The 72,089-nt window shown below is 35.5% G+C and overlaps 7 non-coding genes across 7 annotated transcripts; all 7 read right to left on the bottom strand.

Moving 5' to 3' along the window:
• Nucleotides 1–21,934: 21,934 nt before the first annotated feature.
• Nucleotides 21,935–22,008, bottom strand: TRNAS-ACU (transfer RNA serine (anticodon ACU)). The gene has a single exon. It is a non-coding gene; the product is annotated as a tRNA-Ser (tRNA).
• A 1,566-nt stretch (nt 22,009–23,574) lies between these two features.
• On the bottom strand, nt 23,575–23,648 carry TRNAS-ACU (transfer RNA serine (anticodon ACU)). The gene has a single exon. It is a non-coding gene; the product is annotated as a tRNA-Ser (tRNA).
• Nucleotides 23,649–32,465: 8,817 nt separating this feature from the next.
• TRNAS-ACU (transfer RNA serine (anticodon ACU)) lies at nt 32,466–32,539 on the bottom strand. The gene has a single exon. It is a non-coding gene; the product is annotated as a tRNA-Ser (tRNA).
• A 4,592-nt stretch (nt 32,540–37,131) lies between these two features.
• On the bottom strand, nt 37,132–37,205 carry TRNAS-ACU (transfer RNA serine (anticodon ACU)). Its single transcript has one exon. It is a non-coding gene; the product is annotated as a tRNA-Ser (tRNA).
• Nucleotides 37,206–41,808: 4,603 nt separating this feature from the next.
• Nucleotides 41,809–41,882, bottom strand: TRNAS-ACU (transfer RNA serine (anticodon ACU)). The gene has a single exon. It is a non-coding gene; the product is annotated as a tRNA-Ser (tRNA).
• Nucleotides 41,883–64,143: 22,261 nt separating this feature from the next.
• Nucleotides 64,144–64,217, bottom strand: TRNAS-ACU (transfer RNA serine (anticodon ACU)). The gene has a single exon. It is a non-coding gene; the product is annotated as a tRNA-Ser (tRNA).
• Nucleotides 64,218–66,485: 2,268 nt separating this feature from the next.
• TRNAS-ACU (transfer RNA serine (anticodon ACU)) lies at nt 66,486–66,559 on the bottom strand. Its single transcript has one exon. It is a non-coding gene; the product is annotated as a tRNA-Ser (tRNA).
• Between the last annotated feature and the right edge of the window lie 5,530 nt (nt 66,560–72,089).

Here is a 72,089-nt window from a genome sequence, read left to right as displayed (position 1 = left end):
AAACGAAGGACACTAGAATGAAAATTTTAAAGCCTCCTGTTAGTGCTTCATCTACATGGTATAGCCCTGAATTTTCCAATGCGTAGCTCTTTGCAAAAGAGAGATATTGGCAATGAAAAGCTGTCTTGTACCTTTGCATTTTTCTCCCAAACGAAGGACACTAGAAAGAAAATTTTAAAGCCTCCTGTTAGGCCATCATCTACACGGCATAGCCCTGAATTTTCCAATGCGCAGCTCTTTGCAAAAGAGAGATATTGGCAAGGAAAAGCTGTCTTGTACCTTTGCATTTTTCTCCCAAACGAAGGACACTAGAAAGAAAATTTTAAAGCCTCCTGTTAGGCCATCATCTACACGGCATAGCCCTGAATTTTCCAATGCGCAGCTCTTTGCAAAAGAGAGATATTGGCAAGGAAAAGCTGTCTTGTACCTTTGCATTTTTCTCCCAAACGAAGGACACTAGAAAGAAAATTTTAAAGCCTCCTGTTAGGCCATCATCTACACGGCAAAGCCTTGAATTTTCCAATGCGCAGCTCTTTGCAAAAGAGAGATATTGGCAAGGAAAAGCTGTCTTGTACCTTTGCATTTTTCTCCCAAACGAAGGACACTAGAAAGAAAATTTTAAAGCCTCCTGTTAGGCCATCATCTACACGGCATAGCCCTGAATTTTCCAATGCGCAGCTCTTTGCAAAAGAGAGATATTGGCAAGGAAAAGCTGTCATGTACCTTTGCATTTTTCTCCCAAACGAAGGACACTAGAAAGAAAATTTTAAAGCCTCCTGTTAGGCCATCATCTACACGGCATAGCCCTGAATTTTCCAATGCGCAGCTCTTTGCAAAAGAGAGATATTGGCAAGGAAAAGCTGTCTTGTACCTTTGCATTTTTCTCCCAAACGAAGGACACTAGAAAAAATTTTTTAAAGCCTCCTGTTAGGCCATCATCTACACGGCATAGCCCTGAATTTTCCAATGCGCAGCTCTTTGCAAAAGAGAGATATTGGCAAGGATAAGCTGTCTAGTACCTTTGCATTTTTCTCCCAAACGAAGGACACTAGAAATAAAATTGTAAAGCCTCCTGTTAGGCCATCATCTACACGGCATAGCCCTGAATTTTCCAATGCGCAGCTCTTTGCAAAAGAGAGATATTGGCAAGGAAAAGCTGTCTTGTACCTTTGCGTTTTTCTCCCAAACGAAGGACACTAGAAAGAAAATTTTAAAGCCTCCTGTTAGGCCATCATCTACACGGCATAGCCCTGAATTTTCCAATGCGCAGCTCTTTGCAAAAGAGAGATATTGGCAAGGAAAAGCTGTCTTGTACCTTTGCATTTTTCTCCCAAACGAAGGACACTAGAAAGAAAATTTTAAAGCCTCCTGTTAGGCCATCATCTACACGGCATAGCCCTGAATTTTCCAATGCGCAGCTCTTTGCAAAAGAGAGATATTGGCAAGGAAAAGCTGTCTTGTACCTTTGCATTTTTCTCCCAAACGAAGGACACTAGAATTTTTTTTTAAAGCCTCCTGTTAGGCCATCATCTACACGGCATAGCCCTGAATTTTCCAATGCGCAGCTCTTTGCAAAAGAGAGATATTGGCAAGGATAAGCTGTTTTGTACCTTTGCATTTTTCTCCCAAACGAAGGACACTAGAAAGAAAATTTTAAAGCCTCCTGTTAGGCCATCATCTAAACGGCATAGCCCTGAATTTTCCAATGCGCAGCTCTTTGCAAAAGAGAGATATTGGCAAGGAAAAGCTGTCTTGTACCTTTGCATTTTTCTCCCAAACGAAGGACACTAGAAAGAAAATTTTAAAGCCTCCTGTTAGGCCATCATCTACACGGCATAGCCCTGAATTTTCCAATGCGCAGCTCTTTGCAAAAGAGAGATATTGGCAAGGAAAAACTGTCTTGTACCTTTGCATTTTTCTCCCAAACGAAGGACACTAGAAAGAAAAATTTAAAGCCTCCTGTTAGGCCATCATCTACACGGCATAGCCCTGAATTTTCCAATGCGCAGCTCTTTGCAAAAGAGAGATATTGGCAAGGAAAAGCTGTCTTGTACCTTTGCATTTTTCTCCCAAACGAAGGACACTAGAAAGAAAATTTTAAAGCCTCCTGTTAGGCCATCATCTACACGGCATAGCCCTGAATTTTCCAATGCGCAGCTCTTTGCAAAAGAGAGATATTGGCAAGGAAAAACTGTCTTGTACCTTTGCATTTTTCTCCCAAACGAAGGACACTAGAAAGAAAATTTTAAAGCCTCCTGTTAGGCCATCATCTACACGGCATAGCCCTGAATTTTCCAATGCACAGCTCTTTGCAAAAGAGAGATATTGGCAAGGAAAAGCTGTCTTGTACCTTTGCATTTTTCTCCCAAACGAAGGACACTAGAACATTTTTTTTAAAGCCTCCTGTTAGGCCATCATCTACACGGCATAGCCCTGAATTTTCCAATGCGCAGCTCTTTGCAAAAGAGAGATATTGGCAAGGAAAAGCTGTCTTGTACCTTTGCATTTTTCTCCCAAACGAAGGACACTAGAAAGAAAATTTTAAAGCCTCCTGTTAGGCCATCATCTACACGGCATAGCCCTGAATTTTCCAATGCGCAGCTCTTTGCAAAAGAGAGATATTTGCAAGGAAAAGCTGTCTTGTACCTTTGCATTTTTCTCCCAAACGAAGGACACTAGAAAGAAAATTTTAAAGCCTCCTGTTAGGCCATCATCTACACGGCATAGCCCTGAATTTTCCAATGCGCAGCTCTTTGCAAAAGAGAGATATTGGCAAGGAAAAGCTGTCTTGTACCTTTGCATTTTTCTCCCAAACGAAGGAAACTAGAAAGAAAATTTTAAAGCCTCCTGTTAGGCCATCATCTACACGGCATAGCCCTGAATTTTCCAATGCGCAGCTCTTTGTAAAAGAGAGATATTGGCAAGGAAAAACTGTCTTGTACCATTGGATTTTTCTCCCAAACGAAGGACACTAGAATGAAAATTTTAAAGCCTCCTGTTAGTGCTTCATCTACATGGTATAGCCCTGAATTTTCCAATGCGTAGCTCTTTGCAAAAGAGTGATATTGGCAATGAAAAGCTGTCTTGTACCTTTGCATTTTTCTCCCAAACGAAGGACACTAGAAAGAAAATTTTAAAGCCTCCTGTTAGGCCATCATCTACACGGCATAGCCCTGAATTTTCCAATGCGCAGCTCTTTGCAAAAGATAGATATTGGCAAGGAAAAGCTGTCTTGTACCTTTGCATTTTTCTCCCAAACGAAGGACACTAGAAAGAAAATTTTAAAGCCTCCTGTTAGGCCATCATCTACACGGCATAGCCCTGAATTTTCCAATGCGCAGCTCTTTGCAAAAGAGAGATATTGGCAAGGAAAAGCTGTCTTGTACCTTTGCATTTTTCTCCCAAACGAAGGACACTAGAAAGAAAATTTTAAAGCCTCCTGTTAGGCCATCATCTACACGGCATAGCCCTGAATTTTCCAATGCGCAGCTCTTTGCAAAAGAGAGATATTGGCAAGGAAAAGCTGTCTTGTACCTTTGCATTTTTCTCCCAAACGAAGGACACTAGAAAGAAAATTTTAAAGCCTCCTGTTAGGCCATCATCTACACGGCATAGCCCTGAATTTTCCAATGCGCAGCTCTTTGCAAAAGAGAGATATTAGCAAGGAAAAACTGTCTTGTACCTTTGCATTTTTCTCCCAAACGAAGGACACTAGAAAGAAAATTTTAAAGCCTCCTGTTAGGCCATCATCTACACGGCATAGCCCTGAATTTTCCAATGCTCAGCTCTTTGCAAAAGAGAGATATTGGCAAGGATAAGCTGTCTTGTACCTTTGCATTTTTCTCCCAAACGAAGGACACTAGAAAGAACATTTTAAAGCCTCCTGTTAGGCCATCATCTACACGGCATAGCCCTGAATTTTCCAATGCACAGCTCTTTGCAAAAGAGAGATATTGGCAAGGAAAAGCTGTCTTGTACCTTTGCATTTTTCTCCCAAACGAAGGACACTAGAACATTTTTTTTAAAGCCTCCTGTTAGGCCATCATCTACACGGCATAGCCCTGAATTTTCCAATGCGCAGCTCTTTGCAAAAGAGAGATATTGGCAAGGAAAAGCTGTCTTGTACCTTTGCATTTTTCTCCCAAACGAAGGACACTAGAAAGAAAATTTTAAAGCCTCCTGTTAGGCCATCATCTACACGGCATAGCCCTGAATTTTCCAATGCGCAGCTCTTTGCAAAAGAGAGATATTGGCAAGGAAAAGCTGTCTTGTACCTTTGCATTTTTCTCCCAAACGAAGGACACTAGAAAGAAAATTTTAAAGCCTCCTGTTAGGCCATCATCTACACGGCATAGCCCTGAATTTTCCAATGCGCAGCTCTTTGCAAAAGAGAGATATTGGCAAGGAAAAGCTGTCTTGTACCTTTGCATTTTTCTCCCAAACGAAGGACACTAGAAAATTTTTTTTAAAGCCTCCTGTTAGGCCATCATCTACACGGCATAGCCCTGAATTTTCCAATGCGCAGCTCTTTGCAAAAGAGAGATATTGGCAAGGATAAGCTGTCTTGTACCTTTGCATTTTTCTCCCAAACGAAGGACACTAGAAAGAAAATTTTAAAGCCTCCTGTTAGGCCATCATCTACACGGCATAGCCCTGAATTTTCCAATGCGCAGCTCTTTGCAAAAGAGAGATATTGGCAAGGAAAAGCTGTCTTGTACCTTTGCATTTTTCTCCCAAACGCAGGACACTAGAAAGAAAATTTTAAAGCCTCCTGTTAGGCCATCATCTACACGGCATAGCCCTGAATTTTCCAATGCGCAGCTCTTTGCAAAAGAGAGATATTGGCAAGGATAAGCTGTCTTGTACCTTTGCATTTTTCTCCCAAACGAAGGACACTAGAAAGAAAATTTTAAAGCCTCCTGTTAGGCCATCATCTACACGGCATAGCCCTGAATTTTCCAATGCGCAGCTCTTTGCAAAAGAGAGATATTGGCAAGGATAAGCTGTCTTGTACCTTTGCATTTTTCTCCCAAACGAAGGACACTAGAAATAAAATTGTAAAGCCTCCTGTTAGGCCATCATCTACACGGCATAGCCCTGAATTTTCCAATGCGCAGCTCTTTGCAAAAGAGCGATATTGGCAAGGAAAAGCTGTCTTGTACCTTTGCGTTTTTCTCCCAAACGAAGGACACTAGAAAGAAAATTTTAAAGCCTCCTGTTAGGTCATCATCTACACGGCATAGCCCTGAATTTTCCAATGCGCAGCTCTTTGCAAAAGAGAGATATTGGCAAGGAAAAGCTGTCTTGTACCTTTGCATTTTTCTCCCAAACGAAGGACACTAGAAAGAAAATTTTAAAGCCTCCTGTTAGGCCATCATCTACACGGCATAGCCCTGAATTTTCCAATGCGCAGCTCTTTGCAAAAGAGAGATATTGGCAAGGAAAAGCTGTCTTGTACCTTTTCATTTTTCTCCCAAACGAAGGACACTAGATTTTTTTTTTTAAAGCCTCCTGTTAGGCCATCATCTACACGGCATAGCCCTGAATTTTCCAATGCGCAGCTCTTTGCAAAAGAGAGATATTGGCAAGGATAAGCTGTCTTGTACCTTTGCATTTTTCTCCCAAACGAAGGACACTAGAAAGAAAATTTTAAAGCCTCCTGTTAGGCCATCATCTACACGGCATAGCCCTGAATTTTCCAATGCGCAGCTCTTTGCAAAAGAGAGATATTGGCAAGGAAAAGCTGTCTTGTACCTTTGCATTTTTCTCCCAAACGAAGGACACTAGAAAGAAAATTTTAAAGCCTCCTGTTAGGCCATCATCTACACGGCATAGCCCTGAATTTTCCAATGCGCAGCTCTTTGCAAAAGAGAGATATTGGCAAGGAAAAACTGTCTTGTACCTTTGCATTTTTCTCCCAAACGAAGGACACTAGAAAGAAAATTTTAAAGCCTCCTGTTAGGCCATCATCTACACGGCATAGCCCTGAATTTTCCAATGCGCAGCTCTTTGCAAAAGAGAGATATTGGCAAGGAAAAGCTGTCATGTACCTTTGCATTTTTCTCCCAAACGAAGGACACTAGAAAGAAAATTTTAAAGCCTCCTGTTAGGCCATCATCTACACGGCATAGCCCATAATTTTCCAATGCGCAGCTCTTTGCAAAAGAGAGATATTGGCAAGGAAAAGCTGTCTTGTACCTTTGCATTTTTCTCCCAAACGAAGGACACTAGAAAGAAAATTTTAAAGCCTCCTGTTAGGCCATCATCTACACGGCATAGCCCTGAATTTTCCAATGCGCAGCTCTTTGCAAAAGAGAGATATTGGCAAGGAAAAGCTGTCTTGTACCTTTGCATTTTTCTCCCAAACGAAGGACACTAGAAAAATTTTTTTAAAGCCTCCTGTTAGGCCATCATCTACACGGCATAGCCCTGAATTTTCCAATGCGCAGCTCTTTGCAAAAGAGAGATATTGGCAAGGATAAGCTGTCTTGTACCTTTGCATTTTTCTCCCAAACGAAGGACACTAGAAAGAAAATTTTAAAGCCTCCTGTTAGGCCATCATCTACACGGCATAGCCCTGAATTTTCCAATGCGCAGCTCTTTGCAAAAGAGAGATATTGGCAAGGAAAAGCTGTCTTGTACCTTTGCATTTTTCTCCCAAACGAAGGACACTAGAAAGAAAATTTTAAAGCCTCCTGTTAGGCCATCATCTACACGGCATAGCCCTGAATTTTCCAATGCGCAGCTCTTTGCAAAAGAGAGATATTGGCAAGGAAAAACTGTCTTGTACCTTTGCATTTTTCTCCCAAACGAAGGACACTAGAAAGAAAATTTTAAAGCCTCCTGTTAGGCCATCATCTACACGGCATAGCCCTGAATTTTCCAATGCACAGCTCTTTGCAAAAGAGAGATATTGGCAAGGAAAAGCTGTCTTGTACCTTTGCATTTTTCTCCCAAACGAAGGACACTAGAACATTTTTTTTAAAGCCTCCTGTTAGGCCATCATCTACACGGCATAGCCCTGAATTTTCCAATGCGCAGCTCTTTGCAAAAGAGAGATATTGGCAAGGAAAAGCTGTCTTGTACCTTTGCATTTTTCTCCCAAACGAAGGACACTAGAAAGAAAATTTTAAAGCCTCCTGTTAGGCCATCATCTACACGGCATAGCCCTGAATTTTCCAATGCGCAGCTCTTTGCAAAAGAGAGATATTGGCAAGGAAAAGCTGTCTTGTACCTTTGCATTTTTCTCCCAAACGAAGGACACTAGAAAGAAAATTTTAAAGCCTCCTGTTAGGCCATCATCTACACGGCATAGCCCTGAATTTTCCAATGCGCAGCTCTTTGCAAAAGAGAGATATTGGCAAGGAAAAGCTGTCTTGTACCTTTGCATTTTTCTCCCAAACGAAGGACACTAGAAAGAAAATTTTAAAGCCTCCTGTTAGGCCATCATCTACACGGCATAGCCCTGAATTTTCCAATGCGCAGCTCTTTGCAAAAGATAGATATTGGCAAGGAAAAGCTGTCTTGTACCTTTGCATTTTTCTCCCAAACGAAGGACACTAGAAAGAAAATTTTAAAGCCTCCTGTTAGGCCATCATCTACACGGCATAGCCCTGAATTTTCCAATGCGCAGCTCTTTGCAAAAGAGAGATATTGGCAAGGAAAAGCTGTCTTGTACCTACATGTGCAGCAGAGTACAGCAATGGAAGCATGCTGAGCACATAACCCAGAGGTAGGCAGATTGAAACTATCCTCTGCTATATGCATTTGTTTTTGTTAATTAAAGTATTCCAAAACTGGGATTGATATGTTGGCTCTTTTATTTTTACTTACAGTACAATAACTTTTACCATTTTAATTTGTTTTAATAGTATATTGACAGTATTGTTTTCTTTCAAAAATCCACTTAATTTTCTTTACCCTATTATTAAAATGGTAATTGACAAAAACAAACTACATTGTCACCAGAAGAGCAATACAAAATGTACAAGTGATATATTAAAATCATATTTCCAGCTTGAATTTCAATGATGCATTGGGGCAACGATTTTGTGAGAAACATTTTCACCCTTAAATAAAGATTTTCTTAATTCCTTACCTGTGTGCTAATTAGATATCACCTTGTTTTCACATTAAACAGACTTCCACATGAGAAAGCAGCAAGGATGCAGTGGCGTTAATGTTTCCTGGTGTCAACCTGTATTATTTCAGTAGACATTGAAATGAGGATGCATCTTGCTGCCTTTCCAATGAAGCAAGTTTAATTTAGTAATAGGTTAAAAACCATCCTTACAAAGGGGTTAATCAGAGACTTGGCTTTGTGGACACTTTTCAGAGAACAAATTTGTTAGCATAAAAATAAAGCCAGAAAATTAAGAGCTGTTTAATCACTCAATTGGATTTTTTTTGCCAGCATATTTCTTTTTCTCTGCAACCCACTGCTAAATTGTGCTTCCTAGCTGTTTTTATAAAATCACTGAATCAAATCTAACTCTGATTACATCAGAGAAGGCCAGGTACCCTACACCAGTACAGGGGGATTTGAAATTTTGACTTGTCTACTTAAAGATCACCAAAATCTGATAACAAGGTCAATTACGTCCCTGGGTGGGATTGAACCACCAACCTTTTGGTTAATAGCCGTGCACACTAACTGATTGCGCCACAGAGACACTTTGCGAAAGTCCTTACTGACAAAGGCTAATAAGCATTCATCTAAAACGTTTCCTAGAAAAACTTTAAAAAGTCAATAATCTGGAGAGTTTTTGTAAGATGTTTCTTCCATCAACCAACGAAGAAACACATTGGTACTTTCCCATGATGAGTGAGTGCTTCAGGATCTCTTGCACTTACATGTGCAGCAGAGTACAGCAATGGAAGCATGCTGGGCCCATAACCCAGCGGTAGGCAGATTGAAACTATCCTCTGCTATATGCATTTTTTTTGTTAATTAAAGTAATCCAAAACTGGGATTGATATTTTGGCTCTTTTATTTTTACTTAAAGAACAATAACTTTTACCATTTTAATTTGTTTTAATAGTATATTGACAGTATTGTTTTCTTTTAAAAATCCACTTAATTTTCTTTACCCTATTATTAAAATGGTAATTGACAAAAACAAACTACATTGTCACCAGAAGAGCAATACAAAATGTACAAGTGATATATTAAAATCATCTTTCCAGCTTGAATTTCAATGATGCATTGGGGCAACGATTTTGTGAGAAACATCTTCACCCTTAAATAAAGATTTTCTTAATTCCTTACCTGTGTGCTAATTAGATATCACCTTGTTTTCACATTAAACAGACTTCCACATGAGAAAGCAGCAAGGATGCATTGGCGTTAATGTTTCCTGGTGTCAACCTGTATTATTTCAGTAGACATTGAAATGAGGATGCATCTTGCTGCCTTTCCAATGAAGCAAGTTTAATTTAGTAATAGGTGAAAAACCATCCTTACAAAGGTGTTCATCAGAGACTTGGCTTTGTGGACACTTTTCAGAGAACAAATTTGTTAGCATAAAAATAAAGCCAGAAAATGAAGAGCTGTTTAATCACTCAATTGGATTTTTTTGCCAGCATATTTCTTTTTCTCTGCAACCCACTGCTAAATTGTGCATCCTAGCTGTTTTTATAAAATCACTGAATCAAATCTAACTCTGATTACATCAGAGAAGGCAAGGTACCCTACACCATAAGAGGGGATTTGAAATTTTGACTTGTCTACTTAAAGATCACCAAAATCTGATAACAAGGTCAATTACGTCCCTGGGTGGGATTGAACCACCAACCTTTTGGTTAGTAGCCGGACACACTAACCGATTGCGCCACAGAGACACTTTGCAAAAAGTACATACTGACAAAGACTAATAAGCATTCATCTAAAATGTTTCCTAGAAAAACTTTAAAAAGTCAATAATCTGGAGAGTTTTTGTAAGATGTTTCTTCCATCCACCAACGAAGAAACACATTGGTACTTTCCCATGATGAGTGAGTGCTTCAGGATCTCTTGCACTTACATGTGCAGCAGAGTACTGCAATGGAAGCATGCTGGGCCCATAACCCAGAGGTAGGCAGATTAAAACTATCCTCTGCTATATGCATTTTTTTTGTTAATTAAAGTAATCCAAAACTGGGATTGATATTTTTGCTCTTTTATTTTTCATTAAAGTACAATAACTTTTACCATTTTAATTTGTTTTAATAGTATATTGAAAGTATTGTTTTCTTTTAAAAATCCACTTAATTTTCTTTACCCTATTATTAAAATGGTAATTGACAAAAACAAACTACATTGTCAGCAGAAGAGCAATACAAAATGTACAAGTGATATATTAAAATCATCTTTCCAGCTTGAATTTCAATGATGCATTGGGGCAACGATTTTGTGAGAAACATTTTCACCCTTAAATAAAGATTTTCTTAATTCCTTACCTGTGTGCTAATTAGATATCACCTTGTTTTCACATTAAATAGACTTTTACATGAGAAAGCAGCAAGGATGCAGTGGCGTTAATGTTTCCTGGTGTCAACCTGTATTATTTCAGTAGACATTGAAATGAGGATGCATCTTGCTGCCTTTCCAATGAAGCAAGTTTAATTTAGTAATAGGTGAAAAACCATCCTTACAAAGGTGTTAATCAGAGACTTGGCTTTGTGGACACTTTTCAGAGAACAAATTTGTTAGCATAAAAATAAAGCCAGAAAATGAAGAGCTGTTTAATCACTCTTGGATTTTTTTGCCAGCATATTTCTTTTTCTCTGCAACCCACTGCTAAATTGTGCTTCCTAGCTGTTTTTATAAAATCACTGAATCAAATCTAACTCTGATTACATCAGAGAAGGCCAGGTACCCTCCACCATTAGAGGGGGTTTGAAATTTTGACTTGTCTACTTAAAGATCACCAAAATCTGATAACAAGGTCAATTACGTCCCTGGGTGGGATTGAACCACCAACCTTTTGGTTAATAGCCATACACACTAACTGATTGCGCCACAGAGACACTTTGCAAAAGTACATACTGACAAAGGCTAATAAGCATTCATCTAAAACGTTTCCTAGAAAAACTTTAAAAAGTCAATAATCTGGAGAGTTTTTGTAAGATGTTTCTTCCATCAACCAACGAAGAAACACATTGGTACTTTCCCATGATGAGTGAGTGCTTCAGGATCTATTGCACTTACATGTGCAGCAGAGTACAGCAATGGAAGCATGCTGAGCACATAACCCAGAGGTAGGCAGATTGAAACTATCCTCTGCTATATGCATTTGTTTTTGTTAATTAAAGTATTCCAAAACTGGGATTGATATGTTGGCTCTTTTATTTTTACTTACAGTACAATAACTTTTACCATTTTAATTTGTTTTAATAGTATATTGACAGTATTGTTTTCTTTCAAAAATCCACTTAATTTTCTTTACCCTATTATTAAAATGGTAATTGACAAAAACAAACTACATTGTCACCAGAAGAGCAATACAAAATGTACAAGTGATATATTAAAATCATATTTCCAGCTTGAATTTCAATGATGCATTGGGGCAACGATTTTGTGAGAAACATTTTCACCCTTAAATAAAGATTTTCTTAATTCCTTACCTGTGTGCTAATTAGATATCACCTTGTTTTCACATTAAACAGACTTCCACATGAGAAAGCAGCAAGGATGCAGTGGCGTTAATGTTTCCTGGTGTCAACCTGTATTATTTCAGTAGACATTGAAATGAGGATGCATCTTGCTGCCTTTCCAATGAAGCAAGTTTAATTTAGTAATAGGTTAAAAACCATCCTTACAAAGGTGTTAATCAGAGACTTGGCTTTGTGGACACTTTTCAGAGAACAAATTTGTTAGCATAAAAATAAAGCCAGAAAATTAAGAGCTGTTTAATCACTCAATTGGATTTTTTTTGCCAGCATATTTCTTTTTCTCTGCAACCCACTGCTAAATTGTGCTTCCTAGCTGATTTTATAAAATCACTGAATCAAATCTAACTCTGATTACATCAGAGAAGGCCAGGTACCCTACACCAGAACAGGGGGATTTGAAATTTTGACTTGTCTACTTAAAGATCACCAAAATCTGATAACAAGGTCAATTACGTCCCTGGGTGGGATTGAACCACCAACCTTTTGGTTAATAGCCGTGCACACTAACTGATTGCGCCACAGAGACACTTTGCAAAAGTCCATACTGACAAAGGCTAATAAGCATTCATCTAAAATGTTTCCTAGAAAAACTTTAAAAAGTCAATAATCTGGAGAGTTTTTGTAAGATGTTTCTTCCATCAACCAACGAAGAAACACATTGGTACTTTCCCATGATGAGTGAGTGCTTCAGGATCTCTTGCACTTACATGTGCAGCAGAGTACAGCAATGGAAGCATGCTGGGCCCATAACCCAGCGGTAGGCAGATTGAAACTATCCTCTGCTATATGCATTTTTTTTTGTTAATTAAAGTAATCCAAAACTGGGATTGATATTTTGGCTCTTTTATTTTTACTTAAAGTACAATAACTTTTACCATTATAATTTGTTTTAATAGTATATTGACAGTATAGTTTTCTTTAAAAAAATCCACTTAATTTTCTTTACCCTATTATTAAAAGGGTAATTGACAAAAACAAACTACATTGTCACCAGAAGAGCAATACAAAATGTACAAGTGATATATTAAAATCATCTTTCCAGCTTGAATTTCAATGATGCATTGGGGCAACGATTTTGTGAGAAACATTTTCACCCTTAAATAAAGATTTTCTTAATTCCTTACCTGTGTGCTAATTAGATATCACCTTGTTTTCACATTAAACAGACTTCCACATGAGAAAGCAGCAAGGATGCAGTGGCGTTAATGTTTCCTGGTGTCAACCTGTATTATTTCAGTAGACATTGAAATGAGGATGCATCTTGCTGCCTTTCCAATGAAGCAAGTTTAATTTAGTAATAGGTGAAAAACCATCCTTACAAAGGTGTTAATCAGAGACTTGGCTTTGTGGACACTTTTCTGAGAACAAATTTGTTAGCATAAAAATAAAGCCAGAAAATGAAGAGCTGTTTAATCACTCAATTGGATTTTTTTGCCAGCATATTTCTTTTTCTCTGCAACCCACTGCTAAATTGTGCATCCTAGCTGTTTTTATAAAATCACTGAATCAAATCTAACTCTGATTACATCAGAGAAGGCAAGGTACCCTACACCATAAGAGGGGATTTGAAATTTTGACTTGTCTACTTAAAGATCACCAAAATCTGATAACAAGGTCAATTACGTCCCTGGGTGGGATTGAACCACCAACCTTTTGGTTAGTAGCCGGACACACTAACCGATTGCGCCACAGAGACACTTTGCAAAAAGTACATACTGACAAAGACTAATAAGCATTCATCTAAAATGTTTCCTAGAAAAACTTTAAAAAGTCAATAATCTGGAGAGTTTTTGTAAGATGTTTCTTCCATCCACCAACGAAGAAACACATTGGTACTTTCCCATGATGAGTGAGTGCTTCAGGATCTCTTGCACTTACATGTGCAGCAGAGTACTGCAATGGAAGCATGCTGGGCCCATAACCCAGAGGTAGGCAGATTAAAACTATCCTCTGCTATATGCATTTTTTTTGTTAATTAAAGTAATCCAAAACTGGGATTGATATTTTTGCTCTTTTATTTTTCATTAAAGTACAATAACTTTTACCATTTTAATTTGTTTTAATAGTATATTGAAAGTATTGTTTTCTTTTAAAAATCCACTTAATTTTCTTTACCCTATTATTAAAATGGTAATTGACAAAAACAAACTACATTGTCAGCAGAAGAGCAATACAAAATGTACAAGTGATATATTAAAATCATCTTTCCAGCTTGAATTTCAATGATGCATTGGGGCAACGATTTTGTGAGAAACATTTTCACCCTTAAATAAAGATTTTCTTAATTCCTTACCTGTGTGCTAATTAGATATCACCTTGTTTTCACATTAAATAGACTTTTACATGAGAAAGCAGCAAGGATGCAGTGGCGTTAATGTTTCCTGGTGTCAACCTGTATTATTTCAGTAGACATTGAAATGAGGATGCATCTTGCTGCCTTTCCAATGAAGCAAGTTTAATTTAGTAATAGGTGAAAAACCATCCTTACAAAGGTGTTAATCAGAGACTTGGCTTTGTGGACACTTTTCAGAGAACAAATTTGTTAGCATAAAAATAAAGCCAGAAAATGAAGAGCTGTTTAATCACTCTATTGGATTTTTTTGCCAGCATATTTCTTTTTCTCTGCAACCCACTGCTAAATTGTGCTTCCTAGCTGTTTTTATAAAATCACTGAATCAAATCTAACTCTGATTACATCAGAGAAGGCCAGGTACCCTACACCATAAGAGGGGGTTTGAAATTTTGACTTGTCTACTTAAAGATCACCAAAATCTGATAACAAGGTCAATTACGTCCCTGGGTGGGATTGAACCACCAACCTTTTGGTTAATAGCCATACACACTAACTGATTGCGCCACAGAGACACTTTGCAAAAGTACATACTGACAAAGGCTAATAAGCATTCATCTAAAACGTTTCCTAGAAAAACTTTAAAAAGTCAATAATCTGGAGAGTTTTTGTAAGATGTTTCTTCCATCAACCAACGAAGAAACACATTGGTACTTTCCCATGATGAGTGAGTGCTTCAGGATCTATTGCACTTACATGTGCAGCAGAGTACAGCAATGGAAGCATGCTGAGCACATAACCCAGAGGTAGGCAGATTGAAACTATCCTCTGCTATATGCATTTGTTTTTGTTAATTAAAGTATTCCAAAACTGGGATTGATATGTTGGCTCTTTTATTTTTACTTACAGTACAATAACTTTTACCATTTTAATTTGTTTTAATAGTATATTGACAGTATTGTTTTCTTTCAAAAATCCACTTAATTTTCTTTACCCTATTATTAAAATGGTAATTGACAAAAACAAACTACATTGTCACCAGAAGAGCAATACAAAATGTACAAGTGATATATTAAAATCATATTTCCAGCTTGAATTTCAATGATGCATTGGGGCAACGATTTTGTGAGAAACATTTTCACCCTTAAATAAAGATTTTCTTAATTCCTTACCTGTGTGCTAATTAGATATCACCTTGTTTTCACATTAAACAGACTTCCACATGAGAAAGCAGCAAGGATGCAGTGGCGTTAATGTTTCCTGGTGTCAACCTGTATTATTTCAGTAGACATTGAAATGAGGATGCATCTTGCTGCCTTTCCAATGAAGCAAGTTTAATTTAGTAATAGGTTAAAAACCATCCTTACAAAGGTGTTAATCAGAGACTTGGCTTTGTGGACACTTTTCAGAGAACAAATTTGTTAGCATAAAAATAAAGCCAGAAAATTAAGAGCTGTTTAATCACTCAATTGGATTTTTTTTGCCAGCATATTTCTTTTTCTCTGCAACCCACTGCTAAATTGTGCTTCCTAGCTGATTTTATAAAATCACTGAATCAAATCTAACTCTGATTACATCAGAGAAGGCCAGGTACCCTACACCAGAACAGGGGGATTTGAAATTTTGACTTGTCTACTTAAAGATCACCAAAATCTGATAACAAGGTCAATTACGTCCCTGGGTGGGATTGAACCACCAACCTTTTGGTTAATAGCCGTGCACACTAACTGATTGCGCCACAGAGACACTTTGCAAAAGTCCATACTGACAAAGGCTAATAAGCATTCATCTAAAATGTTTCCTAGAAAAACTTTAAAAAGTCAATAATCTGGAGAGTTTTTGTAAGATGTTTCTTCCATCAACCAACGAAGAAACACATTGGTACTTTCCCATGATGAGTGAGTGCTTCAGGATCTCTTGCACTTACATGTGCAGCAGAGTACAGCAATGGAAGCATGCTGGGCCCATAACCCAGCGGTAGGCAGATTGAAACTATCCTCTGCTATATGCATTTTTTTTTGTTAATTAAAGTAATCCAAAACTGGGATTGATATTTTGGCTCTTTTATTTTTACTTAAAGTACAATAACTTTTACCATTATAATTTGTTTTAATAGTATATTGACAGTATAGTTTTCTTTAAAAAAATCCACTTAATTTTCTTTACCCTATTATTAAAAGGGTAATTGACAAAAACAAACTACATTGTCACCAGAAGAGCAATACAAAATGTACAAGTGATATATTAAAATCATCTTTCCAGCTTGAATTTCAATGATGCATTGGGGCAACGATTTTGTGAGAAACATTTTCACCCTTAAATAAAGATTTTCTTAATTCCTTACCTGTGTGCTAATTAGATATCACCTTGTTTTCACATTAAACAGACTTCCACATGAGAAAGCAGCAAGGATGCAGTGGCGTTAATGTTTCCTGGTGTCAACCTGTATTATTTCAGTAGACATTGAAATGAGGATGCATCTTGCTGCCTTTCCAATGAAGCAAGTTTAATTTAGTAATAGGTGAAAAACCATCCTTACAAAGGTGTTAATCAGAGACTTGGCTTTGTGGACACTTTTCTGAGAACAAATTTGTTAGCATAAAAATAAAGCCAGAAAATGAAGAGCTGTTTAATCACTCAATTGGATTTTTTTTGCCAGCATATTTCTTTTTCTCTGCAACCCACTGCTAAATTGTGCTTCCTAGCTGTTTTTATAAAATCACTGAATCAAATCTAACTCTGATTACATCAGAGAAGGCCAGGTACCCTACACCATAAGAGGGGGTTTGAAATTTTGACTTGTCTACTTAAAGATCACCAAAATCTGATAACAAGGTCAATTACGTCCCTGGGTGGGATTGAACCACTAACCTTTTGGTTAATAGCCATACACACTAACTGATTGCGCCACAGAGACACTTTGCAAAAGTACATACTGACAAAGGCCAATAAGCATTCATCTAAAACTTTTCCTAGAAAAACTTTAAAAAGTCAATAATCTGGAGAGTTTTTGTAAGATGTTTCTTCCATCAACCAACGAAGAAACACATTGGTACTTTCCCATGATGAGTGAGTGCTTTAGGATCTATTGCACTTACATGTGCAGCAGAGTACAGCAATGGAAGCATGCTGGGCACATAACCCAGAGGTAGGCAGATTGAAACTATCCTCTGCTATATGCATTTTTTTTTGTTAATTTTAGTAATCAAAACTGGGATTGATATTTTTGCTTTTTTATTTTTACTTAAAGTACAATAACTTTTACCATTTTAATTTGTTTTAATAGTATATTGACAGTATAGTTTTCTTTAAAAAATCCACTTAATTTTCTTTACCCTATTATTAAAAGGGTAATTGACAAAAACAAACTACATTGTCACCAGAAGAGCAATACAAAATGTACAAGTGATATATTAAAATCATCTTTCCAGCTTGAATTTCAATGATGCATTGGGGCAACGATTTTGTGAGAAACATCTTCACCCTTAAATAAAGATTTTCTTAATTCCTTACCTGTGTGCTAATTAGATATCACCTTGTTTTCACATTAAACAGACTTCCACATGAGAAAGCAGCAAGGATGCAGTGGCGTTAATGTTTCCTGGTGTCAACCTGTATTATTTCAGTAGACATTGAAATGAGGATGCATCTTGCTGCCTTTCCAATGAAGCAAGTTTAATTTAGTAATAGGTTAAAAACCATCTTTACAAAGGTGTTAATCAGAGACTTGGCTTTGTGGACACTTTTCAGAGAACAAATTTGTTAGCATAAAAATAAAGCCAGAAAATGAAGAGCTGTTTAATCACTCAATTGGATTTTTTCTGCCAGCATATTTCTTTATCTCTGCAACCCACTGCTAAATTGTGCTTCCTAGCTGTTTTTATAAAATCAATGAATCAAATCTAACTCTGATTACATCAGAGAAGGCCAGGTACCCTACACCATAACAGGGGGTTTTAAATTTTGACTTGTCTACTTAAAGATCACCAAAATCTGATAACAAGGTCAATTACGTCCCTGGGTGGGATTGAACCACCAACCTTTTGATTAGTAGCCGGACACACTAACCGATTGCGCCACAGAGACACTTTGCAAAAAGTACATACTGACAAAGGCTAATAAGCATACATCTAGAACGTTTCCTAGAAAAACTTTAAAAAGTCAATAATCTGGAGAGTTTTTGTAAAATGTTTCTTCCATCAACCAACGAAGAAACACATTGGTACTTTCCATTGATGACTGAGTGCTTCAGGATCTCTTGCACTTACATGTGCAGCAAAGTACTGCAATGGAAGCATGCTGGGCCCATAACCCAGAGGTAGGCAGATTAAAACTATCCTCTGCTATATGCATTTTTTTTGTTAATTAAAGTAATCCAAAACTGGGATTGATATTTTTGCTCTTTTATTTTTCATTAAAGTACAATAACTTTTACCATTTTAATTTGTTTTAATAGTATATTGAAAGTATTGTTTTCTTTTAAAAATCCACTTAATTTTCTTTACCCTATTATTAAAATGGTAATTGACAAAAACAAACTACATTGTCACCAGAAGAGCAATACAAAATGTACAAGTGATATATTAAAATCATCTTTCCAGCTTGAATTTCAATGATGCATTGGGGCAACGATTAATAATCTGGAGAGTTTTTGTAAGATGTTTCTTCCATCAACCAATGAAGAAACACATTGGTACTTTCCCATGATGAGTGAGTGCTTCAGGATCTCTTGCACTTACATGTGCAGCAGAGTACTGCAATGGAAGCATACAGGGCCCATAACCCAGAGGTAGGCAGATTGAAACTATCCTTTGCTATATGCATTTTTTTTGTTAATTTAAGTAATCAAAACTGGGATTGATATTTTTGCTCTTTTATTTTTACTTAAAGTACAATAACTTTTACCATTTTAATTTGTTTTAATAGTATATTGACAGTATAGTTTTCTTTAAAAAATCCACTTAATTTTCTTTACCCTATTATTAAAAGGGTAATTGACAAAAACAAACTACATTGTCACCAGAAGAGCAATACAAAATGTACAAGTGATATATTAAAATCATCTTTCCAGCTTGAATTTCAATTATGCATTTGGGCAACGATTTTGTGAGAAACATCTTCACCCTTAAATAAAGATTTACTTAATTCCTTACCTGTGTGCTAATTAGATATCACCTTGTTTTCACAATAAACAGACTTCTACATGAGAAAGCAGCAAGGATGCAGTGGCGTTAATGTTTCCTGGTGTCAACCTGTATTATTTCAGTAGACATTGAAATGAGGATGCATCTTGCTGCCTTTCCAATGAAGCAAGTTTAATTTAGTAATAGGTGAAAAACCATCCCTACAAAGGTGTTAATCAGAGACTTGGCTTTGTGGACACTTTTCAGAGAACAAATTTGTTAGCATAAAAATAAAGCCAGAAAATGAAGAGCTGTTTAATCACTCAATTGGATTTTTTTTGCCAGCATATTTCTTTTTCTCTGCAACCCACTGCTAAATTGTGCTTCCTAGCTGTTTTTATTAAATCACTGAATCAAATCTAACTCTGATTACATCAGAAAAGGCCAGGTACCCTACACCATAACAGGGGGTTTGAAATTTTGACTTGTCTACTTAAAGATCTCCAAAATCTGATAACAAGGTCAATTACGTCCCTGGGTGGGATTGAACCACCAACCTTTTGGTTAGTAGCCGGATACACTAACCGATTGCGCCACAGAGACACTTCGCTAAAAATACATTCTGACAAAGGCTAATAAGCATACATCTAGAACGTTTCCTAGAAAAACTTTAAAAAGTCAATAATCTGGAGAGTTTTTGTAAAATGTTTCTTCCATCAACCAACGAAGAAACACATTGGTACTTTCCCATGATGAGTGAGTGCTTCAGGATCTCTTGCACTTACATGTGCAGCAGAGTACTGCAATGGAAGCATGCTGGGCCCATAACCCAGAGGTAGGCAGATTGAAACTATCCTTTGCTATATGCATTTTTTTTGTTAATTTAAGTAATCAAAACTGGGATTGATATTTTTGCTCTTTTATTTTTACTTGAAGTACAATAACTTTTACCATTTTAATTTGTTTGAATAGTATATTGACAGTATAGTTTTCTTTAAAAAATCCACTTAATTTTCTTTACCCTATTATTAAAAGGGTAATTGACAAAAACAAACTACATTGTCACCAGAAGAGCAATACAAAATGTACAAGTGATATATTAAAATCATCTTTCCAGCTTGAATTTCAATGATGCATTGGGGCAACGATTTTGTGAGAAACATCTTCACCCTTAAATAAAGATTTTCTTAATTCCTTACCTGTGTGCTAATTAGATATCACCTTGTTTTCACATTAAACAGACTTCCACATGAGAAAGCAGCAAGGATGCAGTGGCGTTAATGTTTCCTGGTGTCAACCTGTATTATTTCAGTAGAAATTGAAATGAGGATGCATCTTGCTGCCTTTCCAATGAAGCAAGTTTAATTTAGTAATAGGTGAAAAACCATCCCTACAAAGGTGTTAATCAGAGACTTGGCTTTGTGGACACTTTTCAGAGAACAAATTTGTTAGCATAAAAATAAAGCCAGAAAATGAAGAGCTGTTTCATCACTCAATTGGATTTTTTTTGCCAGCATATTTCTTTTTCTCTGCAACCCACTGCTAAATTGTGCTTCCTAGCTGTTTTTATAAAATCAATGAATCAAATCTAAGTCTGATTACATCAGAGAAGGCCAGGTACCCTACACCAGAACAGGGGGATTTGAAATTTTGACTTGTCTACTTAAAGATCACCAAAATCTGATAACAAGGTCAATTACGTCCCTGGGTGGGATTGAACCACCAACCTTTTGGTTAATAGCCGTGCACACTAACTGATTGCGCCACAGAGACACTTTGCGAAAGTCCATACTGACAAAGGCTAATAAGCATTCATCTAAAATGTTTCCTAGAAAAACTTTAAAAAGTCAATAATCTGGAGAGTTTTTGTAAGATGTTTCTTCCATCAACCAACGAAGAAACACATTGGTACTTTCCCATGATGAGTGAGTGCTTTAGGATCTATTGCACTTACATGTGCAGCAGAGTACAGCAATGGAAGCATGCTGGGCACATAACCCAGAGGTAGGCAGATTGAAACTATCCTCTGCTATATGCATTTTTTTTTTGTTAATTTTAGTAATCAAAACTGGGATTGATATTTTTGCTTTTTTATTTTTACTTAAAGTACAATAACTTTTACCATTTTAATTTGTTTTAATAGTATATTGACAGTATAGTTTTCTTTAAAAAATCCACTTAATTTTCTTTACCCTATTATTAAAAGGGTAATTGACAAAAACAAACTACATTGTCACCAGAAGAGCAATACAAAATGTACAAGTGATATATTAAAATCATCTTTCCAGCTTGAATTTCAATGATGCATTGGGGCAACGATTTTGTGAGAAACATCTTCACCCTTAAATAAAGATTTTCTTAATTCCTTACCTGTGTGCTAATTAGATATCACCTTGTTTTAACATTAAACAGACTTCCACATGAGAAAGCAGCAAGGATGCAGTGGCGTTAATGTTTCCTGGTGTCAACCTGTATTATTTCAGTAGACATTGAAATGAGGATGCATCTTGCTGCCTTTCCAATGAAGCAAGTTTAATTTAGTAATAGGTTAAAAACCATCTTTACAAAGGTGTTAATCAGAGACTTGGCTTTGTGGACACTTTTCAGAGAACAAATTTGTTAGCATAAAAATAAAGCCAGAAAATGAAGAGCTGTTTAATCACTCAATTGGATTTTTTTTGCCAGCATATTTCTTTATCTCTGCAACCCACTGCTAAATTGTGCTTCCTAGCTGTTTTTATAAAATCAATGAATCAAATCTAACTCTGATTACATCAGAGAAGGCCAGGTACCCTACACCATAACAGGGGGTTTTAAATTTTGACTTGTCTACTTAAAGATCACCAAAATCTGATAACAAGGTCAATTACGTCCCTGGGTGGGATTGAACCACCAACCTTTTGATTAGTAGCCAGACACACTAACCGATTGCGCCACAGAGACACTTTGCAAAAAGTACATACTGACAAAGGCTAATAAGCATACATCTAGAACGTTTCCTAGAAAAACTTTAAAAAGTCAATAATTTGGAGAGTTTTTGTAAAATGTTTCTTCCATCAACCAACGAAGAAACACATTGGTACTTTCCATTGATGACTGAGTGCTTCAGGATCTCTTGCACTTACATGTGCAGCAAAGTACTGCAATGGAAGCATGCTGGGCCCATAACCCAGAGGTAGGCAGATTAAAACTATCCTCTGCTATATGCATTTTTTTTGTTAATTAAAGTAATCCAAAACTGGGATTGATATTTTTGCTCTTTTATTTTTCATTAAAGTACAATAACTTTTACCATTTTAATTTGTTTTAATAGTATATTGAAAGTATTGTTTTCTTTTAAAAATCCACTTAATTTTCTTTACCCTATTATTAAAATGGTAATTGACAAAAACAAACTACATTGTCACCAGAAGAGCAATACAAAATGTACAAGTGATATATTAAAATCATCTTTCCAGCTTGAATTTCAATGATGCATTGGGGCAACGATTAATAATCTGGAGAGTTTTTGTAAGATGTTTCTTCCATCAACAAATGAAGAAACACATTGGTACTTTCCCATGATGAGTGAGTGCTTCAGGATCTCTTGCACTTACATGTGCAGCAGAGTACTGCAATGGAAGCATACAGGGCCCATAACCCAGAGGTAGGCAGATTGAAACTATCCTTTGCTATATGCATTTTTTTTGTTAATTTAAGTAATCAAAACTGGGATTGATATTTTTGCTCTTTTATTTTTACTTAAAGTACAATAACTTTTACCATTTTAATTTGTTTTAATAGTATATTGACAGTATAGTTTTCTTTAAAAAATCCACTTAATTTTCTTTACCCTATTATTAAAAGGGTAATTGACAAAAACAAACTACATTGTCACCAGAAGAGCAATACAAAATGTACAAGTGATATATTAAAATCATCTTTCCAGCTTGAATTTCAATTATGCATTTGGGCAACGATTTTGTGAGAAACATCTTCACCCTTAAATAAAGATTTACTTAATTCCTTACCTGTGTGCTAATTAGATATCACCTTGTTTTCACAATAAACAGACTTCTACATGAGAAAGCAGCAAGGATGCAGTGGCGTTAATGTTTCCTGATGTCAACCTGTATTATTTCAGTAGACATTGAAATGAGGATGCATCTTGCTGCCTTTCCAATGAAGCAAGTTTAATTTAGTAATAGGTGAAAAACCATCCCTACAAAGGTGTTAATCAGAGACTTGGCTTTGTGGACACTTTTCAGAGAACAAATTTGTTAGCATAAAATTAAAGCCAGAAAATGAAGAGCTGTTTAATCACTCAATTGGATTTTTTTTGCCAGCATATTTCTTTTTCTCTGCAACCCACTGCTAAATTGTGCTTCCTAGCTGTTTTTATTAAATCACTGAATCAAATCTAACTCTGATTACATCAGAAAAGGCCAGGTACCCTACACCATAACAGGGGGTTTGAAATTTTGACTTGTCTACTTAAAGATCACCAAAATCTGATAACAAGGTCAATTACGTCCCTGGGTGGGATTGAACCACCAACCTTTTGGTTAGTAGCCAGACACACTAACCGATTGCGCCACAGAGACACTTTGCAAAAAGTACATACTGACAAAGGCTAATAAGCATACATCTAGAACGTTTCCTAGAAAAACTTTAAAAAGTCAATAATCTGGAGAGTTTTTGTAAGATGTTTCTTCCATCAACCAACGAAGAAACACATTGGTACTTTCCCATGATGAGTGAGTGCTTCAGGATCTCTTGCACTTACATGTGCAGCAGAGTACTGCAATGGAAGCATGCTGGGCCCATAACCCAGAGGTAGGCAGATTGAAACTATCCTTTGCTATATGCATTTTTTTTGTTAATTTAAGTAATCAAAACTGGGATTGATATTTTTGCTCTTTTATTTTTACTTAAAGTACAATAACTTTTACCATTTTAATTTGTTTTAATAGTATATTGACAGTATAGTTTTCTTTAAAAAATCCACTTAATTTTCTTTACCCTATTATTAAAAGGGTAATTGACAAAAACAAACTACATTGTCACCAGAAGAGCAATACAAAATGTACAAGTGATATATTAAAATCATCTTTCCAGCTTGAATTTCAATGATGCATTGGGGCAACAATTTTGTGAGAAACATCTTCACCCTTAAATAAAGATTTTCTTAATTCCTAACCTGTGTGCTAATTAGATATCACCTTGTTTTCACATTAAACAGACTTCTACATGAGAAAGCAGCAAGGATGCAGTGGCGTTAATGTTTCCTGGTGTCAACCTGTATTATTTCAGTAGACATTGAAATGAGGATGCATCTTGCTGCCTTTCCAATGAAGCAAGTTTAATTTAGTAATAGGTGAAAAACCATCCCTACAAAGGTGTTAATCAGAGACTTGGCTTTGTGGACACTTTTCAAAGAACAAATTTGTTAGCATAAAAATAAAGCCAGAAAATGAAGAGCTGTTTAATCACTCAATTGATTTTTTCTGCCAGCATATTTCTTTTTCTCTGCAAACCACTGCTAAATTGTGCTTCCTATCTGTTTTTATAAAATCACTGAATCAAATCTAACTCTGATTACATCAGAGAAGGCCAGGTACCCTACACCAGAACAGGGGGTTTGAAATTTTGACTTGTCTACTTAAAGATCACCAAAATCTGATAACAAGGTCAATTACGTCCCTGGGTGGGATTGAACCACCAACCTTTTGGTTTATAGCCGTACACACTAACTGATTGCGCCACAGAGACACTTTGCAAAAGTACATACTGACAAAGGCTAATAAGCATTCATCTAAAACGTTTCCTAGAAAAACTTTAAAAAGTCAATAATCTGGAGAGTTTTTGTAAGATGTTTCTTCCATCCACCAACGAAGAAACACATTGGTACTTTCCCATGATGAGTGAGTGCTTCAGGATCTCTTGCACTTACATGTGCAGCAGAGTACTGCAATGGAAGCATGCTGGGCCCATAACCCAGAGGTAGGCAGATTAAAACTATCCTCTGCTATATGCATTTTTTTTGTTAATTAAAGTAATCCAAAACTGTGATTGATATTTTTGCTCTTTTATTTTTCATTAAAGTACAATAACTTTTACCATTTTAATTTGTTTTAATAGTATATTGAAAGTATTGTTTTCTTTTAAAAATCCACTTAATTTTCTTTACCCTATTATTAAAATGGTAATTGACAAAAACAAACTACATTGTCACCAGAAGAGCAATACAAAATGTACAAGTGATATATTAAAATCATCTTTCCAGCTTGAATTTCAATGATGCATTGGGGCAACGATTTTGTGAGAAACATTTTCACCCTTAAATAAAGATTTTCTTAATTCCTTACCTGTGTGCTAATTAGATATCACCTTGTTTTCACATTAAACAGACTTCCACATGAGAAAGCAGCAAGGATGCAGTGGCGTTAATGTTTCCTGGTGTCAACCTGTATTATTTCAGTAGACATTGAAATGAGGATGCATCTTGCTGCCTTTCCAATGAAGCAAGTTTAATTTAGTAATAGGTGAAAAACCATCCTTACAAAGGTGTTAATCAGAGACTTGGCTTTGTGGACACTTTTCAGAGAACAAATTTGTTAGCATAAAAATAAAGCCAGAAAATGAAGAGCTGTTTAATCACTCAATTGGATTTTTTTTGCCAGCATATTTCTTTTTCTCTGCAACCCACTGCTAAATTGTGCTTCCTAGCTGTTTTTATAAAATCACTTAATCAAATCTAACTCTGATTACATCAGAGAAGGCCAGGTACCCTACACCATAAGAGTGGGTTTGAAATTTTGACTTGTCTACTTAAAGATCACCAAAATCTGATAGCAAGGTCAATTACGTCCCTGGGTGGGATTGAACCACCAACCTTTTGGTTAATAGCCATACACACTAACTGATTGCGCCACAGAGACACTTTGCAAAAGTACATACTGACAAAGGCTAATAAGCATTCATCTAAAACGTTTCCTAGAAAAACTTTAAAAAGTCAATAATCTGGAGAGTTTTTGTAAGATGTTTCTTCCATCAACCAACGAAGAAACACATTGGTACTTTCCCATGATGAGTGAGTGCTTCAGGATCTATTGCACTTACATGTGCAGCAGAGTACAGCAATGGAAGCATGCTGGGCACATAACCCAGAGGTAGGCAGATTGAAACTATCCTCTGCTATATGCATTTTTTTTTTAGATTTATTAAAGTAATCCAAAACTGGGATTGATATGTTGGCTCTTTTATTTTTACTTACAGTACAATAACTTTTACCATATTAATTTGTTTTAATAGTATATTAAAAGTATTGTTTTCTTTCAAAAATCCACTTAATTTTCTTTACCCTATTATTAAAATGGTAATTGACAAAAACAAACTACATTGTCACCAGAAGAGTAATACAAAATGTACAAGTGATATATTAAAATCATCTTTCCAGCTTGAATTTCAATGATGCATTGGGGCAACGATTTTGTGAGAAACATTTTCACCCTTAAATAAAGATTTTCTTAATTCCTTACCTGTGTGCTAATTAGATATCACCTTGTTTTCACACTAAACAGACTTCCACATGAGAAAGCAGCAAGGATGCAGTGGCGTTAATGTTTCCTGGTGTCAACCTGTATTATTTCAGTAGACATTGAAATGAGGATGCATCTTGCTGCCTTTCCAATGAAGCAAGTTTAATTTAGTAATAGGTGAAAAACCATCTTTACAAAGGTGTTAATCAGAGACTTGGCTTTGTGGACACTTTTCAGAGAACAAATTTGTTAGCATAAAAATAAAGCCAGAAAATGAAGAGCTGTTTAATCACTCAATTGGATTTTTTTTGCCAGCATATTTCTTTTTCTCTGCAACCCACTGCTAAATTGTGCTTCCTAGCTGTTTTTATAAAATCACTGAATCAAATCTAACTCTGATTACATCAGAGAAGGCCAGGTACCCTACACCAGAACAGGGGGTTTGAAATTTTGACTTGTCTACTTAAAGATCACCAAAATCTGATAACAAGGTCAATTACGTCCCTGGGTGGGATTGAACCACCAACCTTTTGGTTAATAGCCATGCACACTAACTGATTGCGCCACAGAGACACTTTGCAAAAGTCCATACTGACAAAGGCTAATAAGCATTCATATAAAACTTTTCCTAGAAAAACTTTAAAAAGTCAATAATCTGGAGAGTTTTTGTAAGATGTTTCTTCCATCAACCAACGAAGAAACACATTGGTACTTTCCCATGATGAGTGAGTGCTTCAGGATCTCTTGCACTTACATGTGCAGCAGAGTACTGCAATGGAAGCATGCTGGGCCCATAACCCAGAGGTAGGCAGATTGAAACTATCCTTTGCTATATGCATTTTTTTTTGTTAATTTAAGTAATCAAAACTGGGATTGATGTTTTTGCTCTTTTATTTTTACTTAAAGTACAATAACTTTTACCATTTTAATTTGTTTTAATAGTATATTGTAGAAAAGGGAATTGGTCCCTCCAAAGAAATGGGGAACCAAAGAGAAAAAGCCTCTTTGTGGGTGCACTCTTTCAAAAACAATATATATATATATATGTTATCTTTCAATATTTATTGTGTAAAAAATTATACTTTATTTCGACAATTAAAAATGATGTGTATAGAAAAAAGGGCAAAAATACCTATTGGTATACCCTATAGAACAGATAAATAAGGTACAAAGGTGATTATGTCTCATATAATAAGCTCCTCCAAAATAACAATGTATCTCAAAAGATTCTTTGTAATAGTTTGTAGCAACCCCTGTATATAGTGGTGTGTTTTAGAGTGAGGGCAATAATACCAAAACTCTTAACACGGGATGCGATTTAATAAAATCTGAAATGGAGGAGAGTTGATTAATTACATGCTAGGCGAAAATTTATATGCTGATAACTTAAGTAGGCAAAAAAGGATTATATAGCACTAATATGCTTATTACTGTACTTGTAAAGTATTACACAGTGATATTAAATGTTACACAATAAATGTCAGAAGTAACAAGTCCCACAGTAGGAAGCCGTAACTGACAATCGTTGAATTACCCGGCTAGGGTGAAACGTACGTCCGCTTCTCAAACACTCTGACGTCATTCTGACGTCTTTCCGGGAATCCCGTGTAACGTTCACGGACCCGGATTCGTAGGCAAAACTCCTTACACGCTTCTCAAGCAAGGATATCCACGGGGGCTACAACAGCAGGACCCTCTCTTAATCAGAGGTATTTCGGCGCGCACTCATTGCGGGACGGGAGTGGGTTTCTTCCTGCAATGACAATATTGTTATCAGGATAACCCCTCTCCGTTTCCCGACAACAGCAAGTAACGCCACTGTCTTCCTTCATACCCGCTCCGGCCGCTGACTCTCTCACCTCCCATTCACTGTGACACCTTTTTCACACATGGGAAGGCAGCAGAAGTCAGTGGATCAACGGCACGGGTACTTTCCAATACTCACCTTTATTATTACAAGGTCAATGTTAACCAATTAATATACCAGTTCTGGTTTTTTAGCATAATCATCCTTGCAGTGAAAATCAATATTTGTTACACCTGATTTAGCAGACAGTATTCGTTGTACGCATTAGCGAGACAAATTGATACAAATATAGTATCTAATTCAACGATTGTCAGTTACGGCTTCCTACTGTGGGACTTGTTACTTCTGACATTTATTGTGTAACATTTAATATCACTGTGTAATACTTTACAAGTACAGTAATAAGCATATTAGTGCTATATAATCCTTTTTTGCCTACTTAAGTTATCAGCATATAAATTTTCGCCTAGCTTGTAATTAATCAACTCTCCTCCATTTCAGATTTTATTAAATCGCATCCCGTGTTAAGAGTTTTGGTATTATTGCCCTCACTCTAAAACACACCACTATATACAGGGGTTGCTACAAACTATTACAAAGAATCTTTTGAGATACATTGTTATTTTGGAGGAGCTTATTATATGAGACATAATCACCTTTGTACCTTATTTATCTGTTCTATAGGGTATACCAATAGGTATTTTTGCCCTTTTTTCTATACACATCATTTTTAATTGTCGAAATAAAGTATAATTTTTTACACAATAAATATTGAAAGATAATATATATATATATTGTTTTTGAAAGAGTGCACCCACAAAGAGGCTTTTTCTCTTTGGTTCCCCATTTCTTTGGAGGGACCAATTCCCTTTTCTACAAACATATTTAATACCTCTGGGGTCGCACCGCCAACATATATAGAAATCTCTTGTTTCATTGTAATAAATTCATGACACTCTGATACTGTTGGCTCAACATGATTTAATGAAATCAACTGTAGCAGTGCAGGCAAACTCAAACCCTCTGTTTTAATAGTATATTGACAATATAGTTTTCTTTAAAAAATCCACTTAATTTTCTTTACCCTATTATTAAAAGGGTAATTGACAAAAACAAACTACATTGTCACCAGAAGAGCAATACAAAATGTACAAGTGATCTTTCCAGCTTGAATTTCAATGATGCATTGGGGCAACGATTTTGTGAGAAACATCTTCACCCTTAAATAAAGATTTTCTTAATTCCTTACCTGTGTGCTAATTAGATATCACCTTGTTTTCACATTAAACAGACTTCCACATGAGAAAGCAGCAAGGATGCATTGGCGTTAATGTTTCCTGGTGTCAACCTGTATTATTTCAGTAGACATTGAAATGAGGATGCATCTTGCTGCCTTTCCAATGAAGCAAGTTTAATTTAGTAATAGGTGAAAAACCATCCTTACAAAGGTGTTCATCAGAGACTTGGCTTTGTGGACACTTTTCAGAGAACAAATTTGTTAGCATAAAAATAAAGCCAGAAAATGAAGAGCTGTTTAATCACTCAATTGGATTTTTTTGCCAGCATATTTCTTTTTCTCTGCAACCCACTGCTAAATTGTGCTTCCTAGCTGTTTTTATAAAATCACTGAATCAAATCTAACTCTGATTACATCAGAGAAGGCAAGGTACCCTACACCATAAGAGGGGATTTGAAATTTTGACTTGTCTACTTAAAGATCACCAAAATCTGATAACAAGGTCAATTACGTCAATGGGTGGGATTGAACCACCAACCTTTTGGTTTATAGCCGTACACACTAACTGATTGCGCCACAGAGACACTTTGCAAAAGTCCATACTGACAAAGGCTAATAAGCATTCATCTAAAACGTTTCCTAGAAAAACTTTAAAAAGTCAATAATCTGGAGAGTTTTTGTAAGATGTTTCTTCCATCCACCAACGAAGAAACACATTGGTACTTTCCCATGATGAGTGAGTGCTTCAGGATCTCTTGCACTTACATGTGCAGCAGAGTACTGCAATGGAAGCATGCTGGGCCCATAACCCAGAGGTAGGCAGATTAAAACTTTCCTCTGCTATATGCATTTTTTTTGTTAATTAAAGTAATCCAAAACTGGGATTGATATTTTTGCTCTTTATTTTTCATTAAAGTACAATAACTTTTACCATTTTAATTTGTTTTAATAGTATATTGAAAGTATTGTTTTCTTTTAAAAATCCACTTAATTTTCTTTACCCTATTATTAAAATGGTAATTGACAAAAACAAACTACATTGTCACCAGAAGAGCAATACAAAAGGTACAAGTGATATATTAAAATCATCTTTCCAGCTTGAATTTCAATGATGCATTGGGGGCAACGATTTTGTGAGAAACATTTTCACCCTTAAATAAAGATTTTCTTAATTCCTTACCTTTGTGCTAATTAGATATCACCTTGTTTTCACATTAAACAGACTTCTACATGAGAAAGCAGCAAGGATGCAGTGGCGTTAATGTTTCCTGGTGTCAACCTGTATTATTTCAGTAGACATTGAAATGAGGATGCATCTTGCTGCCTTTCCAATGAAGCAAGTTTAATTTAGTAATAGGTGAAAAACCATCCCTACAAAGGTGTTAATCAGAGACTTGGCTTTGTGGACACTTTTCAGAGAACAAATTTGTTAGCATAAAAATAAAGCCAGAAAATGAAGAGCTGTTTAATCACTCAATTGGATTTTTTTTGCCAGCATATTTCTTTTTCTCTGCAACCCACTGCTAAATTGTGCTTCCTAGCTGTTTTTATAAAATCAATGAATCAAATCTAACTCTGATTACATCAGAGAAGGCCAGGTACCATACACTATAACAGGGGGTTTGAAATTTTGACTTGTCTACTTAAAGATCACCAAAATCTGATAACAAGGTCAATTACGTCCCTGGGTGGGATTGAACCACCAACCTTTTGGTTAGTAACCGGACACACTAACCGATTGCGCCACAGAGACACTTTGCAAAAAAGTACATACTGACAAAGGCTAATAAGCATACATCTAGAACGTTTCCTAGAAAAACTTTAGAAAGTCAATAATCTGGAGAGTTTTTGTAAAATGTTTCTTCCATCAACCAACGAAGAAACACATTGGTACTTTCCCATGATGAGTGAGTGCTTCAGGATCTCTTGCACTTACATGTGCAGCAGAGTACTGCAATGGAAGCATGCTGGGCCCATAACCCAGAGGTAGGCAGATTGAAACTATCCTTTGCTATATGCATTTTTTTTTGTTAATTTAAGTAATCAAAACTGGGATTGATATTTTTGCTCTTTTATTTTTACTTAAAGTACAATAACTTTTACCATTTTAATTTGTTTTAATAGTATATTGACAATATAGTTTTCTTTAAAAAATCCACTTAATTTTCTTTACCCTATTATTAAAAGGGTAATTGACAAAAACAAACTACATTGTCACCAGAAGAGCAATACAAAATGTACAAGTGATCTTTCCAGCTTGAATTTCAATGAGGCATTGGGGCAACGATTTTGAGAGAAACATCTTCACCCTTAAATAAAGATTTTCTTAATTCCTTACCTGTGTGCTAATTAGATATCACCTTGTTTTCACATTAAACAGACTTCTACATGAGAAAGCAGCAAGGATGCAGTGGCGTTAATGTTTCCTGGTGTCAACCTGTATTATTTCAGTAGACATTGAAATGAGGATGCATCTTGCTGCCTTTCCAATGAAGCAAGTTTAATTTAGTTATAGGTGAAAAACCATCCCTACAAAGGTGTTAATCAGAGACTTGGCTTTGTGGACACTTTTTAGAGAACAAATTTGTTAGCATAAAAATAAAGGCAGAAAATGAAGAGCTGTTTAATCACTCAATTGGATTTTTCTGCCAGCATATTTTTTTTCTCTGCAACCCATTGCTAAATTGTGCTTCCTAGCTGTTTTTTATAAAATCACTGAATCAAATCTAACTCTGATTACATCAGAGAAGGCCAGGTACCCTACACCATAAGAGGGGGTTTGAAATTTTGACTTGTCTACTTAAATATCACCAAAACCTGATCACAAGGTCAATTATGTCCCTGGGTGGGATTGAACCACCAACATTTTGGTTAGTAGCCAGACACACTAACCGATTGCGCCACAGAGACAATTTGCAAAAAGTACATACTGACAAAGGCTAATAAGCATTCATCTAGAACGTTTCCTAGAAAAACTTTAAAAAGTCAATAATCTGGAGAGTTTTTGTAAGAATTTTCTTAAATCAACCAACGAAGAAACACATTGGTACTTTCCCATGATGAGTGAGTGCTTCAGGATCTCTTGCACTTACATGTGCAGCAGAGTACTGCAATTGAAGCATGCTGGGCCCATAACCCAGAGGTAGGCAGATTGAAACTATCCTTTGCTATATGCATTTTTTTTGTTAATTAAAGTAATCCAAAACTGGGATTGATATGTTAGCTATTTTATGTTTACTTAAAGTACAATAACTTTTACCATTTTAATTTGTTTTAATAGTTTATTGACAGTATTGTTTTCTTTCAAAAATCCACTTAATTTTCTTTACCCTATTATTAAAATGGTAATTGACAAAAACAAACTACATTGTCACCAGAAGAGCAATACAAAATGTACAAGTGATATATTAAAATCATCTTTCCAGCTTGAATTTCAATGATGCATTGGGGCAACGATTTTGTGAGAAACATCTTCACCCTTAAGTAAAGATTTTCTTAATTCCTTACCTGTGTGCTAATTAGATATCACCATGTTTTCACATTAAACAGACTTCCACATGAGAAAGCAGCAAGGATGCATTGGCGTTAATGTTTCCTGGTGTCAACCTGTTTTATTTCAGTAGACATTGAAATGAGGATGCATCTTGCTGCCTTTCCAATGAAGCAAGTTTAATTTAGTAATAGGTGAAAAACCATCCTTACAAAGGTGTTCATCAGAGACTTGGCTTTGTGGACACTTTTCAGAGAACAAATTTGTTAGCATAAAAATAAAGCCAGAAAATGAAGAGCTGTTTAATCACTCAATTGGATTTTTTTGCCAGCATATTTCTTTTTCTCTGCAACCCACTGCTAAATTGTGCTTCCTAGCTGTTTTTATAAAATCACTGAATCAAATCTAACTCTGATTACATCAGAGAAGGCCAGGTACCCTACACCATAAGAGAGGATTTGAAATTTTGACTTGTCTACTTAAAGATCACCAAAATCTGATAACAAGGTCAATTACGTCAATGGGTGGGATTGAACCACCAACCTTTTGGTTTATAGCAGTACACACTAACTGATTGCGCCACAGAGACACTTTGCGAAAGTCTATACTGACAAAGGCTAATAAGCATTCATCTAAAACGTTTCCTAGAAAAACTTTAAAAAGTCAATAATCTGGAGAGTTTTTGTAAGATGTTTCTTCCGTCCACCAACGAAGAAACACATTGGTACTTTCCCATGATGAGTGAGTGCTTCAGGATCTCTTGCACTTACATGTGCAGCAGAGTACTGCAATGGAAGCATGCTGGGCCCATAACCCAGAGGTAGGCAGATTAAAACTATCCTCTGCTATATGCATTTTTTTTGTTAATTAAAGTAATCCAAAACTGGGATTGATATTTTTGCTCTTTATTTTTCATTAAAGTACAATAACTTTTACCATTTTAATTTGTTTTAATAGTATATTGAAAGTATTGTTTTCTTTTAAAAATCCACTTAATTTTCTTTACCCTATCATTAAAATGGTAATTGACAAAAACAAACTACATTGTCACCAGAAGAGCAATACAAAATGTACAAGTGATATATTAAAATCATCTTTCCAGCTTGAATTTCAATGATGCATTGGGGGCAACGATTTTGTGAGAAACATTTTCACCCTTAAATAAAGATTTTCTTAATTCCTTACCTGTGTGCTAATTAGATATCACCTTGTTTTCACATTAAACAGACTTCTACATGAGAAAGCAGCAAGGATGCAGTGGCGTTAATGTTTCCTGGTGTCAACCTGTATTATTTCAGAAGACATTGAAATGAGGATGCATCTTGCTGCCTTTCCAATGAAGCAAGTTTAATTTAGTAATAGGTGAAAAACCATCCCTACAAAGGTGTTAATCAGAGACTTGGCTTTGTGGACACTTTTCAGAGAACAAATTTGTTAGCATAAAAATAAAGCCAGAAAATGAAGAGCTGTTTAATCACTCAATTGGATTTTTTTTGCCAGCATATTTCTTTTTCTCTGCAACCCACTGCTAAATTGTGCTTCCTAGCTGTTTTTATAAAATCAATGAATCAAATCTAACTCTGATTACATCAGAGAAGGCCAGGTACCCTACACCATAAGAGGGGATTTGAAATTTTGACTTGTCTACTTAAAGATCACCAAAATCTGATCACAAGGTCAATTACGTCCCTGGGTGGGATTGAACCACCAACCTTTTGGTTAGTAGCCGGACACACTAACCGATTGCGCCACAGAGACACTTTGCAAAAAAGTACATACTGACAAAGGCTAATAAGCATACATCTAGAACGTTTCCTAGAAAAACTTTAAAAAGTCAATAATCTGGAGAGTTTTTGTAAGATGTTTCTTCCATCAACCAACGAAGAAACACATTGGTACTTTCCCATGATGAGTGAGTGCTTCAGGATCTCTTGCACTTACATGTGCAGCAGAGTACTGCAATTGAAGCATGCTGGGCCCATAACCCAGAGGTAGGCAGATTGAAACTATCCTTTGCTATATGCATTTTTTTTGTTAATTTAAGTAATCAAAACTGGGATTGATATTTTTGCTCTTTTATTTTTACTTAAAGTACAATAACTTTTACCATTTTAATTTGTTTTAATAGTATATTGACAGTATAGTTTTCTTTAAAAAATCCACTTAATTTTCTTTACCCTATTATTAAAAGGGTAATTGACAAAAACAAACTACATTGTCACCAGAAGAGCAATACAAAATGTACAAGTGATATATTAAAATCATCTTTCCAGCTTGAATTTCAATGATGCATTGGGGCAACGATTTTGTGAGAAACATCTTCACCCTTAAATAAAGATTTTCTTAATTCCTTACCTGTGTGCTAATTAGATATCACCTTGTTTTCACATTAAACAGACTTCTACATGAGAAAGCAGCAAGGATGCAGTGGCGTTAATGTTTCCTGGTGTCAACCTGTATTATTTCAGTAGACATTGAAATGAGGATGCATCTTGCTGCCTTTCCAATGAAGCAAGTTTAATTTAGTAATAGGTGAAAAACCATCCCTACAAAGGTGTTAATCAGAGACTTGGCTTTGTGGACACTTTTCAGAGAACAAATTTGTTAGCATAAAAATAAAGCCAGAAAATGAAGAGCTGTTTAATCACTCAATTGGATTTTTTTTGCCAGCATATTTCTTTTTCTCTGCAACCCACTGCTAAATTGTGCTTCCTAGCTGTTTTTATAAAATCAATGAATCAAATCTAACTCTGATTACATCAGAGAAGGCCAGGTACCCTACACTATAACAGGGGGTTTGAAATTTTGACTTGTCTACTTAAAGATCACCAAAATCTGATAACAAGGTCAATTACGTCCCTGGGTGGGATTGAACCACCAACCTTTTGGTTAGTAACCGGACACACTAACCGATTGCGCCACAGAGACACTTTGCAAAAAAGTACATACTGACAAAGGCTAATAAGCATACATCTAGAACGTTTCCTAGAAAAACTTTAGAAAGTCAATAATCTGGAGAGTTTTTGTAAAATGTTTCTTCCATCAACCAACGAAGAAACACATTGGTACTTTCCCATGATGAGTGAGTGCTTCAGGATCTCTTGCACTTACATGTGCAGCAGAGTACTGCAATGGAAGCATGCTGGGCCCATAACCCAGAGGTAGGCAGATTGAAACTATCCTTTGCTATATGCATTTTTTTTTGTTAATTTAAGTAATCAAAACTGGGATTGATATTTTTGCTCTTTTATTTTTACTTAAAGTACAATAACTTTTACCATTTTAATTTGTTTTAATAGTATATTGACAATATAGTTTTCTTTAAAAAATCCACTTAATTTTCTTTACCCTATTATTAAAAGGGTAATTGACAAAAACAAACTACATTGTCACCAGAAGAGCAATACAAAATGTACAAGTGATCTTTCCAGCTTGAATTTCAATGAGTTATTGGGGCAACGATTTTGAGAGAAACATCTTCACCCTTAAATAAAGATTTTCTTAATTCCTTACCTGTGTGCTAATTAGATATCACCTTGTTTTCACATTAAACAGACTTCTACATGAGAAAGCAGCAAGGATGCAGTGGCGTTAATGTTTCCTGGTGTCAACCTGTATTATTTCAGTAGACATTGAAATGAGGATGCATCTTGCTGCCTTTCCAATGAAGCAAGTTTAATTTAGTTATAGGTGAAAAACCATCCCTACAAAGGTGTTAATCAGAGACTTGGCTTTGTGGACACTTTTTAGAGAACAAATTTGTTAGCATAAAAATAAAGGCAGAAAATGAAGAGCTGTTTAATCACTCAATTGGATTTTTCTGCCAGCATATTTTTTTTCTCTGCAACCCATTGCTAAATTGTGCTTCCTAGCTGTTTTTTTATAAAATCACTGAATCAAATCTAACTCTGATTACATCAGAGAAGGCCAGGTACCCTACACCATAAGAGGGGGTTTGAAATTTTGACTTGTCTACTTAAATATCACCAAAACCTGATCACAAGGTCAATTATGTCCCTGGGTGGGATTGAACCACCAACATTTTGGTTAGTAGCCAGACACACTAACCGATTGCGCCACAGAGACAATTTGCAAAAAGTACATACTGACAAAGGCTAATAAGCATTCATCTAGAACGTTTCCTAGAAAAACTTTAAAAAGTCAATAATCTGGAGAGTTTTTGTAAGAATTTTCTTAAATCAACCAACGAAGAAACACATTGGTACTTTCCCATGATGAGTGAGTGCTTCAGGATCTCTTGCACTTACATGTGCAGCAGAGTACTGCAATTGAAGCATGCTGGGCCCATAACCCAGAGGTAGGCAGATTGAAACTATCCTTTGCTATATGCATTTTTTTTGTTAATTAAAGTAATCCAAAACTGGGATTGATATGTTAGCTATTTTATGTTTACTTAAAGTACAATAACTTTTACCATTTTAATTTGTTTTAATAGTTTATTGACAGTATTGTTTTCTTTCAAAAATCCACTTAATTTTCTTTACCCTATTATTAAAATGGTAATTGACAAAAACAAACTACATTGTCACCAGAAGAGCAATACAAAATGTACAAGTGATATATTAAAATCATCTTTCCAGCTTGAATTTCAATGATGCATTGGGGCAACGATTTTGTGAGAAACATCTTCACCCTTAAATAAAGATTTTCTTAATTCCTTACCTGTGTGCTAATTAGATATCACCATGTTTTCACATTAAACAGACTTCCACATGAGAAAGCAGCAAGGATGCATTGGCGTTAATGTTTCCTGGTGTCAACCTGTTTTATTTCAGTAGACATTGAAATGAGGATGCATCTTGCTGCCTTTCCAATGAAGCAAGTTTAATTTAGTAATAGGTGAAAAACCATCCTTACAAAGGTGTTCATCAGAGACTTGGCTTTGTGGACACTTTTCAGAGAACAAATTTGTTAGCATAAAAATAAAGCCAGAAAATGAAGAGCTGTTTAATCACTCAATTGGATTTTTTTGCCAGCATATTTCTTTTTCTCTGCAACCCACTGCTAAATTGTGCTTCCTAGCTGTTTTTATAAAATCACTGAATCAAATCTAACTCTGATTACATCAGAGAAGGCCAGGTACCCTACACCATAAGAGGGGATTTGAAATTTTGACTTGTCTACTTAAAGATCACCAAAATCTGATAACAAGGTCAATTACGTCAATGGGTGGGATTGAACCACCAACCTTTTGGTTTATAGCAGTACACACTAACTGATTGCGCCACAGAGACACTTTGCGAAAGTCCATACTGACAAAGGCTAATAAGCATTCATCTAAAACGTTTCCTAGAAAAACTTTAAAAAGTCAATAATCTGGAGAGTTTTTGTAAGATGTTTCTTCCGTCCACCAACGAAGAAACACATTGGTACTTTCCCATGATGAGTGAGTGCTTCAGGATCTCTTGCACTTACATGTGCAGCAGAGTACTGCAATGGAAGCTTGCTGGGCCCATAACCCAGAGGTAGGCAGATTAAAACTATCCTCTGCTATATGCATTTTTTTTGTTAATTAAAGTAATCCAAAACTGGGATTGATATTTTTGCTCTTTATTTTTCATTAAAGTACAATAACTTTTACCATTTTAATTTGTTTTAATAGTATATTGAAAGTATTGTTTTCTTTTAAAAATCCACTTAATTTTCTTTACCCTATCATTAAAATGGTAATTGACAAAAACAAACTACATTGTCACCAGAAGAGCAATACAAAATGTACAAGTGATATATTAAAATCATCTTTCCAGCTTGAATTTCAATGATGCATTGGGGGCAACGATTTTGTGAGAAACATTTTCACCCTTAAATAAAGATTTTCTTAATTCCTTACCTGTGTGCTAATTAGATATCACCTTGTTTTCACATTAAACAGACTTCTACATGAGAAAGCAGCAAGGATGCAGTGGCGTTAATGTTTCCTGGTGTCAACCTGTATTATTTCAGAAGACATTGAAATGAGGATGCATCTTGCTGCCTTTCCAATGAAGCAAGTTTAATTTAGTAATAGGTGAAAAACCATCCCTACAAAGGTGTTAATCAGAGACTTGGCTTTGTGGACACTTTTCAGAGAACAAATTTGTTAGCATAAAAATAAAGCCAGAAAATGAAGAGCTGTTTAATCACTCAATTGGATTTTTTTTGCCAGCATATTTCTTTTTCTCTGCAACCCACTGCTAAATTGTGCTTCCTAGCTGTTTTTATAAAATCAATGAATCAAATCTAACTCTGATTACATCAGAGAAGGCCAGGTACCCTACACCATAAGATGGGATTTGAAATTTTGACTTGTCTACTTAAAGATCACCAAAATCTGATCACAAGGTCAATTACGTCCCTGGGTGGGATTGAACCACCAACCTTTTGGTTAGTAGCCGGACACACTAACCGATTGCGCCACAGAGACACTTTGCAAAAAAGTACATACTGACAAAGGCTAATAAGCATACATCTAGAACGTTTCCTAGAAAAACTTTAAAAAGTCAATAATCTGGAGAGTTTTTGTAAGATGTTTCTTCCATCAACCAACGAAGAAACACATTGGTACTTTCCCATGATGAGTGAGTGCTTCAGGATCTCTTGCACTTACATGTGCAGCAGAGTACTGCAATTGAAGCATGCTGGGCCCATAACCCAGAGGTAGGCAGATTGAAACTATCCTTTGCTATATGCATTTTTTTTGTTAATTTAAGTAATCAAAACTGGGATTGATATTTTTGCTCTTTTATTTTTACTTAAAGTACAATAACTTTTACCATTTTAATTTGTTTTAATAGTATATTGACAGTATAGTTTTCTTTAAAAAATCCACTTAATTTTCTTTACCCTATTATTAAAAGGGTAATTGACAAAAACAAACTACATTGTCACCAGAAGAGCAATACAAAATGTACAAGTGATATATTAAAATCATCTTTCCAGCTTGAATTTCAATGATGCATTGGGGCAACGATTTTGTGAGAAACATCTTCACCCTTAAATAAAGATTTTCTTAATTCCTTACCTGTGTGCTAATTAGATATCACCTTGTTTTCACATTAAACAGACTTCTACATGAGAAAGCAGCAAGGATGCAGTGGCGTTAATGTTTCCTGGTGTCAACCTGTATTATTTCAGTAGACATTGAAATGAGGATGCATCTTGCTGCCTTTCCAATGAAGCAAGTTTAATTTAGTTATAGGTGAAAAACCATCCCTACAAAGGTGTTAATCAGAGACTTGGCTTTGTGGACACTTTTTAGAGAACAAATTTGTTAGCATAAAAATAAAGGCAGAAAATGAAGAGCTGTTTAATCACTCAATTGGATTTTTCTGCCATCATATTTTTTTTCTCTGCAACCCATTGCTAAATTGTGCTTCCTCGCTGTTTTTTATAAAATCACTGAATCAAATCTAACTCTGATTACATCAGAAAAGGCCAGGTACCCTACACCATAAGAGGGGGTTTGAAATTTTGACTTGTCTACTTAAATATCACCAAAACCTGATCACAAGGTCAATTATGTCCCTGGGTGGGATTAAACCACCAACCTTTTGGTTAGTAGCCAGACACACTAACTGATTGCGCCACAGAGACAATTTGCAAAAAGTACATACTGACAAAGGCTAATAAGCATTCATCTAGAACGTTTCATAGAAAAACTTTAAAAAGTCAATAATCTGGAGAGTTTTTGTAAGAATTTTCTTAAATCAACCAACGAAGAAACACATTGGTACTTTCCCATGATGAGTGAGTGCTTCAGGATCTCTTGCACTTACATGTGCAGCAGAGTACTGCAATGGAAGCATGCTGGGCCCATTACCCAGAGGTAGGCAGATTGAAACTATCCTCTGCTATATGCATTTTTTTTGTTAATTAAAGTAATCCAAAACTGGGATTGATATGTTAGCTATTTTATGTTTTACTTAAAGTACAATAACTTTTACCATTTTAATTTTTTTTAATAGTATATTGACAGTATTGTTTTCTTTCAAAAATCCACTTAATTTTCTTTACCCTATTATTAAAATGGTAATTGACAAAAACAAACTACATTGTCACCAGAAGAGCAATACAAAATGTACAAGTGATATATTAAAATCATCTTTCCAGCTGGAATTTCAATGATGCATTGGGGCAACGATTTTGTGAGAAACATCTTCACCCTTAAATAAAGATTTTCTTAATTCCTTACCTGTGTGCTAATTAGATATCACCTTGTTTTCACATTAAACAGACTTCCACATGAGAAAGCAGCAAGGATGCATTGGCGTTAATGTTTCCTGGTGTCAACCTGTATTATTTCAGTAGACATTGAAATGAGGATGCATCTTGCTGCCTTTCCAATGAAGCAAGTTTAATTTAGTAATAGGTGAAAAACCATCCTTACAAAGGTGTTCATCAGAGACTTGGCTTTGTGGACACTTTTCAGAGAACAAATTTGTTAGCATAAAAATAAAGCCAGAAAATGAAGAGCTGTTTAATCACTCAATTGGATTTTTTTGCCAGCATATTTCTTTTTCTCTGCAACCCACTGCTAAATTGTGCTTCCTAGCTGTTTTTATAAAATCACTTTATCAAATCTAACTCTGATTACATCAGAGAAGGCAAGGTACCCTACACCATAAGAGGGGATTTGAAATTTTGACTTGTCTACTTAAAGATCACCAAAATCTGATAACAAGGTCAATTACGTCCCTGGGTGGGATTGAACCACCAACCTTTTGGTTAGTAGCCGGACACACTAACCGATTGTGCCACAGAGACACTTTGCAAAAAGTACATACTGACAAATACTAATAAGCATTCATCTAAAATGTTTCCTAGAAAAACTTTAAAAAGTCAATAATCTGGAGAGTTTTTGTAAGATGTTTCTTCCATCCACCAACGAAGAAACACATTGGTACTTTCCCATGATGAGTGAGTGCTTCAGGATCTCTTGCACTTACTTGTGCAGCAGAGTACTGCAATGGAAGCATGCTGGGCCCATAACCCAGAGGTAGGCAGATTAAAACTATCCTCTGCTATATGCATTTTTTTTGTTAATTAAAGTAATCCAAAACTGGGATTGATATTTTTGCTCTTTTATTTTTCATTAAAGTACAATAACTTTTACCATTTTAATTTGTTTTAATAGTATATTGACAGTATTGTTTTCTTTTAAAAATCCACTTAATTTTCTTTACCCTATTATTAAAATGGTAATTGACAAAAACAAACTACATTGTCAGCAGAAGAGCAATACAAAATGTACAAGTGATATATTAAAATCATCTTTCCAGCTTGAATTTCAATGATGCATTGGGGCAACGATTTTGTGAGAAACATTTTCACCCTTAAATAAAGATTTTCTTAATTCCTTACCTGTGTGCTAATTAGATATCACCTTGTTTTCACATTAAACAGACTTTTACATGAGAAAGCAGCAAGGATGCAGTGGCGTTAATGTTTCCTGGTGTCAACCTGTATTATTTCAGTAGACATTGAAATGAGGATGCATCTTGCTGCCTTTCCAATGAAGCAAGTTTAATTTAGTAATAGGTGAAAAACCATCCTTACAAAGGTGTTAATCAGAGACTTGGCTTTGTGGACACTTTTCAGAGAACAAATTTGTTAGCATAAAAATAAAGCCAGAAAATGAAGAGCTGTTTAATCACTCAATTGGATTTTTTTGCCAGCATATTTCTTTTTCTCTGCAACCCACTGCTAAATTGTGCTTCCTAGCTGTTTTTATAAAATCACTGAATCAAATCTAACTCTGATTACATCAGAGAAGGCCAGGTACCCTACACCATAAGAGGGGGTTTGAAATTTTGACTTGTCTACTTAAAGATCACCAAAATCTGATAACAAGGTCAATTACGTCCCTGGGTGGGATTGAACCACCAACCTTTTGGTTAATAGCCATACACACTAACTGATTGCGCCACAGAGACACTTTGCAAAAGTGCATACTGACAAAGGCTAATAAGCATTCATCTAAAACGTTTCCTAGAAAAACTTTAAAAAGTCAATAATCTGGAGAGTTTTTGTAAGATGTTTCTTCCATCAACCAACGAAGAAACACATTGGTACTTTCCCATGATGAGTGAGTGCTTCAGGATCTATTGCACTTACATGTGCAGCAGAGTACAGCAATGGAAGCATGCTGAGCACATAACCCAGAGGTAGGCAGATTGAAACTATCCTCTGCTGTATGCATTTGTTTTTGTTAATTAAAGTATTCCAAAACTGGGATTGATATGTTGGCTCTTTTATTTTTACTTACAGTACAATAACTTTTACCATTTTAATTTGTTTTAATAGTATATTGACAGTATTGTTTTCTTTCAAAAATCCACTTAATTTTCTTTACCCTATTATTAAAATGGTAATTGACAAAAACAAACTACATTGTCACCAGAAGAGCAATACAAAATGTACAAGTGATATATTAAAATCATATTTCCAGCTTGAATTTCAATGATGCATTGGGGCAACGATTTTGTGAGAAACATTTTCACCCTTAAATATTTTCTTAATTCCTTACCTGTGTGCTAATTAGATATCACCTTGTTTTCACATTAAACAGACTTCCACATGAGAAAGCAGCAAGGATGCAGTGGCGTTAATGTTTCCTGGTGTCAACCTGTATTATTTCAGTAGACATTGAAATGAGGATGCATCTTGCTGCCTTTCCAATGAAGCAAGTTTAATTTAGTAATAGGTTAAAAACCATCCTTACAAAGGTGTTAATCAGATACTTGGCTTTGTGGACACTTTTCAGAGAACAAATTTGTTAGCATAAAAATAAAGCCAGAAAATTAAGAGCTGTTTAATCACTCAATTGGATTTTTTTTGCCAGCATATTTCTTTTTCTCTGCAACCCACTGCTAAATTGTGCTTCCTAGCTGTTTTTATAAAATCACTGAATCAAATCTAACTCTGATTACATCAGAGAAGGCCAGGTACCCTACACCAGAACAGGGGGATTTGAAATTTTGACTTGTCTACTTAAAGATCACCAAAATCTGATAACAAGGTCAATTACGTCCCTGGGTGGGATTGAACCACCAACCTTTTGGTTAATAGCCGTGCACACTAACTTATTGCGCCACAGAGACACTTTGCAAAAGTCCATACTGACAAAGGCTAATAAGCATTCATCTAAAACGTTTCCTAGAAAAACTTTAAAAAGTCAATAATCTGGAGAGATTTTGTAAGATGTTTCTTCCATCAACCAACGAAGAAACACATTGGTACTTTCCCATGATGAGTGAGTGCTTCAGGATCTATTGCACTTACATGTGCAGCAGAGTACAGCAATGGAAGCATGCTGAGCACATAACCCAGAGGTAGGCAGATTGAAACTATCCTCTGCTATATGCATTTGTTTTTGTTAATTAAAGTATTCCAAAACTGGGATTGATATGTTGGCTCTTTTATTTTTACTTACAGTACAATAACTTTTACCATTTTAATTTGTTTTAATAGTATATTGACAGTATTGTTTTCTTTCAAAAATCCACTTAATTTTCTTTACCCTATTATTAAAATGGTAATTGACAAAAACAAACTACATTGTCACCAGAAGAGCAATACAAAATGTACAAGTGATATATTAAAATCATATTTCCAGCTTGAATTTCAATGATGCATTGGGGCAACGATTTTGTGAGAAACATTTTCACCCTTAAATAAAGATTTTCTTAATTCCTTACCTGTGTGCTAATTAGATATCACCTTGTTTTCACATTAAACAGACTTCCACATGAGAAAGCAGCAAGGATGCAGTGGCGTTAATGTTTCCTGGTGTCAACCTGTATTATTTCAGTAGACATTGAAATGAGGATGCATCTTGCTGCCTTTCCAATGAAGCAAGTTTAATTTAGTAATAGGTTAAAAACCATCCTTACAAAGGTGTTAATCAGAGACTTGGCTTTGTGGACACTTTTCAGAGAACAAATTTGTTAGCATAAAAATAAAGCCAGAAAATTAAGAGCTGTTTAATCACTCAATTGGATTTTTTTTGCCAGCATATTTCTTTTTCTCTGCAACCCACTGCTAAATTGTGCTTCCTAACTGATTTTATAAAATCACTGAATCAAATCTAACTCTGATTACATCAGAGAAGGCCAGGTACCCTACACCAGAACAGGGGGATTTGAAATTTTGACTTGTCTACTTAAAGATCACCAAAATCTGATAACAAAGTCAATTACGTCCCTGGGTGGGATTGAACCACCAACCTTTTGGTTAATAGCCATGCACACTAACTGATGGCGCCACAGAGACACTTTGCAAAAGTCCATACTGACAAAGGCTAATAAGCATTCATCTAAAACGTTTCCTAGAAAAACTTTAAAAAGTCAATAATCTGGAGAGTTTTTGTAAGATGTTTCTTCCATCAACCAACGAAGAAACACATTGGTACTTTCCCATGATGAGTGAGTGCTTCAGGATCTCTTGCACTTACATGTGCAGCAGAGTACAGCAATGGAAGCATGCTGGGCCCATAACCCAGCGGTAGGCAGATTGAAACTATCCTCTGCTATATGCATTTTTTTTTTGTTAATTAAAGTAATCCAAAACTGGGATTGATATTTTGGCTCTTTTATTTTTACTTAAAGTACAATAACTTTTACCATTTTAATTTGTTTTAATAGTATATTGACAGTATTGTTTTCTTTTAAAAATCCACTTAATTTTCTTTACCCTATTATTAAAATGGTAATTGACAAAAACAAACTACATTGTCACCAGAAGAGCAATACAAAATATACAAGTGATATATTAAAATCATCTTTCCAGCTTGAATTTCAATGATGCATTGGGGCAACAATTTTGTGAGAAACATCTTCACCCTTAAATAAAGATTTTCTTAATTCCTTACCTGTGTGCTAATTAGATATCACCTTGTTTTCACATTAAACAGACTTCCACATGAGAAAGCAGCAAGGATACAGTGGCATTAATGTTTCCTGGTGTCAACCTGTATTATTTCAGTAGACATTGAAATGAGGATGCATCTTGCTGCCTTTCCAATGAAGCAAGTTTAATTTAGTAATAGGTGAAAAACCATCCCTACAAAGGTGTTAATCAGAGACTTGGCTTTGTGGACACTTTTCAGAGAACAAATTTGTTAGCATAAAAATAAAGCCAGAAAATGAAGAGCTGTTTAATCACTCAATTGGATTTTTTTTGCCAGCATATTTCTTTTTCTCTGCAACCCACTGCTAAATTGTGCTTCCTAGCTGTTTTTATTAAATCACTGAATCAAATCTAACTCTGATTACATCAGAAAAGGCCAGGTACCCTACACCATAACAAGGGGTTTGAAATTTTGACTTGTCTACTTAAAGATCACCAAAATCTGATAACAAGGTCAATTACGTCCCTGGGTGGGATTGAACCACCAACCTTTTAGCTAGTAGCCGGATACACTAACCGATTGCGCCACAGAGATACTTCACAAAAAGTACATACTGACAAAGGCTAATAAGCATACATCTAGAACGTTTCCTAGAAAAACTTTAAAAAGTCAATAATCTGGAGAGTTTTTGTAAGATGTTTCTTCCATCAACAAATAAAGAAACACATTGGTACTTTCCCATGATGACTGAGTGCTTCAGGATCTCTTGCACTTACATGTGCAGCAGAGTACTGCAATGGAAGCATGCTGGGCCCATAACCCAGAGGTAGGCAGATTGAAACTATCCTTTGCTATATGCATTTTTTTTTGTTAATTTAAGTAATCAAAACTGTGATTGATATTTTTGCTCTTTTATTTTTACTTAAAGTACAATAACTTTTACCATTTTAATTTGTTTTAATAGTAAATTGACAGTATAGTTTTCTTTAAAAAATCCACTTAATTTTCTTTACCCTATTATTAAAAGGGTAATTGACAAAAACAAACTACATTGTCACCAGAAGAGCAATACAAAATGTACAAGTGATATATTAAAATCATCTTTCCAGCTTGAATTTCAATGATGCATTGGGGCAACGATTTTGTGAGAAACATCTTCACCCTTAAATAAAGATTTTCTTAATTCCTTACCAGTGTGCTAATTAGATATCACCTTGTTTTCACATTAAACAGACTTCTACATGAGAAAGCAGCAAGGATGCAGTGGCGTTAATGTTTCCTGGTGTCAACCTGTATTATTTCAGTAGACATTGAAATGAGGATGCATCTTGCTGCCTTTCCAATGAAGCAAGTTTAATTTAGCAATAGGTGAAAAACCATCCCTACAAAGGTGTTAATCAGAGACTTGGCTTTGTGGACACTTTTCAGAGAACAAATTTGTTAGCATAAAAATAAAGCCAGAAAATGAAGAGCTGTTTAATCACTCAATTTGATTTTTTTTGCCAGCATATTTCTTTTTCTCTGCAACCGACTGCTAAATTGTGCTTCCTAGCTGTTTTTATAAAATCAATGAATCAAATCTAACTCTGATTACATCAGAGAAGGCCAGGTACCCTACACCATAAGAGGGGGTTTGAAATTTTGACTTGTCTACTTAAAGATCACCAAAATCTGATAACAAGGTCAATTACGTCCCTGGGTGGGATTGAACCACCAACCTTTTGGTTAGTAGCCGGACTCACTAACTGATTGCGCCACAGAGACACTTTGCAAAAAGTACATACTGACAAAGGCTAATAAGCATACATCTAGAACGTTTCCTAGAAAAACTTTAAAAAGTCAATAATCTGGAGAGTTTTTGTAAGATGTTTCTTCCATCAACCAACGAAGAAACACATTGGTACTTTCCCATGATGACTGAGTGCTTCAGGATCTCTTGCACTTACATGTGCAGCAAAGTACTGCAATGGAAGCATGCTGGGCCCATAACCCAGAGGTAGGCAGATTGAAACTATCCTTTGCTATATACATTTTTTTTTTGTTAATTTAAGTAATCAAAACTGGGATTGATATTTTTGTTCTTTTATTTTTACTTAAAGTACAATAACTTTTACCATTATAATTTGTTTTAATAGTATATTGACAGTATAGTTTTCTTTAAAAAATCCACTTAATTTTCTTTACCCTATTATTAAAAGGGTAATTGACAAAAACAAACTACATTGTCACCAGAAGAGCAATACAAAATGTACAAGTGATATATTAAAATCATCTTTCCAGCTTGAATTTCAATGATGCATTGGGGCAACGATTTTGTGAGAAACATTTTCACCCTTAAATAAAGATTTTCTTAATTCCTTACCTGTGTGCTAATTAGATATCACCTTGTTTTCACATTAAACAGACTTCCACATGAGAAAGCAGCAAGGATGCAGTGGCGTTAATGTTTCCTGGTGTCAACCTGTATTATTTCAGTAGACATTGAAATGAGGATGCATCTTGCTGCCTTTCCAATGAAGCAAGTTTAATTTAGTAATAGGTTAAAAACCATCCTTACAAAGGTGTTAATCAGATACTTGGCTTTGTGGACACTTTTCAGAGAACAAATTTGTTAGCATAAAAATAAAGCCAGAAAATTAAGAGCTGTTTAATCACTCAATTGGATTTTTTTTGCCAGCATATTTCTTTTTCTCTGCAACCCACTGCTAAATTGTGCTTCCTAGCTGTTTTTATAAAATCACTGAATCAAATCTAACTCTGATTACATCAGAGAAGGCCAGGTACCCTACACCAGAACAGGGGGATTTGAAATTTTGACTTGTCTACTTAAAGATCACCAAAATCTGATAACAAGGTCAATTACGTCCCTGGGTGGGATTGAACCACCAACCTTTTGGTTAATAGCCGTGCACACTAACTGATTGCGCCACAGAGACACTTTGCAAAAGTCCATACTGACAAAGGCTAATAAGCATTCATCTAAAACGTTTCCTAGAAAAACTTTAAAAAGTCAATAATCTGGAGAGTTTTTGTAAGATGTTTCTTCCATCAACCAACGAAGAAACACATTGGTACTTTCCCATGATGAGTGAGTGCTTCAGGATCTCTTGCACTTACATGTGCAGCAGAGTACAGCAATGGAAGCATGCTGGGCCCATAACCCAGCGGTAGGCAGATTGAAACTATCCTCTGCTATATGCATTTTTTTTTGTTAATTAAAGTAATCCAAAACTGGGATTGATATTTTGGCTCTTTTATTTTTACTTAAAGTACAATAACTTTTACCATTTTAATTTGTTTTAATAGTATATTGACAGTATTGTTTTCTTTTAAAAATCCACTTAATTTTCTTTACCCTATTATTAAAATGGTAATTGACAAAAACAAACTACATTGTCACCAGAAGAGCAATACAAAATGTACAAGTGATATATTAAAATCATCTTTCCAGCTTGAATTTCAATGATGCATTGGGGCAACGATTTTGTGAGAAACATCTTCACCCTTAAATAAAGATTTTCTTAATTCCTTACCTGTGTGCTAATTAGATATCACCTTGTTTTCACATTAAACAGACTTTTACATGAGAAAGCAGCAAGGATGCAGTGGCGTTAATGTTTCCTGGTGTCAACCTGTATTATTTCAGTAGACATTGAAATGAGGATGCATCTTGCTGCCTTTCCAATGAAGCAAGTTTAATTTAGTAATAGGTGAAAAACCATCCTTACAAAGGTGTTAATCAGAGACTTGGCTTTGTGGACACTTTTCAGAGAACAAATTTGTTAGCATAAAAATAAAGCCAGAAAATGAAGAGCTGTTTAATCGCTCAATTGGATTTTTTTGCCAGCATATTTCTTTTTCTCTGCAACCGACTGCTAAATTGTGCTTCCTAGCTGTTTTTTATAAAATCACTGAATCAAATCTTACTCTGATTACATCAGAGAAGGCCAGGTACCCTACACCATAAGAGGGGGTTTGAAATTTTGACTTGTCTACTTAAAGATCACCAAAATCTGATAACAAGGTCAATTACGTCCCTGGGTGGGATTGAACCACCAACCTTTTGGTTAATAGCCATACACACTAACTGATTGCGCCACAGAGACACTTTGCAAAAGTACGTACTGACAAAGGCTAATAAGCATTCATCTAAAACGTTTCCTAGAAAAACTTTAAAAAGTCAATAATCTGGAGAGTTTTTGTAAGATGTTTCTTCCATCAACCAACGAAGAAACACATTGGTACTTTCCCATGATGAGTGAGTGCTTCAGGATCTATTGCACTTACATGTGCAGCAGAGTACAGCAATGGAAGCATGCTGAGCACATAACCCAGAGGTAGGCAGATTGAAACTATCCTCTGCTATATGCATTTGTTTTTGTTAATTAAAGTATTCCAAAACTGGGATTGATATGTTGGCTCTTTTATTTTTACTTACAGTACAATAACTTTTACCATTTTAATTTGTTTTAATAGTATATTGACAGTATTGTTTTCTTTCAAAAATCCACTTAATTTTCTTTACCCTATTATTAAAATGGTAATTGACAAAAACAAACTAGATTGTCACCAGAAGAGCAATACAAAATGTACAAGTGATATATTAAAATCATATTTCCAGCTTGAATTTCAATGATGCATTGGGGCAACGATTTTGTGAGAAACATTTTCACCCTTAAATAAAGATTTTCTTAATTCCTTACCTGTGTGCTAATTAGATATCACCTTGTTTTCACATTAAACAGACTTCCACATGAGAAAGCAGCAAGGATGCAGTGGCGTTAATGTTTCCTGGTGTCAACCTGTATTATTTCAGTAGACATTGAAATGAGGATGCATCTTGCTGCCTTTCCAATGAAGCAAGTTTAATTTAGTAATAGGTTAAAAACCATCCTTACAAAGGTGTTAATCAGAGACTTGGCTTTGTGGACACTTTTCAGAGAACAAATTTGTTAGCATAAAAATAAAGCCAGAAAATTAAGAGCTGTTTAATCACTCAATTGGATTTTTTTTGCCAGCATATTTCTTTTTCTCTGCAACCCACTGCTAAATTGTGCTTCCTAACTGATTTTATAAAATCACTGAATCAAATCTAACTCTGATTACATCAGAGAAGGCCAGGTACCCTACACCAGAACAGGGGGATTTGAAATTTTGACTTGTCTACTTAAAGATCACCAAAATCTGATAACAAGGTCAATTACGTCCCTGGGTGGGATTGAACCACCAACCTTTTGGTTAATAGCCATGCACACTAACTGATTGCGCCACAGAGACACTTTGCAAAAGTCCATACTGACAAAGGCTAATAAGCATTCATCTAAAACGTTTCCTAGAAAAACTTTAAAAAGTCAATAATCTGGAGAGTTTTTGTAAGATGTTTCTTCCATCAACCAACGAAGAAACACATTGGTACTTTCCCATGATGAGTGAGTGCTTCAGGATCTCTTGCACTTACATGTGCAGCAGAGTACAGCAATGGAAGCATGCTGGGCCCATAACCCAGCGGTAGGCAGATTGAAACTATCCTCTGCTATATGCATTTTTTTTTTGTTAATTAAAGTAATCCAAAACTGGGATTGATATTTTGGCTCTTTTATTTTTACTTAAAGTACAATAACTTTTACCATTTTAATTTGTTTTAATAGTATATTGACAGTATTGTTTTCTTTTAAAAATCCACTTAATTTTCTTTACCCTATTATTAAAAGGGTAATTGACAAAAACAAACTACATTGTCACCAGAAGAGCAATACAAAATATACAAGTGATATATTAAAATCATCTTTCCAGCTTGAATTTCAATGATGCATTGGGGCAACAATTTTGTGAGAAACATCTTCACCCTTAAATAAAGATTTTCTTAATTCCTTACCTGTGTGCTAATTAGATATCACCTTGTTTTCACATTAAACAGACTTCCACATGAGAAAGCAGCAAGGATACAGTGGCATTAATGTTTCCTGGTGTCAACCTGTATTATTTCAGTAGACATTGAAATGAGGATGCATCTTGCTGCCTTTCCAATGAAGCAAGTTTAATTTAGTAATAGGTGAAAAACCATCCCTACAAAGGTGTTAATCAGAGACTTGGCTTTGTGGACACTTTTCAGAGAACAAATTTGTTAGCATAAAAATAAAGCCAGAAAATGAAGAGCTGTTTAATCACTCAATTGGATTTTTTTTGCCAGCATATTTCTTTTTCTCTGCAACCCACTGCTAAATTGTGCTTCCTAGCTGTTTTTATTAAATCACTGAATCAAATCTAACTCTGATTACATCAGAAAAGGCCAGGTACCCTACACCATAACAAGGGGTTTGAAATTTTGACTTGTCTACTTAAAGATCACCAAAATCTGATAACAAGGTCAATTACGTCCCTGGGTGGGATTGAACCACCAACCTTTTAGCTAGTAGCCGGATACACTAACCGATTGCGCCACAGAGATACTTCACAAAAAGTCCATACTGACAAAGGCTAATAAGCATACATCTAGAACGTTTCCTAGAAAAACTTTAAAAAGTCAATAATCTGGAGAGTTTTTGTAAGATGTTTCTTCCATCAACCAAAGAAGAAACACATTGGTACTTTCCCATGATGACTGAGTGCTTCAGGATCTCTTGCACTTACATGTGCAGCAGAGTACTGCAATGGAAGCATGCTGGGCCCATAACCCAGAGGTAGGCAGATTGAAACTATCCTTTGCTATATGCATTTTTTTTTGTTAATTTAAGTAATCAAAACTGGGATTGATATTTTTGCTCTTTTATTTTTACTTAAAGTACAATAACTTTTACCATTTTAATTTGTTTTAATAGTATATTGACAGTATAGTTTTCTTTAAAAAATCCACTTAATTTTCTTTACCCTATTATTAAAAGGGTAATTGACAAAAACAAACTACATTGTCACCAGAAGAGCAATACAAAATGTACAAGTGATATATTAAAATCATCTTTCCAGCTTGAATTTCAATGATGCATTGGGGCAACGATTTTGTGAGAAACATCTTCACCCTTAAATAAAGATTTTCTTAATTCCTTACCTGTGTGCTAATTAGATATCACCTTGTTTTCACATTAAACAGACTTCTACATGAGAAAGCAGCAAGGATGCAGTGGCGTTAATGTTTCCTGGTGTCAACCTGTATTATTTCAGTAGACATTGAAATGAGGATGCATCTTGCTGCCTTTCCAATGAAGCAAGTTTAATTTAGCAATAGGTGAAAAACCATCCCTACAAAGGTGTTAATCAGAGACTTGGCTTTGTGGACACTTTTCAGAGAACAAATTTGTTAGCATAAAAATAAAGCCAGAAAATGAAGAGCTGTTTAATCACTCAATTTGATTTTTTTTGCCAGCATATTTCTTTTTCTCTGCAACCGACTGCTAAATTGTGCTTCCTAGCTGTTTTTATAAAATCAATGAATCAAATCTAACTCTGATTACATCAGAGAAGGCCAGGTACCCTATACCATAAGAGGGGGTTTGAAATTTTGACTTGTCTACTTAAAGATCACCAAAATCTGATAACAAGGTCAATTACGTCCCTGGGTGGGATTGAACCACCAACCTTTTGGTTAGTAGCCGGACTCACTAACCGATTGCGCCACAGAGACACTTTGCAAAAAGTACATACTGACAAAGGCTAATAAGCATACATCTAGAACGTTTCCTAGAAAAACTTTAAAAAGTCAATAATCTGGAGAGTTTTTGTAAGATGTTTCTTCCATCAACCAACGAAGAAACACATTGGTACTTTCCCATGATGACTGAGTGCTTCAGGATCTCTTGCACTTACATGTGCAGCAAAGTACTGCAATGGAAGCATGCTGGGCCCATAACCCAGAGGTAGGCAGATTGAAACTATCCTTTGCTATATACATTTTTTTTTTGTTAATTTAAGTAATCAAAACTGGGATTGATATTTTTGTTCTTTTATTTTTACTTAAAGTACAATAACTTTTACCATTATAATTTGTTTTAATAGTATATTGACAGTATAGTTTTCTTTAAAAAATCCACTTAATTTTCTTTACCCTATTATTAAAAGGGTAATTGACAAAAACAAACTACATTGTCACCAGAAGAGCAATACAAAATGTACAAGTGATATATTAATATCATCTTTCCAGCTTGAATTTCAATGATGCATTGGGGCAACGATTTTGTGAGAAACATTTTCACCCTTAAATAAAGATTTTCTTAATTCCTTACCTGTGTGCTAATTAGATATCACCTTGTTTTCACATTAAACAGACTTCCACATGAGAAAGCAGCAAGGATGCAGTGGCGTTAATGTTTCCTGGTGTCAACCTGTATTATTTCAGTAGACATTGAAATGAGGATGCATCTTGCTGCCTTTCCAATGAAGCAAGTTTAATTTAGTAATAGGTGAAAAACCATCCTTACAAAGGTGTTAATCAGAGACTTGGCTTTGTGGACACTTTTCAGAGAACAAATTTGTTAGCATAAAAATAAAGCCAGAAAATGAAGAGCTGTTTAATCACTCTATTGGATTTTTTTGCCAGCATATTTCTTTTTCTCTGCAACCCACTGCTAAATTGTGCTTCCTAGCTGTTTTTATAAAATCACTGAATCAAATCTAACTCTGATTACATCAGAGAAGGCCAGGTACCCTACACCATAAGAGGGGGTTTGAAATTTTGACTTGTCTACTTAAAGATCACCAAAATCTGATAACAAGGTCAATTACGTCCCTGGGTGGGATTGAACCACCAACCTTTTGGTTAATAGCCATACACACTAACTGATTGCGCCACAGAGACACTTTGCAAAAGTACATACTGACAAAGGCTAATAAGCATTCATCTAAAACTTTTCCTAGAAAAACTTTAAAAAGTCAATAATCTGGAGAGTTTTTGTAAGATGTTTCTTCCATCAACCAACGAAGAAACACATTGGTACTTTCCCATGATGAGTGAGTGCTTTAGGATCTATTGCACTTACATGTGCAGCAGAGTACAGCAATGGAAGCATGCTGGGCACATAACCCAGAGGTAGGCAGATTGAAACTATCCTCTGCTATATGCATTTGTTTTTTGTTAATTTTAGTAATCAAAACTGGGATTGATATTTTTGCTTTTTTATTTTTACTTAAAGTACAATAACTTTTACCATTTTAATTTGTTTTAATAGTATATTGACAGTATAGTTTTCTTTAAAAAATCCACTTAATTTTCTTTACCCTATTATTAAAAGGGTAATTGACAAAAACAAACTACATTGTCACCAGAAGAGCAATACAAAATGTACAAGTGATATATTAAAATCATCTTTCCAGCTTGAATTTCAATGATGCATTGGGGCAACGATTTTGTGAGAAACATCTTCACCCTTAAATAAAGATTTTCTTAATTCCTTACCTGTGTGCTAATTAGATATCACCTTGTTTTCACATTAAACAGACTTCTACATGAGAAAGGAATTAAAGAAGGGAACACTAAAGGTGTTTCTACTCACAGGCGCTTGATGCGAGGTTCTCCACTGCAGCTATATATAAACAAGGGTTGGTCAGACCCCAAATAATAAACAATATAAAAAGATATTAGCGCTTAGGTCACAAATGCAAAGTGTGTCACATTCAAATCACAATTTAATGAAAAGGTAAAAATGCAATGCATATAGTGGTTATAACCACATAAAAGGTAAATTAATATAAATAAAATTGTGTAGCTCCCAGTATTAATAAGGCCTGTTGGAAATTAGTAAACAGCATGGACCTGTTCCTATGATAGTCCCCTTTGGAGAGAAAAGTTCAATGTCCCAATTGTGGATTGAATAGTTACCACCAGCGTGTCGCGAGGCAATTAAGCGAAGCTGCGTCCGCAAAGGTGCTGTTCCTCGGTGGGTGATGAACAGATGGCGTTCCACAGTATTAGGGAGATCCTTAATGTCCAAGGAACATTCAACGGGGGCTTGGTCCAGGTCCAGAGGTTCCAAAGGTGTGGGAGGACACACAAATAGGCAGGCTACACCGACGCGTTTCGTTGTATCAAAGACAACTTTTTCAAGGTGCTGGGAGTCCTGCTAAAAGGTGGTTTATATACCTTGCCAATATGGCTGCTCATTAGCCTATGTGATTGACATGTGACCACTTATAGACATAAAATGACCATATAATGACAGACAGCAGAGAAATAATATATTATGAATTAATGGTAGTGTAATTTATGCATTTTATTTAATTATATTTAAAATCCAAAAAGATATGCTTCCCCATATGGAAAACACGGGATATATCCTAACTATTAGATCATCGGCCACAATACAACAACTATCAATCACTTCTCCAGGTATTTGCACTATCCAATTTGGATAAATTTTATATTGGTCATGTGACTGGTTTCTATTAAACATATCTTTTTGGATTTTAAATATAATTAAATAAAATGCATAAATTACACTACCATTAATTCATAATATATTATTTCTCTGCTGTCTGTCATTATATGGTCATTTTATGTCTATAAGTGGTCACATGTCAATCACATAGGCTAATGAGCAGCCATATTGGCAAGGTATATAAACCACCTTTTAGCAGGACTCCCAGCACCTTGAAAAAGTTGTCTTTGATACAACGAAACGCGTCGGTGTAGCCTGCCTATTTGTGTGTCCTCCCACACCTTTGGAACCTCTGGACCTGGACCAAGCCCCCGTTGAATGTTCCTTGGACATTAAGGATCTCCCTAATACTGTGGAACGCCATCTGTTCATCACCCACCGAGGAACAGCACCTTTGCGGACGCAGCTTCGCTTAATTGCCTCGCGACACGCTGGTGGTAACTATTCAATCCACAATTGGGACATTGAACTTTTCTCTCCAAAGGGGACTATCATAGGAACAGGTCCATGCTGTTTACTAATTTCCAACAGGCCTTATTAATACTGGGAGCTACACAATTTTATTTATATTAATTTACCTTTTATGTGGTTATAACCACTATATGCATTGCATTTTTACCTTTTCATTAAATTGTGATTTGAATGTGACACACTTTGCATTTGTGACCTAAGAGCTAATATCTTTTTATATTGTTTATTATTTGGGGTCTGACCAACCCTTGTTTATATATAGCTGCAGTGGAGAACCTCGCATCAAGCGCCTGTGAGTAGAAACACCTTTAGTGTTCCCTTCTTTAATTCTAGTCTACTTAGTCAACTCCAGGCTGCAAGGATGGGGAGTTTCTCCACATTTAATGACAGACATAACAGGAGAATGGGTTTCCTTAAAAAATGGGATAATCCCACAGATATGGAATGTACGAATATAACTAACCATTTGAAAGATGAATTTTATAAGTTAGAGGACCTTATGAGATCTGAAACTAAACATTGGCTTGATGGGACTAATCTACGAAAATATGTAGATAAGAATATGATACCCAGAGGCCTTAGGCTATTTAAACCCTCCATCTTTAATGGCAATAGGGAATTTGAGGAGCTTTGGGAGAAGGCCTTAGATAAATGTTCCCTAAGCCTTATGGAACTGGTTATTTCCTATAGAGATAAAAAAACTAGGGAAGTAGAAGCGGAGATAGAAGCTCTTAAAAATAAGAGCGGACGCAGCTTCGCTTAATTGCCTCGCGACACGCTGGTGGTAACTATTCAATCCACAATTGGGACATTGAACTTTTCTCTCCAAAGGGGACTATCATAGGAACAGGTCCATGCTGTTTACTAATTTCCAACAGGCCTTATTAATACTGGGAGCTACACAATTTTATTTATATTAATTTACCTTTTATGTGGTTATAACCACTATATGCATTGCATTTTTACCTTTTCATTAAATTGTGATTTGAATGTGACACACTTTGCATTTGTGACCTAAGCGCTAATATCTTTTTATATTGTTCTACATGAGAAAGCAGCAAGGATGCAGTGGCGTTAATGTTTCCTGGTGTCAACCTGTATTATTTCAGTAGACATTGAAATGAGGATGCATCTTGCTGCCTTTCCAATGAAGCAAGTTTAATTTAGTAATAGGTGAAAAACCATCCCTACAAAGGTGTTAATCAGAGACTTGGCTTTGTGGACACTTTTCAGAGAACAAATTTGTTAGCATAAAAATAAAGCCAGAAAATGAAGAGCTGTTTAATCACTCAATTGGATTTTTTTTGCCAGCATATTTCTTTATCTCTGCAACCCACTGCTAAATTGTGCTTCCTAGCTGTTTTTATAAAATCAATGAATCAAATCTAACTCTGATTACATCAGAGAAGGCCAGGTACCCTACACCATAACAGGGGGTTTTAAATTTTGACTTGTCTACTTAAAGATCACCAAAATCTGATAACAAGGTCAATTACGTCCCTGGGTGGGATTGAACCATCAACCTTTTGATTAGTAGCCGGACACACTAACCGATTGCGCCACAGAGACACTTTGCAAAAAGTACATACTGACAAAGGCTAATAAGCATACATCTAGAACGTTTCCTAGAAAAACTTTAAAAAGTCAATAATCTGGAGAGTTTTTGTAAGATGTTTCTTCCATCAACCAACGAAGAAACACATTGGTACTTTCCCATGATGAGTGAGTGCTTCAGGATCTCTTGCACTTACATGTGCAGCAGAGTACTGCAATGGAAGCATGCTGGTCCCATAACCCAGAGGTAGGCAGATTGAAACTATCCTTTGCTATATGCATTTTTTTTTGTTAATTTAAGTAATCAAAACTGGGATTGATATTTTTGCTCTTTTATTTTTACTTAAAGTACAATAACTTTTACCATTTTAATTTGTTTTAATAGTATACTGACAGTATAGTTTTCCTTAAAAAAATCCACTTAATTTTCTTTACCCTATTATTAAAAGGGTAATTGACAAAAACAAACTACATTGTCACCAGAAGAGCAATACAAAATGTACAAGTGATATATTAAAATCATCTTTCCAGCTTGAATTTCAATGATGCATTGGGGCAACGATTTTGTGAGAAACATCTTCACCCTTAAATAAAGATTTTCTTAATTCCTTACCTGTGTGCTAATTAGATATCACCTTGTTTTCACATTAAACAGACTTCTACATGAGAAAGCAGCAAGGATGCAGTGGCGTTAATGTTTCCTGGTGTCAACCTGTATTATTTCAGTAGACATTGAAATGAGGATGCATCTTGCTGCCTTTCCAATGAAGCAAGTTTAATTTAGTAATAGGTGAAAAACCATCCCTACAAAGGTGTTAATCAGAGACTTGGCTTTGTGGACACTTTTCAGAGAACAAATTTGTTAGCATAAAAATAAAGCCAGAAAATGAAGAGCTGTTTCATCACTCAATTGGATTTTTTTTGCCAGCATATTTCTTTTTCTCTGCAACCCACTGCTAAATTGTGCTTCCTAGCTGTTTTTATAAAATCAATGAATCAAATCTAACTCTGATTACATCAGAGAAGGCCAGGTACCCTACACCATAACAGGGGGTTGGAAATTTTGACTTGTCTACTTAAAGATCACCAAAATCTGATAACAAGGTCAATTACATCCCTGGGTGGGATTGAACCATCAACCTTTTGGTTAGTAGCCAGACACACTAACCGATTGCGCCACAGAGACACTTTGCAAAAAGTACATACTGACAAAGGCTAATAAGCATACATCTAGAACGTTTCCTAGAAAAACTTTAAAAAGTCAATAATCTGGAGAGTTTTTGTAAGATGTTTCTTCCATCAACCAACGAAGAAACACATTGGTACTTTCCCATGATGAGTGAGTGCTTCAGGATCTCTTGCACTTACATGTGCAGCAGATTACTGCAATGGAAGCATGCTGGGCCCATAACCCAGAGGTAGGCAGATTGAAACTATCCTTTGCTATATGCATTTTTTTTGTTAATTTAAGTAATCAAAACTGGGATTGATATTTTTGCTCTTTTATTTTTACTTAAAGTACAATAACTTTTACCATTTTAATTTGTTTTAATAGTATATTGACAGTATAGTTTTCTTTAAAAAATCCACTTAATTTTCTTTACCCTATTATTAAAAGGGTAATTGACAAAAACAAACTACATTGTCACCAGAAGAGCAATACAAAATGTACAAGTGATATATTAAAATCATCTTTCCAGCTTGAATTTCAATGATGCATTGGGGCAACAATTTTGTGAGAAACATCTTCACCCTTAAATAAAGATTTTCTTAAATCCTAACCTGTGTGCTAATTAGATATCACCTTGTTTTCACATTAAACAGACTTCTACATGAGAAAGCAGCAAGGATGCAGTGGCGTTAATGTTTCCTGGTGTCAACCTGTATTATTTCAGTAGACATTGAAATGAGGATGCATCTTGCTGCCTTTCCAATGAAGCAAGTTTAATTTAGTAATAGGTGAAAAACCATCCCTACAAAGGTGTTAATCAGAGACTTGGCTTTGTGGACACTTTTCAAAGAACAAATTTGTTAGCATAAAAATAAAGCCAGAAAATGAAGAGCTGTTTAATCACTCAATTGGATTTTTTTTGCCAGCATATTTCTTTTTCTCTGCAACCCACTGCTAAATTGTGCTTCCTAGCTGTTTTTATAAAATCACTGAATCAAATCTAACTCTGATTACATCAGAGAAGGCCAGGTACCCTACACCATAACAGGGGGTTTGAAATTTTGACTTGTCTACTTAAAGATCACCAAAATCTGATAACAAGGTCAATTACATCCCTGGGTGGGATTGAACCATCAACCTTTTGGTTAGTAGCCAGACACACTAACCGATTGCGCCACAGAGACACTTTGCAAAAAGTACATACTGACAAAGGCTAATAAGCATACATCTAGAACGTTTCCTAGAAAAACTTTAAAAAGTCAATAATCTGGAGAGTTTTTGTAAGATGTTTCTTCCATCAACCAACGAAGAAACACATTGGTACTTTCCCATGATGAGTGAGTGCTTCAGGATCTCTTGCACTTACATGTGCAGCAGAGTACTGCAATGGAAGCATGCTGGGCCCATAACCCAGAGGTAGGCAGATTGAAACTATCCTTTGCTATATGCATTTTTTTTGTTAATTTAAGTAATCAAAACTGGGATTGATATTTTTGCTCTTTTATTTTTACTTAAAGTACAATAACTTTTACCATTTTAATTTGTTTTAATAGTATATTGACAGTATAGTTTTCTTTAAAAAATCCACTTAATTTTCTTTACCCTATTATTAAAAGGGTAATTGACAAAAACAAACTACATTGTCACCAGAAGAGCAATACAAAATGTACAAGTGATATATTAAAATCATCTTTCCAGCTTGAATTTCAATGATGCATTGGGGCAACAATTTTGTGAGAAACATCTTCACCCTTAAATAAAGATTTTCTTAATTCCTAACCTGTGTGCTAATTAGATATCACCTTGTTTTCACATTAAACAGACTTCTACATGAGAAAGCAGCAAGGATGCAGTGGCGTTAATGTTTCCTGGTGTCAACCTGTATTATTTCAGTAGACATTGAAATGAGGATGCATCTTGCTGCCTTTCCAATGAAGCAAGTTTAATTTAGTAATAGGTGAAAAACCATCCCTACAAAGGTGTTAATCAGAGACTTGGCTTTGTGGACACTTTTCAAAGAACAAATTTGTTAGCATAAAAATAAAGCCAGAAAATGAAGAGCTGTTTAATCACTCAATTGGATTTTTTTTGCCAGCATATTTCTTTTTCTCTGCAACCCACTGCTAAATTGTGCTTCCTAGCTGTTTTTATAAAATCACTGAATCAAATCTAACTCTGATTACATCAGAGAAGGCCAGGTACCCTACACCATAATAGGGGGTTTGAAATTTTGACTTGTCTACTTAAAGATCACCAAAATCTGATAACAATGTCAATTACGTCCCTGGTTGGGATTGAACCACCAACCTTTTGGTTAGTAGCCGGACACACTAACCGATTGCGCCACAGAGACACTTTGCGAAAAGTACATACTGACAAAGTCTAATAAGCATACATCTAGAACGTTTCCTAGAAAAACTTTAAAAAGTCAATAATCTGGAGAGTTTTTGTAAGATGTTTCTTCCATCAACCAATGAAGAAACACATTGGTACTTTCCCATGATGAGTGAGTGCTTCAGGATCTCTTGCACTTACATGTGCAGCAGAGTACTGCAATGGAAGCATACAGGGCCCATAACCCAGAGGTAGGCAGATTGAAACTATCCTTTGCTATATGCATTTTTTTTGTTAATTTAAGTAATCAAAACTGGGATTGATATTTTTGCTCTTTTATTTTTACTTAAAGTACAATAACTTTTACCATTTTAATTTGTTTTAATAGTATATTGACAGTATAGTTTTCTTAAAAAAATCCACTTAATTTTCTTTACCCTATTATTAAAAGGGTAATTGACAAAAACAAACTACATTGTCACCAGAAGAGCAATACAAAATGTACAAGTGATATATTAAAATCATCTTTCCAGCTTGAATTTCAATGATGCATTGGGGCAACGATTTTGTGAGAAACATCTTCACCCTTAAATAAAGATTTTCTTAATTCCTTACCTGTGTGCTAATTAGATATCACCTTGTTTTCACATTAAACAGACTTCTACATGAGAAAGCAGCAAGGATGCAGTGGCGTTAATGTTTCCTGGTGTCAACCTGTATTATTTCAGTAGACATTGAAATGAGGATGCATCTTGCTGCCTTTCCAATGAAGCAAGTTTAATTTAGTAATAGGTGAAAAACCATCCCTACAAAGGTGTTAATCAGAGACTTGGCTTTGTGGACACTTTTCAGAGAACAAATTTGTTAGCATAAAAATAAAGCCAGAAAATGAAGAGCTGTTTAATCACTCAATTGGATTTTTTTTGCCAGCATATTTCTTTTTCTCTGCAACCCACTGCTAAATTGTGCTTCCTAGCTGTTTTTATTAAATCACTGAATCAAATCTAACTCTGATTACATCAGAAAAGGCCAAGTACCCTACACCATAACAGGGGGTTTGAAATTTTGACATGTCTACTTAAAGATCACCAAAATCTGATAACAAGGTCAATTACGTCCCTGGGTGGGATTGAACCACCAACCTTTTGGTTAGTAGCCGGATACACTAACCGATTGCGCCACAGAGACACTTCGCTAAAAATGCATTCTGACAAAGGCTAATAAGCATACATCTAGAACGTTTCCTAGAAAAACTTTAAAAAGTCAATAATCTGGAGAGTTTTTGTAAAATGTTTCTTCCATCAACCAACGAAGAAACACATTGGTACTTTCCCATGATGAGTGAGTGCTTCAGGATCTCTTGCACTTACATGTGCAGCAGAGTACTGCAATGGAAGCATGCTGGGCCCATAACCCAGAGGTAGGCAGATTGAAACTATCCTTTGCTATATGCATTTTTTTTGTTAATTTAAGTAATCAAAACTGGGATTGATATTTTTGCTCTTTTATTTTTACTTGAAGTACAATAACTTTTACCATTTTAATTTGTTTGAATAGTATATTGACAGTATAGTTTTCTTTAAAAAATCCACTTAATTTTCTTTACCCTATTATTAAAAGGGTAATTGACAAAAACAAACTACATTGTCACCAGAAGAGCAATACAAAATGTACAAGTGATATATTAAAATCATCTTTCCAGCTTGAATTTCAATGATGCATTGGGGCAACGATTTTGTGAGAAACATCTTCATCCTTAAATAAAGATTTTCTTAATTCCTTACCTGTGTGCTAATTAGATATCACCTTGTTTTCACATTAAACAGACTTCCACATGAGAAAGCAGCAAGGAAGCAGTGGCGTTAATGTTTCCTGGTGTCAACCTGTATTATTTCAGTAGAAATTGAAATGAGGATGCATCTTGCTGCCTTTCCAATGAAGCAAGTTTAATTTAGTAATAGGTGAAAAACCATCCCTACAAAGGTGTTAATCAGAGACTTGGCTTTGTGGACACTTTTCAGAGAACAAATTTGTTAGCATAAAAATAAAGCCAGAAAATGAAGAGCTGTTTAATCACTCAATTGGATTTTTTTTGCCAGCATATTTCTTTTTCTCTGCAACCAACTGCTAAATTGTGCTTCCTATCTGTTTTTATAAAATCACTGAATCAAATCTAACTCTGATTACATCAGAGAAGGCCAGGTAACCTACACCATAACGGGGGGTTTGAAATTTTGACTTGTCTACTTAAAGATCACCAAAATCTGATAACAAGGTCAATTACGTCCCTGGGTGGGATTGAACCACCAACCTTTCGGTTAGTAGCCAGACACACTAACCGATTGCGCCACAGAGACACTTTGTAAAAAGTACATACTGACAAAGGCTAATAAGCATACATCTGGAACGTTTCCTAGAAAAACTTTAAAAAGTCAATAATCTGGAGAGTTTTTGTAAGATGTTTCTTCCATCAACCAACGAAGAAACACATTGGTACTTTCCCATGATGAGTGAGTGCTTCAGGATCTCTTGCACTTACATGTGCAGCAGAGTACTGCAATGGAAGCATGCTGGGCCCATAACCCAGAGGTAGGCAGATTGAAACTATCCTTTGCTATATGCATTTTTTTTTTGTTAATTTAAGTAATCAAAACTGGGATTGATATTTTTGCTCTTTTATTTTTACTTAAAGTACAATAACTTTTACCATTTTAATTTGTTTTAATAGTATATTGACAGTATAGTTTTCCTTAAAAAAAATCCACTTAATTTTCTTTACCCTATTATTAAAAGGGTAATTGACAAAAACAAACTACATTGTCACCAGAAGAGCAATACAAAATGTACAAGTGATATATTAAAATCATCTTTCCAGCTTGAATTTCAATGATGCACTGGGGCAACAATTTTGTGAGAAACATCTTCACCCTTAAATAAAGATTTTCTTAATTCCTAAACTGTGTGCTAATTAGATATCACCTTGTTTTCACATTAAACAGACTTCTACATGAGAAAGCAGCAAGGATGCAGTGGCGTTAATGTTTCCTGGTGTCAACCTGTCTTATTTCAGTAGACATTGAAATGAGGATGCATCTTGCTGCCTTTCCAATGAAGCAAGTTTAATTTAGTAATAGGTGAAAAACCATCCCTACAAAGGTGTTAATCAGAGACTTGGCTTTGTGGACACTTTTCAGAGAACAAATTTGTTAGCATAAAAATAAAGCCAGAAAATGAAGAGCTGTTTAATCACTCAATTGGATTTTTTTTGCCAGCATATTTCTTTTTCTCTGCAACCCACTGCTAAATTGTGCTTCCTAGCTGTTTTTATAAAATCACTGAATCAAATCTAACTCTGATTACATCAGAGAAGGCCAGGTACCCTACACCATAACAGGGGATTTGAAATTTTGACTTGTCTACTTAAAGATCACCAAAATCTGATAACAATGTCAATTACGTCCCTGGTTGGGATTGAACCACCAACCTTTTGGTTAGTAGCTGGACACACTAACCGATTGCGCCACAGAGACACTTTGAAAAAAGTACATACTGACAAAGTCTAATAAGCATACATCTAGAACGTTTCCTAGAAAAACTTTAAAAAGTCAATAATCTGGAGAGTTTTTGTAAAATGTTTCTTCCATCAACCAATGAAGAAACACATTGGTACTTTCCCATGATGAGTGAGTGCTTCAGGATCTCTTGCACTTACATGTGCAGCAGAGTACTGCAATGGAAGCATACAGGGCCCATAACCCAGAGGTAGGCAGATTGAAACTATCCTTTGCTATATGCATTTTTTTTGTTAATTTAAGTAATCAAAACTGGGATTGATATTTTTGCTCTTTTATTTTTACTTAAAGTACAATAACTTTTACCATTTTAATTTGTTTTAATAGTATATTGACAGTATAGTTTTCTTTAAAAAATCCACTTAATTTTCTTTACCCTATTATTAAAAGGGTAATTGACAAAAACAAACTACATTGTCACCAGAAGAGCAATACAAAATGTACAAGTGATATATTAAAATCATCTTTCCAGCTTGAATTTCAATGATGCATTGGGGCAACGATTTTGTGAGAAACATCTTCATCCTTAAATAAAGATTTTCTTAATTCCTTACCTGTGTGCTAATTAGATATCACCTTGTTTTCACATTAAACAGACTTCCACATGAGAAAGCAGCAAGGATGCAGTGGCGTTAATGTTTCCTGGTGTCAACCTGTATTATTTCAGTAGAAATTGAAATGAGGATGCATCTTGCTGCCTTTCCAATGAAGCAAGTTTAATTTAGTAATAGGTGAAAAACCATCCCTACAAAGGTGTTAATCAGAGACTTGGCTTTGTGGACACTTTTCAGAGAACAAATTTGTTAGCATAAAAATAAAGCCAGAAAATGAAGAGCTGTTTAATCACTCAATTGGATTTTTTTTGCCAGCATATTTCTTTTTCTCTGCAACCAACTGCTAAATTGTGCTTCCTATCTGTTTTTATAAAATCACTGAATCAAATCTAACTCTGATTACATCAGAGAAGGCCAGGTACCCTACACCATAACGGGGGGTTTGAAATTTTGACTTGTCTACTTAAAGATCACCAAAATCTGATAACAAGGTCAATTACGTCCCTGGGTGGGATTGAACCACCAACCTTTCGGTTAGTAGCCAGACACACTAACCGATTGCGCCACAGAGACACTTTGTAAAAAGTACATACTGACAAAGGCTAATAAGCATACATCTGGAACGTTTCCTAGAAAAACTTTAAAAAGTCAATAATCTGGAGAGTTTTTGTAAGATGTTTCTTCCATCAACCAACGAAGAAACACATTGGTACTTTCCCATGATGAGTGAGTGCTTCAGGATCTCTTGCACTTACATGTGCAGCAGAGTACTGCAATGGAAGCATGCTGGGCCCATAACCCAGAGGTAGGCAGATTGAAACTATCCTTTGCTATATGCATTTTTTTTTTTGTTAATTTAAGTAATCAAAACTGGGATTGATATTTTTGCTCTTTTATTTTTACTTAAAGTACAATAACTTTTACCATTTTAATTTGTTTTAATAGTATATTGACAGTATAGTTTTCCTTAAAAAAATCCACTTAATTTTCTTTACCCTATTATTAAAAGGGTAATTGACAAAAACAAACTACATTGTCACCAGAAGAGCAATACAAAATGTACAAGTGATATATTAAAATCATCTTTCCAGCTTGAATTTCAATGATGCATTGGGGCAACAATTTTGTGAGAAACATCTTCACCCTTAAATAAAGATTTTCTTAATTCCTAAACTGTGTGCTAATTAGATATCACCTTGTTTTCACATTAAACAGACTTCTACATGAGAAAGCAGCAAGGATGCAGTGGCGTTAATGTTTCCTGGTGTCAACCTGTCTTATTTCAGTAGACATTGAAATGAGGATGCATCTTGCTGCCTTTCCAATGAAGCAAGTTTAATTTAGTAATAGGTGAAAAACCATCCCTACAAAGGTGTTAATCAGAGACTTGGCTTTGTGGACACTTTTCAGAGAACAAATTTGTTAGCATAAAAATAAAGCCAGAAAATGAAGAGCTGTTTAATCACTCAATTGGATTTTTTTTGCCAGCATATTTCTTTTTCTCTGCAACCCACTGCTAAATTGTGCTTCCTAGCTGTTTTTATAAAATCACTGAATCAAATCTAACTCTGATTACATCAGAGAAGGCCAGGTACCCTACACCATAACAGGGGATTTGAAATTTTGACTTGTCTACTTAAAGATCACCAAAATCTGATAACAATGTCAATTACGTCCCTGGTTGGGATTGAACCACCAACCTTTTGGTTAGTAGCTGGACACACTAACCGATTGCGCCACAGAGACACTTTGAAAAAAGTACATACTGACAAAGTCTAATAAGCATACATCTAGAACGTTTCCTAGAAAAACTTTAAAAAGTCAATAATCTGGAGAGTTTTTGTAAAATGTTTCTTCCATCAACCAATGAAGAAACACATTGGTACTTTCCCATGATGAGTGAGTGCTTCAGGATCTCTTGCACTTACATGTGCAGCAGAGTACTGCAATGGAAGCATACAGGGCCCATAACCCAGAGGTAGGCAGATTGAAACTATCCTTTGCTATATGCATTTTTTTTGTTAATTTAAGTAATCAAAACTGGGATTGATATTTTTGCTCTTTTATTTTTACTTAAAGTACAATAACTTTTACCATTTTAATTTGTTTTAATAGTATATTGACAGTATAGTTTTCTTTAAAAAATCCACTTAATTTTCTTTACCCTATTATTAAAAGGGTAATTGACAAAAACAAACTACATTGTCACCAGAAGAGCAATACAAAATGTACAAGTGATATATTAAAATCATCTTTCCAGCTTGAATTTCAATGATGCATTGGGGCAACGATTTTGTGAGAAACATCTTCACCCTTAAATAAAGATTTTCTTAATTCCTTACCTGTGTGCTAATTAGATATCACCTTGTTTTCACATTAAACAGACTTCTACATGAGAAAGCAGCAAGGATGCAGTGGCGTTAATGTTTCCTTGTGTCAACCTGTATTATTTCAGTAGACATTGAAATGAGGGTGCATCTTGCTGCCTTTCCAATGAAGCAAGTTTAATTTAGTAATAGGTGAAAAACCATCCCTACAAAGGTGTTAATCAGAGACTTGGCTTTGTGGACACTTTTCAGAGAACAAATTTGTTAGCATAAAAATAAAGCCAGAAAATGAAGAGCAGTTTCATCACTCAATTGGATTTTTTTTGCCAGCATATTTCTTTTTCTCTGCAACCCACTGCTAAATTGTGCTTCCTAGCTGTTTTTATAAAATCAATGAATCAAATCTAACTCTGATTACATCAGAGAAGGCCAGGTACCCTACACCGTAACAGGGGGTTTGAAATTTTGACTTGTCTACTTAAAGATCACCAAAATCTGATAACAAGGTCAATTACGTCCCTGGGTGGGATTGAGCCTCCAACCTTTTGGTTTATAGCCGTACACACTAACTGATTACGCCACAGAGACACTTTGCAAAAGTACATACTGACAAAGTCTAATAAGCATTCATCTAAAACGTTTCCTAGAAAAACTTTAAAAAATCAATAATCTGGAGAGTTTTTGTAAGATGTTTCTTCCATCCACCAATGAAGAAACACATTGGTACTTTCCCATGATGAGTGAGTGCTTCAGGATCTCTTGCACTTACAAGTGCAGCAGAGTACTGCAATGGAAGCATGCTGGGCCCATAACCCAGAGGTAGGCAGATTAAAACTATCCTCTGCTATATGCATTTTTTTTGTTAAAGTAATCCAAAACTGGGATTGATATTTTTGCTCTTTTATTTTTCATTAAAGTACAATAACTTTTACAATTTTAATTTGTTTTAATAGTATATTGAAAGTATTGTTTTCTTTTAAAAATCCACTTAATTTTCTTTACCCTATTATTAAAATGGTAATTGACAAAAACAAACTACATTGTCACCAGAAGAGCAATACAAAATGTACAAGTGATATATTAAAATCATCTTTCCAGCTTGAATTTCAATGATGCATTGGGGCAACGATTTTGTGAGAAACATCTTCACCCTTAAATAAAGATTTTCTTAATTCCTTACCTGTGTGCTAATTAGATATCACCTTGTTTTCACATTAAACAGACTTCTACATGAGAAAGCAGCAAGGATGCAGTGGCGTTAATGTTTCCTGGTGTCAACCTGTATTATTTCAGTAGACATTGAAATGAGGATGCATCTTGCTGCCTTTCCAATGAAGCAAGTTTAATTTAGTAATAGGTTAAAAACCATCCCTACAAAGGTGTTAATCAGAGACTTGGCTTTGTGGACACTTTTCAGAGAACAAATTTGTTAGCATAAAAATAAAGCCAGAAAATGAAGAGCTGTTTAATCACTCAATTGGATTTTTTTTGCCAGCATATTTCTTTTTCTCTGCAACCCACTGCTAAATTGTGCTTCCTAGCTGTTTTTATTAAATCACTGAATCAAATCTAACTCTGATTACATCAGAAAAGGCTAGGTACCCTACACCATAACAGGGTGTTTGAAATTTTGACTTGTCTACTTAAAGATCACCAAAATCTGATAACAAGGTCAATTACATCCCTGGGTGGGATTGAACCACCAACCTTTTGGTTAGTAGCAGGACACACTAACCGATTGTGCCACAGAGACACTTCGCAAAAAGTACATACTGACAAAGGCTAATAAGCATACATCTGGAACGTTTCCTAGAAAAACTTTAAAAAGTCAATAATCTGGAGAGTTTTTGTAAGATGTTTCTTCCATCAACCAACGAAGAAACACATTGGTACTTTCCCATGATGAGTGAGTGCTTCAGGATCTCTTGCACTTACATGTGCAGCAGAGTACTGCAATGGAAGCATGCTGGGCCCATAACCCAGAGGTAGGCAGATTAAAACTATCCTCTGCTATATGCATTTTTTTTGTTAAAGTAATCCAAAACTGGGATTGATATTTTTGCTCTTTTATTTTTCATTAAAGTACAATAACTTTTACCATTTTAATTTGTTTTAATAGTATATTGAAAGTATTGTTTTCTTTTAAAAATCCACTTAATTTTCTTTACCCTATTATTAAAATGGTAATTGACAAAAACAAACTACATTGTCACCAGAAGAGCAATACAAAATGTACAAGTGATATATTAAAATCATCTTTCCTGCTTGAATTTCAATGATGCATTGGGGCAACGATTTTGTGAGAAACATTTTCACCCTTAAATAACGATTTTCTTAATTCCTTACCTGTGTGCTAATTAGATATCACCTTGTTTTCACATTAAACAGACTTCCACATGAGAAAGCAGCAAGGATGCAGTGGCGTTAATGTTTCCTGGTGTCAACCTGTATTATTTCAGTAGACATTGAAATGAGGATGCATCTTGCTGCCTTTCCAATGAAGCAAGTTTAATTTAGTAATAGGTGAAAAACCATCCTTACAAAGGTGTTAATCAGAGACTTGGCTTTGTGGACACTTTTCAGAGAACAAATTTGTTAGCATAAAAATAAAGCCAGAAAATGAAGAGCTGTTTAATCACTCAATTGGATTTTTTTTGCCAGCATATTTCTTTTTCTCTGCAACCCACTGCTAAATTGTGCTTCCTAGCTGTTTTTATAAAATCACTGAATCAAATCTAACTCTGATTACATCAGAGAAGGCCAGGTACCCTACACCATAAGAGAGGGTTTGAAATTTTGACTTGTCTACTTAAAGATCACCAAAATCTGATAACAAGGTCAATTACGTCCCTGGGTGGGATTGAACCACCAACCTTTTGGTTAATAGCCATACACACTAACTGATTGCGCCACAGAGACACTTTGCAAAAGTACATACTGGCAAAGGCTAATAAGCATTCATCTAAAACGTTTCCTAGAAAAACTTTAAAAAGTCAATAATCTGGAGAGTTTTTGTAAGATGTTTCTTCCATCAACCAATGAAGAAACACATTGGTACTTTCCCATGATGAGTGAGTGCTTCAGGATCTATTACACTTACATGTGCAGCAGAGTACAGCAATGGAAGCATGCTGGGCACATAACCCAGAGGTAAGCAGATTGAAACTATCCTCTGCTATATGCATTTTTTTTTGTTAAAGTAATCCAAAACTGGGATTGATATGTTGGCTCTTTTATTTTTACTTACAGTACAATAACTTTTACCATTTTAATTTGTTTTAATAGTATATTGACAGTATTGTTTTCTTTCAAAAATCCTCTTAATTTTCATTACCCTATTATTAAAATGGTAATTGACAAAAACAAACTACATTGTCACCAGAAGAGCAATACAAAATGTACAAGTGATATATTAAAATCATCTTTCCAGCTTGAATTTCAATGATGCATTGGGGCAACGATTTTGTGAGAAACATTTTCACCCTTAAATAAAGATTTTCTTAATTCCTTACCTGTGTGCTAATTAGATATCACCTTGTTTTCACATTAAACAGACTTCCACATGAGAAAGCAGCAAGGATGCAGTGGCGTTAATGTTTCCTGGTGTCAACCTGTATTATTTCAGTAGACATTGAAATGAGGATGCATCTTGCTGCCTTTCCAATGAAGCAAGTTTAATTTAGTAATAGGTTAAAAACCATCCTTACAAAGGTGTTAATCAGAGACTTGGCTTTGTGGACACTTTTCAGAGAACAAATTTGTTAGCATAAAAATAA

Source organism: Pseudophryne corroboree, assembly GCF_028390025.1.
Source record: "Pseudophryne corroboree isolate aPseCor3 chromosome 7 unlocalized genomic scaffold, aPseCor3.hap2 SUPER_7_unloc_4, whole genome shotgun sequence".
Taxonomy (NCBI): Eukaryota; Metazoa; Chordata; class Amphibia; order Anura; family Myobatrachidae; genus Pseudophryne; species Pseudophryne corroboree.
Note: the sequence above shows the minus strand (reverse complement) of the source record. Positions and strands in the feature narration are given on the sequence as shown.